The sequence below is a fragment of the Talpa europaea genome (assembly GCF_964194135.1).
Source record: "Talpa europaea genome assembly, chromosome: 13".
Taxonomy (NCBI): domain Eukaryota; kingdom Metazoa; phylum Chordata; class Mammalia; order Eulipotyphla; family Talpidae; genus Talpa; species Talpa europaea.
The window spans coordinates 79,159,741-79,231,829 of NC_140080.1; the positions used below are offsets into that span (position 1 = coordinate 79,159,741).

Genomic DNA, 72,089 nt, shown 5'->3' on the forward strand with positions numbered 1-72,089 from the left:
CAAACACGTCAGTCTTGCCAAAGGCTGAATTTTTTTTAAAGTGTGAAATTACTACTAACATATTACTAAAACAACTGCTCCTCTTACCTGCATAAATTCAAGGCATATATTGAGATGTGTCTAAATAGTGTGCTTCAGCAATATGTAACATGTCTGACTTTAAAGCGTTCATGTATAGTTTTATATATACATGTGTGTTTTCCTTAACATCAGATAGTGTCTGTATTCCTGTTTCCTACTTTTTAAGTTTTGAGATCAGGAACTAAAGCACAAAGATTGAGACTTAGGTTATACAGTTTGTGGCAGAGCTAAGACAAAAACCCAAGTTTCTGACTCCTAGTTAGATTTTTTTTGTTTCCATTTAACTGCTGCCTGCCTCCTCCTTTTAATTTCATATTTCTATTAAATATGGTGAGATTCAGCAGAGAAAGAAGTAGAGAAAATGGTGTGGATGCACAAAGATTTGGTTGTTTTCAATTCACTTTTATTTGGTGTTTTCTTAGGACTGCCAAGGATACTTTAATGTTAAATAATAAGAAAATACAATCCCAGCCTCTCCTGAGCCTTAGACCTCGATATTAAATATCTCAGTCCTCCCTTAACATTTCTTTGGATGGATGGCTCAAAGGCATTTTATACTCCCTTTGTGTAATACTAAATCTTCATTGTACCTTTCCCCTTTCCATTCACTACGTGTCTTTCAAATTCCCTACTTAGTGATTGGTGTTATCATCAGTCTAGTTGCAAACTCCATAACCAAAGACTTGACCTTGACCACCTGTCTTTCTCAATCCAAGTATTTGCTCTTTGATCTCTCAGATCTTTCCATGTTTCTTTGTTGCCACTTCTCTCAGTCCAGAACTGTTGTGATTTATTTATTTATTTTGCCTTGCCTTCACATTGTTTTACTGACATTTACTTTTCTCTCCTTTTCCATCCAGAGTGATCTTTTTGAAATGTAAATCATCTTAAATCTATGAGTCCTTCCGCCATTTAATAAAATAGTGGATTCCTATTATTCCTCAGGAAGCCTTCCTAGCTCTTCTAGCCTATGTCAACATTCTTTTTCTCCTCAATAATAAATTTTATACTTCTTTGTATGATTATTCAGTCACCTTTCTTAGTCTCTAACTTCTGCTAGGAAGGTGTTGTATATTTTCCAGTGCCTGGCACAATAACTAATACTATGTAGTCAGTATATATTTGCTGAATCCATGAATGAATCCAGATGACTTTGTTTATAGAGAAGTGACTTGTTCTGTGTTTGACTTGAGGTGAAGAGAAAGAATATAAAGATTTTTAAAATGCTATTAATAAAATCTACTTAATAATTTTTCTTTCATGGTTCATGCTTTTGGGGTTGCCAAACCTAAGGTAACTCAAATTTTCTGCTTTAACCTAAAAGTTTTATCGTTTTGCATTTTATATTTATGTCTGTAATCCATTTTGAATTAATTTTTTTTAAAAGATTATTTATTTATACAAAGCACTGGGTACAGTCAGAGTCAGTGGAGGGTGAGAGAATTCACCAGAGCCAGTGCGGGGAGCAGAATAGGCAGAAGGACCGAAGTACACTGCTGAGGGGAGCAACGGGCGGCAGGAGAGGTCTGTGTGCCATGTGGGACCCTTGCCGGTGACTGGGGATTGAACCAGCGCTGCAGAGGCTGCGGGCAGCTTCACAACCCAGCGATCAACCGCTGCGCCACCTGGGAGGCCCCTCAAGTTAATTTTTGTTGAAGTTGTAACAGAAGGTGTAATCTGTTTCTAGATTTTTTTCATATGGATGTTCAAGTGTTCCAGCACTATTTGTTGGGTAGACTCTTCCTTCTCTATTGAATTGCTTTTGTTCTTTTGTGAAAGGTTAGTTGATTTTGTTTATGGGTCTATTTCTGGACTCTATATTTTGTTCCAATATCTATTCTTCGGCTAGTAAGAGGTCTTTTTTACTGTAGTTTCAGATTGTCTTGAAGTTTGTGTCTATTCTCCAACTTTCAGTATTTTGTAGACTGTTTTATTTTTTGCCTTTCCATGTAAACTTTAGTACCACTATGTCAATATCTACAAAATTACTTGCTCATTTTGGTTAGGAATACACCAAATCTGTAGGTCAAGATGGGAGAATTGATATCTCAACAGATGAACATGGACTGCTCTCATTTATTTATATTGTTTTGAAGATTAGGAGGTAAAATTTAATTTTTCATTTTACTTAAATTTCTGTGACAGAGAAAATATTTTTGGGAGTAGGAAAATAGTAAAGAATTTTATTTATTTATTTAAAGATTTATTTATTAATGCATACAAGAAATGTGGTACAAGCCAGAGGTGTGGCGGGTGGCAGGGAGAGGGGTGTGGTGAGAGGATTCACCAGAGACAGTGGGGAACAGAACAGGCAGACTAACTGAAATGCACTGCTGAGGGGAGCAGTGGGTGAGACAGGAGAGGTCTGCTGAGCCATATGGGCAGCTCCCTGGCTGACTAGGGATCTGCTGATAGCTTCACAGTGCTGTGCTTAACCCTTGTGCCACCAGGGAGGCCCAGTGAAGAATTTTAAATATTGAAAGCAAGAACAGATTCACATGAAAAACAGATTTTTTTTTTTTTTTTAATAGAGGCATGTTTTTCTTTCTTTATTTGTTTGCTTGTTTGTTTTTTGTTTTATACATGCACTGGGTACAGTCAGAAGCGCGGGAGGGTGAGAGAATTCACCAGAGCCAGAGCGGGGAGCAGAGCAGGCAGAAGGACCGAAGTACACTGCTGAGGGGAGCAGCGGGCGGCAGGAGAGGTCTGCGCGCCATGTGGGACCCTCCTCCGGTGGCCGGGGAGCAGCCGGGGATTGAACCGGCACCGCAGAGGCCGTGGGCAGCCTCGCAACCCAGCGCTCTACCGCTGCGCCACCGGGGAGGCCCTGAAAAACAGATTTTTCAGTGTTTCTTGTAGACTGTTTTGTGTTGAATTTTTTATGTGACAGATATATTATCAATTATAAGTAGTAGAAAGGACTGCAGTAGACTTACTCTTGGAAAAAAAACTATCTTAAAAATTCTATGCAAAACAGTGTTGTCTTTGGCAAGACTGTTATAAGCCCTATCAGTTGGCATTTGATGCTAGATTAGGTAAAACAGAGTTATCCTATGTGGACAATCCTGCATTACAAGGGAATAGACAGGATCACTTGTAAAGCTTTTATTTTTACTTAAATTTCTGTGATAGAGAAATATTTATAGCCTCTTGTCCAGTGAGCAAAAGCGTTCTTGTTCTGCCAGTAAAACATTAACCCTCTTTACATTGCTTTATTGTCTGAATAGACATAATTTGGTTTAGAATATCGTTTTGTGCAAGATAGCAAAGTTGAAATTCACGAAATATCTAATGCTCTGGCTTCTGTAGGTGAAAAGCGCGGTATGTTAACTGATTCATACAGATCCTGGATAAGGCATTAACTGCTGTATCTCACAGTTCTGGAGTGGTGATATGAGATAGTGCAGGAGCACTAGCACTTATAGTGCCCCATTTTACATGTCTGTAGAGCACAATCTTGCCTAGAAGCAGTATTATTCAATGAGTTGTGCTTGTGTCAACTTGTGATTTCAATGGAAAAATGCCTGTAGCAACAGTAAACTTATAACAGCAAATGACTTAGGTTTGTATTTGTCACATCAGGAAGGACAATATAGTTTCAGTTTTCTCATTCATTTTTATGTAGTTTATAGTGGTATGAAGAGATACTTGCCTGACTTTAACTTGCCTGTGATGTTTCTGTGCATCTCACAGTTTATCCTGCTTGAGCTGTGTTGCGCTCTTGAATATATGGATTAATGTTTTTCATTAAATTTAGAGGAGATTTTAGGCTATTTGTACTTCAAATGTTTTATTTTCAAATATTTTGTCTGCCTCTTTCTCACTTTCTGGGATTCCTATTACATACATGTTTGTATTCTTGATATTTCATACACTTCTGAAGTTCTTTAATTTTCCTTTAATCTTTTTTCTCCTGTTCAGATCATAAAATTTCTACCAACCTATAATTATATTCACTGATTCTTTCTTCTCCTGTCTTGAACCTGCTGTCTAGTGGATCCTGCCTTTCAGTTTTTGTACTTTTCAACTGCAGTTGATCCTTATAATAATTTTTACCTTGATGGTGTTCTCTATTAATTAATTCATTGTTATTATAATTTCCTTTAATTTTTAAAACATTTTTTCGTTAGTCTTTGCCTGCTAAGTCCAACATTTAACAATATTAGTTTTTCTAGCAACTGTCTTATCTCCCTTATATGAGTTACATTCCCTGTTTCTTTAAAAAAATCTCATAATTGGGCCTCCCTGGTGGCTCAGGAGTTAAGGACAAAGCACTATCAAGCTATCGCCAACCGCTGCAACATGAGTTCAATCCCTGGCCAGGGAGCTAACCCACATATGGGACAGCAGACCTCTCCTGTCTCCCAGTTTCGCCTGCTGCTCCCCTCAGCAGTGTATTTCAATAGATCCGTATGTTCTGCTCCCCACTCTGTCTCTGGTGAACCCTCTCCCCTCCCCCACCCTGTCCCACCGGCCTACACCCCAGTTCTTAAATACATAAATAGATAGCCCCAGTTCCCTGCACCGCTGGCCTACAACCCAGTTCTTGTATACATTAAATAAATAACCCCAGTTCTTATATACATACATAAATAAATCTTTTTTTTAAAAAAAAGATTTATTTATTTATTTATACAAGCATTGGGTACGGTCAGAAGCGCGGGAGGGTGAGAGAATTCACCAGAGCCAGAGCGGGGAGCAGAACAGGCAGAAGGACGGAAGTACACTGCTGAGGGGAGCAGTGGGCGGCAGGAGAGGTCTATGCGCCAATTGAGACCCTCGCCTGGTGGCTGGGGATTGAACTGGCGCTGCAGAGGCTGTGGGCAGCTTCGCAACCCAGCGCTCAGCCACTGCGCCACCGGGAGGCCCTAAATAAATAAATCTTAAAAAACTAAAAATCATGTAATTTTTATTGAAAAGTGAACTTTGAATTCCGATTATTTTTTCCCTTCCATTTGTTGCTGTTTCTTTGTTTAGATAACTGGGATAAATCTGTGAAATCTGTCTCTTCTGCAGTGTGTGTTGCTTATGTACCTTTTCCATTTTTCATAAACTCCCAAACCTGCTTTCTTTTTTACCTTCTATTTTTTGCTAGCGAAGTCAAGGCTCCCTGACTTGAAATGATCTTCCTCCAGATTTCACTCATTCTGCCTTATCCTTACCACTTCCTGTCTCAGAGGGGCTGTACCCTCCTTTTCCATGGTTTAATTCTTGGACTTGTCCTCGGTTTTTGTCATTGTAGTTTTTTAGCTAATCCAAGAACTGATAAAAACAAATGCTGCATTTTCATTGTTCACACTCTACAGCCTATTTTAAAAAATTATCGCATAAAATCCATTTTCGGGGGGCGGGGGGAGAGAAACATCATGTAAGACTTAGGTTGCCATTAACTGCTTTCCCCTTGTTTCTCTCCCATTCCCATTTTCTAAGAGGTCTACAAATTATTTTCTATATACATAGAATCTAAATAAAAAGTGCTTTCTCATATAGCATATTATGTTTGGTCATGTAATATTGTTCTGTCTTGTTTGCAGAACAGGGTGGGTAGGAACAGACTGAATTTGAAAGATAAAGAGATGCTTGTCAGTAGTTCCCTTGACAAGTATACGGTAGATGTTGTGTTTGGAGTGACTGAGAATGGGGATGAACAGCAGTGGACAAGCTAGAAAAATAAGGAGGCAGGATTATTAGGAATTACTGAATGGGGCCTCCTCGTGGTGCAAAGGGTTAAGGCGCAGCCTATGAAACTGTCTGTAGCCTCTGCAGCATGAGTTCGATCTCCCGGCCAGGGAGCTACCCACGTGACTGCTCCTGACTCACCCGCTGCTCCCCTCAGCAGTGTATTTTATCAGTCTGCCTGTTCTGTTCCCCACTCTGTCTCTAGTGAATCCTCTCACCCTCACACCTCTGGCCTGTACCCCAGTTCTTGTATGTATAAGTACATCTTTTTTTAAAAAAGGAATTAATGATGGGATGAGGTAAGTAAAGGAGAAGACTTTGTCAGGAGAAGCCCTCAGGTTTTTGATATATACAGCTGAGATAATGGTGGTGCTACTTACAGAGAAAACTAGAGAAGTCAGGTAGTTCACTCAGAAATGACTAATTTTATTTTGTCCAAGAAGAGATTGTGGTGACCTTTGTGAAATATGAATAGAGATGTCAAGTCTCTATGTGGTTGAGTTGGTTTTGACTGGAGAGAAGGTCTGAGATGGAGAAACAAATTTACTAGTGTAGGGAATATACTGGAAATTGCAAGTGTAGAAGCGGTCACTTTGGTCATTGGAAAAGGACCTGGCTTTAGGACTAAATTCTGAGGTTTTGGTAGAGAGAGTTAAACCTACAGAAGTAGACTTAAAAAGAGCCGTCAGAAAAATAGGAAGCCCCCCCCCCCAAAAAAAAAAAGAAAAAGAAAAATAGGAAGCCTTGAAGCTAAAAAAAGATGGTTTAAGGAGAAGAGGGAGTGGTTAGGCTTAGAATGCTGCATAGACATTAAGTAAGATGAGGACCACACTGTTGAATTTAGAGATATACAGACCATTAAGGATCCTGGTAGGAACTTTTCTGCTGGTTTCATAGAAGCAATGTCAGATAGATTTGAGTTGGAGAGGGAGTGCGAGAAGTAAGGGAAATAGAGGCAGGGAGTTTAGACAGCTCTCTTACCAGACTGTGGAAGGAGGGAATGGCACCTGGAGGAGCTGTGAGGTTCAGTTAATGAGGGTTTTTAAAATTAATGAATGGTCCAGCTTAGTGGTAGGGAGATGTTGATGAATGCCCAAGACGTTGATGAATGCCCAAGAATAATCAACAGTATAAGGTTCGGGAAATGACGGAATATTGATACTGAACGCCGGCCTCAGTTTCCTCAGCCAATAAAAGGAAAACAGAGTTTGAGGAGAAGGAAAGTAGTTTAACTTGTTGACAAACTGCGGAGGACAGCAGACTCGTGTCTGAAAGCCCACTGTCCTGCTCTTTGGCAGAGTGCAGGATTATTTATAAAAGGGAGATGGGCAAGGGTGGCGTACGGGGATTTTGGGTGGTGCCAGCTTGCTTTGTTAACATCTGATGTTTAACCTCCTTAGATGTTTAACTTCCTTATCCTCTTTGGGATATGCTTCCCTTTCCTTAGAATGGGAGAAGACAAACTTGCTAAATGCAAAGGGTAGGAATGCTTATCTGAGAGGGCAAGAGGAGAGACCTGTCCTGGTCACTGCATCAGTATGGACTGTAAAATCCAGATAGAAGGGATTGCCTTTAGATTGGAAGGAAAGAATGGCGAGGAAGAAAATGCTATCTAAAAGGATAAGTGCTGTATGTTGTATATTTAGTATTTTACTATAAATTCACTGTGAAAATTAAACAAGAGAGCCTTTTTTCCCATTTGCAAGATGTAATTCCCATTTGACAATTTTGTGATTGTTTTCTGCTGTCTCCTTAACTACCTCTATCATAAAAATGGACTCCCCCCACCAACCAAAAGCAATGTATGCAGCAATAATCTCAGTATTTGGAAAGATTAATCTGTATATATGGGCATCTTTTCCCCCAGAGTTTAGGGTTCTTCATTTTTATTTTACTGTAGGGAGTTTTGTCAGTGCTTGTATTTCCATTTCCTGTCATTTTTTCCCCTTGTGTGTGTGTTTTTTTTTAAAGATTTATTTATTTATGCAAGCACTGGGTACAGTCAGAAGCTCAGGAGGGTGAGAGAATTCACCAGAGACAGAGCTGGGAGCAGAACAGGCAGACTGATGAAGTACACTGCTGAGGGGGGAGCAGCAGGCACGGAAGGAGAGGTCTGCGTGCCATGTGGTCTCGCTGGCGGTCGGGGATTTAACCGGTGTTGCAGAGACTGTGGACAGCTTCGCAGTCCAGTGCTCAACCACTACGCCACTGGGGAGGCCCTCCCTTGTGTTTTTAAAAAAAATTATTAAAAGATTCCACTAAAGGGGTGGGGTGGGAGCAGGGGGATTCTAGTAGAATCCATCTAAATTTGACTTGGTATCACGGGTAGTAAAAAGCACTACCCCTTTTTCTGTAGAAGGCTTTACTTTTATGTTAGAGTGTGAGAGTTAAATTTTGAATAGAGAATACTTACATATAAAATAAAATTCAAGAGGTATAGGTGTACATACAGTGAAAATTCTTTGACTCCTGGGCCTCCCTGGTGGCGCAGGCGATTGAGCACAGCCCTGTGAAGCTGTCCGCAGCCTCTGCAGCGCAGTTCCATCCCCGGCCAGCCAGCGAAAATCCCACCTGGCGTGGCAGACCTCTCCTGCCTCGCCCGCTCCTCCCCATAGCAGTGTATTTCTGTCGTCTGCCTGTTCTGTTCCCCGCTCTGTCTCTGTTGAATCCTCTCATCCTCCCACACCTCTGGCCTGTGCCCCAGCTCTTGTATAAAAATAAATAAATCTTTAGAAGCAACAACAACAAAAAAAAACCTCTTTGACTCCTGTTCCTTGATTCACTCTCTTTTAAGGCAGCTGGTGTTATTTTCCTCAGTGTTCTTCTGAAGGTCTACAAACAAAATTCACATATAAATATAATTTTGTTCTTTACACAACTGGTATGATAAACCTTTTTTGTTAATTTTAGCATTGTGTTTTGAAAATTGCTACATTTTAGTATAAAGAACTTCATCATTTTTTAGAGGCTGTATTATTTGGATGTACCATGATGAGCTAATTGGTGCTGGGCTTATGGTTGATGCTAGTGTTTGTGATTGATTTGGGCATATTTAAGTGGTTTGATTGCTCATTGCTTTTATGGACAGTAGAAATCTCTGTAAATCTCAACACTTAAATTTAAGGATCTTAAAATATAATTGGTTGGTTGATATTGAAACATACTGTCATGTTTTCTTAGAAGGATAAATAGTTTAGATTCATTTATGCTACCCATACAATTTATTGAAAAAATAGCTGTGTGGTCATTTTAACAAATTTACATTCAACCTGATGTTATATTAGGTATTTTGAAAGGATGTGTAGTATACCTGATGTTTTCAAAAATTAGAGACTTGATGCTTATTATGCATTATGGCTGACATTAATTTCAATTGTGTATGTTTCTTAGATATTTCAGTTTTAAGAAAAAAGTTATTCCAAATTTTATATTCCTTCTTTACAGAAGAATCAACTCTCGTTTATATTCAGTTTGAAAATACTGACTTTATTCCTCATATCGGGGGGTGTATTTCACATCTACAAATATTTTATTTCCTGTTTGTATTGCTAGTGTACTTCATTTATGGCACTGGCAGTTTGTTGGTTTAACTTTTACTCCCTCTGTTGGCTTTTAGAGGTGTTGCATTCTTTTTGGAGTGATGCTCGGGTTAATATTGATGCTCATTTTCATTTAACTAAAAAATTATTGTAGTTATGATGCAAATATATTTATGAAGTAGACTATGCATGGAATTATTTTAAGTTAATAAATGTTTCAAATGTTTCCAGTGCCTGTGAATGTTCTGGTTTTGATGAATATTAAGGAAATTTCATCACAATGCTTGTTTTATCAGCACTTGAGAACAGGGCCATGAAAAACCAAAAAAAAAGGAATATAAAATATTTAAGTTTGTAGTAAGCAAAAAAGTAGGCCTAGCATTAGATCAAAAGGATTTTTCTTGTATCTTCTAATTAGTTGCTGCCTACTCAGTGGAGTGAGTGATGGAGCTGTCTTACTGCTCCTGATTCTAGCTTAAGTGTTTGTGTCTGTGATCTATGGGACATCACAAAATTGCCTTGTAATATGTGTACAGGGTAAAATATTTATTTACCTGCAGTTCTCCCTGCCCCCCTTTTTAATTAAAGATTTATTTATTTTTATACAAGAACTGGGATATAGTCCAGAGGTGCAGGAGGGTGAGAGGATTCACCAGAGACAAAGCGGGGAGCAGAATAGGCAGGAGACTGAGATACACTGCTGAGGGTAGCAGCGGGCGAGACAGGAGAGGTCTGCCACGCTGTGTGAGAATCTCCCTGGCTGGCTAGGAATCGAACCCACACTGCAGAGGCCTCGGACAGCTTCACAGTGCTGCGCTCAACCCTCCGCACCACTGGGGAGGGCTAAGAATTGCTAGGTGAAAAAAGAAAAGGGTGGGATGCTAGCAATTCTTTGCATCTTTTTAAAAGCCACAGGTTAATGTAGTTTGCACTGTATAGTCATGGCTCTTGTGGTTAAAGATTATGTCCTATTTCTCCATGATTAAGTAGAGTTGTAGCGCACAGTGGGGGATGGGAAATGTTAGTTCTGAAGTTAGCATATGAGGTGGAAAATATGTAGAGGGGTGTTTTCTCTTAAACCCTACAGTCATTCATTGAATAGAGTGTACTAAGTTTTCTGGGCTCAGAAGAAGTTGGTCTCTATTTTGTGGCTATTTTTATTGAAACAAAACACATTTAAACATTATATGCAGATACAGCGTAATGAGTTTGTGGAACTAGGAAGGACAGACTGAGAGAGCAGCAGAGTCAGGCCTTTCTTCTTAATGCCACTTTAGAGCAAACCCTATTGGGAAGAATGGCGCATGAATTTGGATACATATAATTACTTTTGATGCACATGTGCCCGATGTGTGTAGTTGAGTTTTTTTTTTAATATAAGTGCATTTAATGTTATTCACTCTAAATGACCTCACTTCTTTGAGGATTTGAGTATAAATGTCATCATTTCAGTTAACTTGTTTTCTACCCAAATTTTGGGAAGCATCCTTTTTCATTTATATCAAAATCAAAATGCACATCTTAACTACATCAGAGTTTTAAGGATTCCTTTCTTGAATGCTAAAGCTTTAAATTTGAAAATCCTTCTTTGGTAGTCTGTCAGCCTTGCAAGTTCAGTAATAGGGGATTAATATTGTGTCATTGTTTAGTAGCTGTGTATTCTAGTATTTTGATCATACTTTGAATTTGGTGTTAGATAAAAATATTTCACAGATGATAGATACGTATGTTTCAAAGGAATGTATAGTGATAACTTTTGCCACTCATTTATAAAGGGAGGTTTGTTATGTTGATAAAATAACCTGCCATTTTTGTTTACTGATTTTGTGTGTTTTTGTGCAGGTTGCTCTCCTGTTGCATCTTTGACATAATTTCTTAGACTCTGCTCCATGATTTAATCCGAAAGTCTGAAATGAAGATGGAGGAGGCAGTGGGAAAAGTCGAAGAACTCATTGAGTCTGAAGTCCCACCAAAAACATCTGAACAAGAGACAGCTAAGGAAGAAGATGGAGCTGTAGAACTGGAATCTCAAGTTCAGAAAGATGGTGTAGTGGATTCTACAGTTCTTTCTTCAATGCCCTGCTTGCTAATGGAACTGAGAAGGGACTCTTCTGAGTCTCAGTTAGCATCCACAGAGAGTGACAAGCCTACTACTGGCCGAGTTTATGAGAGTGACTCCTCTAATCACTGCATGCTTTCCCCTTCTTCTAGTGGTCACCTGGCTGATTCAGATACACTGTCTTCTGCAGAAGAGAATGAACCCTCCCAGGCAGAGACAGCAGTAGAAGGAGACCCTTCTGGAGTGTCTGGTGCCACGGTTGGGCGTAAGTCTAGGAGGTCCCGATCTGAAAGTGAAACATCCACTATGGCTGCCAAGAAAAACCGGCAATCCAGCGATAAACAGAATGGCCGAGTCACCAAGGTTAAAGGTCATCGGAGCCAAAAGCACAAGGAAAGAATCAGGCTACTGAGGCAGAAAAGGGAGGCTGCTGCACGGAAGAAATATAACCTGTTGCAGGACAGTAGTACCAGTGATAGTGACCTGACTTGTGACTCAAGCACGAGCTCATCAGATGATGATGAAGAGGTTTCAGGGAGCAGCAAGACAATCACTGCAGAGATACCAGGTAGAGGATGTTTTTTAAACTGACTGTAGAGCACCTGATGGCATTTCTCAGCTGTCAGGCTCAGTTAGATGAGTGACACTTGAAAAAATCCAGGAGACCTGCAGCTCTGTGTAAATTTGAAGACTGCAGTGTATTAACAAGACATGGCCAATTTAAAAAACCTATTCTGAGGTTTCTGGTGCACTTTAGCACATCATCACAAAAATATTTAAATGGTTAATGATAGGGACAAGATTATTTTTAAGTAATGGACTTTCTCTTAAGTTTTTCTCTGTAACACAATACCTGAACTCCCATCATTGCCTTTTTAGCACTGCTTAGATTTAATACTCAGTGTTCAGCATTATTACTAAAAGTACATTCTCCTCAGGAATAGGCACCTTGCTTTATTATATAACTCTGCACTTGAGCTTACGGTGTCTGAAAGAACATGTTATATCTTTCCTTAAAGGTTTCTAATAACTGTTCCTCCTAATAACTGTGTCCCTCCTCTGCCCCCACCATTCTGTGCATGATAAGCTAGTTATCCTAGTTGCACATTTTTCTATTCCTGGTTGACACTTGCATTGAAAAGAATGTGCTTTTTTTTTTTTTTTTTTTTTTTTTGGAGGGGTGGCCCAAAATTTCCCTCTTACTCTCCCAAGTTAAAAGATTTGTTAGAAATCTACATATTAAAGCTCTTATTGGCACAAGGTTCTGTCACTCATTATGTTTGACATACCTGTGTTCTCTGTATTATGACGTCTGGTTCTGTGTATGACAAAGGCAGTCTTGATTTCATAAAGGAAGAAAGATGAGTTCTGAACATTTCTTAATGATTGAACTTTTATTATTGAAGAGACTTATGACTAGGAGCGTTCTGTAAACCACTGGGCGTTTAATAGATCTTGATAACATTGTTTATTGCTACTTTAAAGAGGGGGAAGTTTGGGTTTTCTAAAGTTTTGTGGGTGCCTGTTTTTTCCTCCTAGTTTTCTGAAAAGTTTCCTGTTTCTACCTGTGAAGATAGTGTATTGCTGATATTCAGAGTTATTTCAAGAAAAATCTAGTTAATTAAGCTTACAGTTAACCAAAGTTCCGTAAACTCTGTAACAAGAATGATTGGTTTTAAAGCACTTTATTGGTGTTCAGTTAATAATAACAACAGTCTCATTCATATTTATTAAATGAGTTTTAAACAGTTGTTAGAAATGTTTTCCATTTTATTGTCTATTGTATTACTTTAGTAGTTTCTTGTGTTGACTAGTAGTTCTTGTGTTACTGGGGAGGTGATTTAATGGAAGGTTATTGGTTGAATGCAGAGAGAAGCAGACTTTGGAGTTGTTCCAAGGCGCGTTCTAGGTATATTTCAGCTTTCCAGTTAATAATGTTTTCAAAGAAAGCTTTAACACTTGTGAAATTATTTGTTCATACATTCTTATGTCCTGTTCTTATCTAGTAATCAAGATCATGATGACTCTAACACAGTACTTAATTCTACTCACTAAATAGGCTTTTATGTAATTACCCTTTGCCTTTTTATGGAAAGGGAAAAGAAAGTAAACAAAATTCCCTTTGAAGATAGACTCCATTGTGGAGGTGGCTGGATAAGTATCTTCATGGGCACCCTCCTTGTGTGGCTTACATATGCTTCATTTTTCCTAACCTCTTTGCTAATTAACTATCTTGACCAGTGTCTAAAAATTCTATAAAACACCAGTGGTGTGTTTCATGTCTGTTCTGAATTTATACCTAGCAAAACACCAAAGTAAATTATCCGAATATATAATTTACTATCGCTCATACCATTTATTTTAGTTTCTGAATAGATGTAGCATTTTTTAAGGTGGTTATGGATATCAAATGGTGGATAAGGTATAGGACCTTTACATATGACTGCCTAGGTGGTGTGCTGCACAGTTTCAGAAGATGTTGCTCATAAAAGGTGTGACTGGCCTTTTCTGGAATTACGCAAATCGGTGAAGATGGAATATTAGGAAGTTGATTTTAACGGTCCATATTGTTGCCCCTGAAAAATTGCAACATTATGCATTAATCCATTTTTAGTGTAATAATTATGTATACCTCAGTTTTCTTAGTCACATTGTAACTTGGGGGAAGAGGAGTGCATTCAACCTAACAGCAAAGGTAGTTGAGAAGTTGTATAAATGAAAAAGATGCAATGAGTTACGAACTGACTTGAGTAGAACATGGACATTCAGGTGAACTTTAAACTGAATGTGCCTAACAGAGAATCTCTTGGATGTGGAAATTTAAATCCAGCTGTGTACATAGAATGGAAATTAAGAGGAAAAAATAAAACTGAGATTCTTGCTATACTTTCAATCAAGATACAACTGATTTAGTAATTCAGAGAATGTTTTATTTGTAAACTTGTTTGACAGCACCTTTAACATTGAAGGAATTATGCTAAATGTTCTCTTAAGCCAAATAATTTGACAACGAATGCATTATCTTGCAAGGAATGAAAATAATGATGACTACTTAGGGAGCATGATAATGCTTAATAATTGAGTTTGATATCTGGGCAGGAGATGTTTTTGAACATTTTTTTTTTAAGTTAGCTCTTAAGCAGTTTAATATCCACACTAGATCATTCTTTTCTTGACGTTTTTGAGAATATATTTGTTTTAAGACTATTTGGAGGTATCGCATCAAGATAATTCTGGCAGTTCTTTCATTGGGGGGGCTGAAAGACTAAATAAGAGTGTTTTTTAATGAATATGCATGTAAAAATACTATGGTTGTTTTGAGTACTCAAGACTTATCAAATGTCATATTTATCTTTATAAAAATGATCTCCTCTTAACCCCCCAGGAGGGGTCAGTTTTTCCATACAATTAAGGTGAGACTAAATTTATATAGTCTGCTCTTGCAGGGAATTTTGATTTTAGTGAATATGAATAATGGACATTAGTCTTTATTCAAGAAATTAATTTTCTCAACAGACTTAGGTGCATCAGTGTAAATGAGAAGCAGGAAAAAGTTTTTCTAGTAACTGTTGCTTTTTAAATATTTAGCATAGAGTAAACCTCAGGGTAGTTTCAGCTTACCTTGACAGTAATGACCTGCTTTTGTGTGGTTGAAAAGTCCATTGCATTCGTGGCCTACCCAGACTGAGTGTTCCAAAAATAGTACCCATTTTGGTAGGTAAGGGTCAGTTGTCTTGGCTGGTTTACATTTAGAAAATCTGATTGGTTTATTTTGGAGACTATTAGGGAGGCTATTGTGCTCAACTGACTAAAGTCACCTGAATTCCTAGTCCAAGAGGCCAGGCCAAAATGGCTTAACCCTAGTGAAGCTAGGGATTTTAGCACGTACGACTCATCAACCCATTTATATGTTGAAATACATCATGACAAGCTGTCATCTTACCTCATAGTTTCCTGACTAGAAAATTATGTGTGATCAATAACTCTTGCTTGGGGAAAAAGTTATTTTTAAGTAGTAAATATTATAGAAATGTTTGAGAATAGAAAAATGTGAGAATTAAAAACCATAATCCTGCCTTTGTTAACATTTGAGTGTGTTGCCTTCTGTAATGTATAAAGCAAAATTCACCTTAGTGTATTTGTGTCTTTCTCTCTTAATGTTACCATTTAAGCTTTAACTGTAATATTATCCCTAAAATGTGTGAATTTTGAATAACTTTGCCAACGGTAAAATAACTGCCCCAACATTAATTAGGGAAGTTAGACTACCTTAATTATCGTTTGGACTGTTTTGGTTTTACTATTATGAGGAAGGGTGTGAGGCTCTTGACATACCACCAAACCGCTTTTTAAGAATTTATTCTGTTTATTTCACCCAAAAACTTGATAATTCATTGCATTATATTCTTACTTATTGGTTATTTGTTAAAAAATAATCTTGCTGATTTGATGGCAGAATTGTCTGTTAGTGTTAATTTACATATCTTTGATAATTAGTGAAGTTGAAAAATGATGTTTGCTTATTTATATCCTTTCGGTAAATAGTCTATTCATGTTCTTTGCACATTTCTCTTTTGTCACACTTGTTTTTCTTAATGATTTGTGAGGATTCCTAACCTGTTGGTGATTGAATTACTTGGAAAAATTTTAATTTTTATTTAATCAGTGAGGACTCATGGTAGATGGTAAGACGTGAAACCCACATCAGTTCCCATGGCCCTTTTCTAGATTGAGTGAGAAGTGTCTAAACACCTCACATCCTCATTTTAGGCTTTTTTTGATCTAGTTGTATTTTAGTAGCTATTTAGGGGACTCACTACATGCATTGATAACAAAACACAAGACAGTAAACAGGTGAAAACCCCTGTTTTGAGCTAAGTAAATGCAAACAAGGCATATGAAATCCCAGCAGTTTTCAATTTGGCTACCTATTATTAGAATCACTTGGGGAGCTTTTAAAAATTTATGGCCCCCACAACAGACCAATTAAATCAGAAATCTCTGTGTCTGACTCAGTCATCAGCATTTTCCCCCAGCTTTTTTTGAGTTATAATTGACATGTAATAGCTTGTAAATTTAAGGTGTACAATGTAATGATTTTTGATGTATGCATATATTGCAAAATGGTTACCACAATAAATTTAGTTAACACATCCATCACTTCACAGTTAAAATTTGTGTGAATATGTTAGAACTTTTTAAAATTGTTCTTATCAGCTTTTTCATATACAATATAGTATTGTGAACTGTAGTCACCATAGCGTACTTTACACCCCCAGAACTTTTAAGTTTGTATGAGTTTGTAACCTCGATCACTCATGCATCCCTCCGTCCCTACCTCCCCAAATCACCAATCTGCTCTGTGTCTGTTAGGTTTTTTTAAATTTCACATGTAAGTGAGATCATGCAATATTTGTCTTTGTCTAACTTATTTCACTTAATATAAGGCTTTATAATTTTTTAAGCTCCCAGGTAGTGATAGTGAGCAGTAGTACTGGGAACTACACAGTTAAGCAACGATATATTAAGTTCCCCATAGCTAAAACTCACTATGAAACTGGTAGTCTGATTCAGTTAGGTTCTGTTACTGCTAATGGGCATCAAGTTCCAAGGAGTGGAGTCTAGTTTTAAAAAAAGTTATAAAAGATGCAGCATGGTTCTATATAAATCAGCAAGCATAAACACATTTTCTTTTATTCCATTTAAGTGATTATTTAAAAAGCATGCGTTGTTTAAATGTGGTTTATCTATGCTGCAATGCTTGGACAACATTACCTTAAATTTAGTAGTTTTAAAGTCTTACTGTCTATCCTTTGGCAACAGGATACATTCTTTTCAGTCTGTTTTTCCTGACTTATTTCCTAAAGTGAGTCTTATATTAATTTGTATAAACAAAAGCATAACTTTTGCTAGAAGTCTTTTTCTCAATATATGGGATATAGTTTAGTGTTAATAAAAAGATAGTGTATGTTTAACACAAGAATATGGTCCCCTCTCCCCCTTTAATACACATTAAGTTTTCGAGCAGTTTTAGGTTCACAGCAAAATTGAGCAGAAGGTACAAAGATTTCTCTTATATCCTGTCCCCATGTATATACAGCCTCCCCCGATATACATTTGTTATAATCAGAGAATCTCCATTGATACATCATTATCCTCTGGAGTCTTTAGTGTATATTAGGGTTCACTCGTGGTGGTGTGCATTCCATGGGTTTTGGCAAATGTGTAATTGCTGCCTGTTTTTAAGACCTCAAAATGACTTACCAATGTTTATTGCTGGTGGTCATCTTTATGAAGCTGCAGCTTATCTCACTGTCCCCAGCTTAAGTATTCTTACATCATTTCTGAATTCAGCTTTTAAATACCCATTATCCAATAAATAGTTGTTGAAAGATAAGCAACTAGAATCTGAAGTAGCCATCTGATTTCTTATTTTATTCACTTCATTTTACCCATTATTTATAATCAAGATAAACTGCTTAAAATTTTCTGTAAATTCCATTCAGTCTTTCCATAAGCTACATATACTACACTCTGGGGGAAGATCTACCCTTTAGGAAAATGATATGTAAGCAAAATTTTTTTTCAAACATGAAGGAAGGAGTTGGAGTAGTAGGGAAAGGAATAAGATGAAGTTAAAGGGAATGTCATGATACTTATATTTGCTAGGTAGACTGGAGTTAAAATTTTGTCTTAAAGCCGTTAAGGCATTGAAAAGAGGGGTGTTCACTGATAAATACTTCCCATTGTCTCGGAGAAATACTGCTTTTCTTATACTGAGACCTGGGAAATTTTTCTTTTGCATCCTCTGAAAAAGCCGCAAGGTAAAACAAACCATATTTTCAGAAATATCTGGGATAAATGCAATAAAGTAATCTATAGAACTAATCCTTGTTAAGACTTCTTGATGTAGGTTCATAAATGGTATAAGGCCAGCCTTGGTAATTCAGTTATTCAGTCATTCATTTATTCAGCAAATATTTGAGTACCTAACATGCAGTATTTGGAATATAACAGTGAATGAAAAGTCCCTGCCCTCATGGAATTTAATTTTTTTTAAATTTATTTATTTATACAAGAGTTGGGGTATAGACCAGAGGCGCTGGAGGGTGAGAGGATTCACCAGAGACAGAGTGGGGAGCAGAACAAGTAGACAGAACAAAAGCGCTGCTGAGCGGAGCAGTGGGTTAGGTAGGAGAGGTCTGCTGCACCGTGTGGGTATCTCCCTGGCCGGGACTTGAACCCGTGCTGCAGAGGCTGCGGACAGCTTCATAGTGCTGTGCTCAACCTGCTGCACCACTGGGGAGGGCGGAACTTAATCTTTTTTTTAAGGAAAGACAGACAATAAATGAATTCTTCATGTGCTATCAGGAATATACACTATGAATAATAATAAAGCAGATATAATAGATAAAGATGACTAGGAATGGAGTAGAAAACTTTATTTTCAATAATGTAATCAAGAGTGGTTTGAGGAGGTAACATTTTTCATAGTTCCCTGAAGAAATGAAGAGTTAGGTATAATTGGTTTTATTAGAGACCCAAACTATATGGGACCTAAACCAAAGGTGATCTGTTTGAAAGAATAAAATATGTAGATAAAATATGTAGAGGAATATATCCTAAACTGGAATTCTATAAAACCACTGTTCTACTGAATATTAATACCTATGCACATATTCACATATTTGAAGTGTGCTGGATCATGTGAAACAGGTTTCTATACTACTGGACAACCCAGAGCCATTCATGTGTTCTCCAGAGGGGAAGATATGATTTGTAGCATATCCCAAACTTAACCACACAAAAAAATTTTTTTTGAGGCATACCTTTTAACACCTTGCAGTAGACCAGGCTTTTCAAAAGCTAACCCAGAGCTATACATGGATTATGTATATACTATATGTGTGCTTTTCTATAAGGAATTATTTTTAAACAAGAGCATTTGGTAAGAATAAGCTGAGAATTATTGTATACATTACTGAATTTTTATGGGGCTGGCTGCCAATTTGGATTGTAAAGTCAAAGCAGTGAAAATACTCGAGGATACAGTAGTTCCCAGCCAAGACTGTATATTAAAGTTACTTGGTTGGAGAGCGTACTTCAAAACGAACCCCCAGTGCCTTGGATCCTGCCTAGGTTCTGGTCATTTTGTTCAACACTCCAGGTTTTTATGTTCAGCGAAAGTTGAAAACTATGGCTATAAATTAATAGCTGTATAGAAATAGAACACATGTTCCCAAGTAAATACATAGAAGTATGGTAGTGTTATGTTATTTTAGTTTCCTTGGAATTACTTTGGTTAATCAATTTTAAGTGTTCCTTATCAATTCTATTTGTGGTTGTTCTTAGTAATGCTTATGCCATTTTCCTGAATAAGAGTGTCGAGTGTCTTAATAAAAAACTTTTCTGAACTGATGTTTTATCAAATGTCCTCAATGTTTTAAAGCTGGCTTCAGTCATGCTGGGTGATCTGAAGGAACATCCAGGGAAGTTCCAGGATTATTTGACAGTGTTGTGTGTCATAGGAACTGCACAGTGTCCTAGAAGAGGCCATGAGCTGTTTTTCCGAGGGGCAAGAGGAAAAGTTCTGCATGTGGATGGAAAAGCTAACTCACCTTCACAAAGCTTAAGAGAACAGGCAGCTATTGGAACCCAGGGAACTTAAAATCCAACTAGTTGGCCAAAGAATTTCTCCCATCCACCCAGTCAGGTGCTTACATGCAGATGCCTGATTCTCAAGTACTGCCACAGCAGCCTTTGGTTCTTACGTGACTTGTTGAAATGTTGACAGTATGTTAGGATTCCCAAAGACTTATAACAGTTTTCCACATAACTTTGCTGAAAATGGCAGTACTACAAAATACCTTTGAATCTATCACAAAATTACTTGTATTAACTATCCGCTTTTTGGATTGTGTAAGAAAGAATATGCTTTTTACCCATTATAAGTTTCTTTTGATGATATTTACAAATTATAGTAGCTTATTAGAGAATTAGTTATTCAAAACAGAAACATTAGTTTAATAAAAATTTTTAGCTTGAGTTTTGTTACATATAGTTGGAACATAGAACCATACTTATATGATACATAGGAGTGATCATTATCTTTATGCCTTTTTCATGCCAAAAATATAAATAAGAAATAGGGTATTTTAGTGAATCCAAATAGGTAAGTAATTACTTGAGAACCTCTTAGCATTTATTCTCTACAAATACTACTTACTGACTCCCTTCTGATTTCATTGGGGGGAAATCACATTAATTCTACTCTGAAGATCATGCATGAATGTTTTTATATTATTCTTCCATATATCTTTTAATGAACTAATCTGTTGCTGGTCTTTAATGCATTGTACTATTAAATAGCATTTGTATACAGGAAGAATAAATTAATTTTTGGGCAAATATGTACACACTACGTACTATGCAAACTACTCTAAGGAAAGCAGATTTAGGCTGGAGTTTGATTACAGGCATGAGCAGAGTAGTATTTTTCATAGGTGAATTTTTATCTTGAGCTTTCACTTTTAAAGCTCAGTGTCTGGGCAATAGGCACCATCCATTGAAAATATCTGGTACCTGATGCAAGGGGTCCCTTTAAAGGATACAAATATGACTTAATTAAAGGTATATATTGAATTTTTTTAAGATTTATTTTTATTTATGCATCCAAGAACTGGGGTGTAGTCCAGAGGTGGTGGTGGGGGTGTGTGTGTGAGAGGATTCACCAGAGACAGAGTAGGCAGCAGAACAGGCGGATCTACTGAAATACATTGCTGACAGGAGCAGCGGGTGAGACAGGTCTGCTGTGTCATGTGGGTTAGCTCCCTGCCAGGGATCTAACTCTTGCTGTTCTGCCTTGACTGGCAGTAGCTTGATAGGGCTGAGACTTTAACCCCTCCACCACCAGGGAGGCCCTGAATGGGTTTTAAAATTACTAGTAATTAAGTGCATTATGTACTACCAAGTTAATTTTGTTTTCAGTCCTTGGACTGAAAATAAATGGCCTTGGGCATGTTAAAAGGCCCATAGAATGTGTGAAAAGGATTGAAAGTCTTGCAACATGATAGATACTTTTATGTGCAGCCTGTGATTGAGAAATTCTGTTATTTTATCTTTTCTGGGTTGGTAAGAATGCTGTAAGAAGAGGCTAAAATTAGGGTACAGCTTTTCAATAGGAATATGTAATTCTGCTAAAAAACATCTTTTAAAAATATGCTTTCGAACTGGATTTACTTAAAATGAAATATATTAGTCTTTCAAATTTATAGTTAATAACTTCTCACTATGAAAAAGCTTTAATTATTTTAATATTTAATGATGTTGCAGCTTTTTTTTTCTTTTTTGGTGGGACCCTCGCTGGTGGCCGGGGAACGAACCGGTGCTGCAGAGGCTGCGGGCAGCCTTTCAGCCCAGCGCGCAACTGCTGCGCCACAGGGGAGGCCCTGATGTTGCAGCTTTGAAAGAACTCTAATTTTGTGTTTTGTGAGATTGTCATATAAACAATCAAGACTATTAATTTTAATAATTTATCAATAACTACTCAAAACCTCACCACTTCCTATTCAGTTCTATAGCTAAATATTTGCAACTTATAAACGAACAAGCCAATTTTTTCCCCTTTCCTAATTTTTGAATTGAAAACTAACAATGTGATTTCTTTTTTTTTTTTTAGAACTTGATACAAGAGAGAATTGGGAGTTAACTTTGGGGGGAAGGCTTGTTAAAGTGTTCAGTTCTCACTTGGGAATATATGTGGGAATTGATGGCAAAGACTAGTTAGTGGTCTCTTCTTTTATTGGTAATAACTGAGATTTCGTGAACTTGATATTTGACAAATAGGGATAAGAGTTTGACACAAAGGAAACCAGAATAAATTTTTTAACATATGCTAAGCCCTTACATAACATTAGTATGAGTTTTTGCCATAAACTAGGAGTTTACTATAACCAGTGGATTTTTCTCTGAAATGATGACACACCTGTAAACCACTCTGGTTAATATATATTTTTTAAAGTTTTATTTACTTATGCGTAGAAAAACTGGGGTGTAGGTCAGAGGTATGGGGGTAAGGTGAGAGGATTCACCAGAGACAAAGTGGGGAGCAGAACACTCAGATTTACTAAAGTACACTGCTGAGGGGGAGCAGCGGGCCAGACAGGAGAGGCCTGCTGTGCCAGATGTAGGCTATCTCCCTGATTAGGGATGGAACTCAGGCCAAGGTGGTGATAGCACTGAGACTCAACCCCTAAGCCACCAGGGGGGCCTTGGTTTAATATTTTTTTAAATTAAGTTTTATATCAATGGGAAGAACATACTGGTTTGGATGATTGACCAGATTTTAACTAATCTTTAATCTTTTACTTGAAGTTGAGATGTTTCCAGGGACGTTTGTTCTGTAGTTTCTTCCTGGGATCACAGATTTCACTGGACATGAACTTTTAGACATAAAAGCAAACTAATTTAATTTCAGCATGTAAACACAACTGCTTTTCTATGCATGGATAAACTGCTTTAAGTACTTAATAGGTTTTTTTGTTTCATGATTTCATATTTAATATATTAAGCATGTACTGAAATACTTTATATGAATTTATCTTTTAAGAATAACATAGGCAAATTATTCCTAGTTTTGGCTGGACATATCGCAATTTTTGTTGTTATTGATAATTCCCTAAGAGGTCTGTAGATTTTTTTGGCCTTTAAAAAAAGTGAAAAAATTTCAATAGAATGGAATTATCAAATGTAAGTTTTAATAGTTGACAACAAGGTAAGAATAACATTTTGAATATTTGAAAAACTATTAAACATTAGTAATTTGGGAAAGTCTTTTCTAAAAATTTTGAGTAAAGCTATGGTTAGAGTTTTTTTGGTTAGAAAAGGAATACCAGAATATATTGATTTAATTTGTAGGGCATATGCAAAATATTGAAATTTATTCTAAAGTAAATTTCACATTTTGTGGTTGGAGAGTTTAACCTTAATTATTCTCTAGTAGAACCATAAAAATTTTATCCTGATTTTCAGTTTCTCACAGTGCCTTGAAAATATGTTGTGATATTAAGGAGTATTGTTTTGAAAAACACTAAGTTTTTAATGAGTTGTGCTTTTAAATGTGCCTGTACCAGATTGTACAATTTTAAAATTTCTTTCAAAATTTTGTTTTTGTGTTATGGATATTTTAAAGGTGTATAAAGTGTTTGAAGTAGTTTCAACACCTTTTTACTGATTTTCTTTCCCTGAGGCAAAGTTTGACTCCTAAGATTGTAAATACTTACAATATTAGTACTGAAAAGTGGAAATTGCTTTTGGATTTTGTGGTGGCATCTTTATGTATTGCTTTAGAAGTGATTAGTGGTCTTTCCTTAATTTCCCTATTATTTTAAGAAGGGTAATATCCTTGAACTTTTGTAGTCTATAAAGGGTTAATGCGAGAAAGAAACCTCTTTCAACTGGCATTAATCTAGATTTGGGTGAAATGGTTCTTAAGAATAAAATCCCATATCTGGATTGTGTCATTTCTCTAATGTGTGCATGTGGAACTTAGATGGTGATATTTAAAAAGGGGGGTATTTTTGTCGTCACTAAGGTTAAGTATGTTTTTTGATTATCTACAGATGACTTTCTGCCTGGTTTGTACTAATTCAGTGTGCTGGGACAGTAAATACCTAATCATTTTAAGAGAATTTAACCCATAGATCTAGATGATCTGGTTATTTGAGCCATTTATTAGATGATAGCTCTTAATATATTGATGTAGGCATTATTAAAATTAAAGTGTTAATAAAAGCCCAAATAAAATTTAATTTAGAACATAACAAGTGAAATCTTAAGTCTTAATATTTTGCTTCAAATATTTTTTTTTTTTTTTTTTTGAAACTTTGAAGTAAAGGATTCTGTCTGTTGGGCTTCAAGAGAAAAGCCTGGTTTGTTGTTTTGTTATCAAGTCAGAGAAAAGATCGTGGTCTCAAGGGTGCATGTGTGTTTGTATGTGTATATATGTGTACCCACCTCACAGTTCTGAAATAACTTTGTTTTTGTGAATGTTGCATATGAGAAGTTGCTGGAGACATAACTATATAGTGGTCTATAGGGAGTTTACTGGATTCAGGTTATTAATATAATATAATGTCTATCCAAGACTTCCTAAATGTACATAAGAAGAAAAAGTTGCACATTTATAAACCTAGGTAGGGTGATTAAGTTGGAGAAAAAAGTATTTTTTCAATTGTCAAGTAAAGGTTTTAGTTTGTGGTTTGTTTTACTAGCAGACTGAGTAAAAAAATATACAAGAACTAATTTATTTTGCATCTTTGCTTTTGTCATCCTCTGCTGTTATGTGGATTTGAGAGCAAGGGTCTTTTGCTATATAGGTCTGTCTCAATTTATGGAAGATTTATTACTTGAAATTTGTTTGCAACCTGGGATATTAAAAATTAAACCATTTAAAATGTATTAAATCTTCTTGTTAAGGGAAGAAATCCTATAGTGAATCCTTTTGTTCAACAAACACCCCAAATTGGTGTTACTGATCATTTTCATCTTTAGTATACACCTGAATTTGCCTAATGAAAGTTAGAAGAAAGATGATGAATAAGCTTTGTGTTGTCATCATTTCTTTGAAGTAACAAATTATAGGCAGGTTATCTTAAAGAAGGAGATCTTTTAAAGTAATTGTACCTGTTGTATTTTGTTGAGCTTATTGATTTCTCTCCTTTTTGCATTATTTAAATAGTACAGCGAGGACACAATGAAAGAGATTTGTGGGATGCCACATGTCAGAAAATATAATATCAAAACAATTTCAGCAAGCTTATTACACTTAAATTGATTTTGTTCTATAAAAATTGTTCTCAAAGAAAATTTTTTCTCAAAATTCTCTCCTAAAATGGTGTATATGTCCTCAGTCATTGTACAGATTTAAAAAACCTGTCTTTTTAATTTGTCTAGAACAGTTGTATGAGTGTATGAATTGTTAACTATGGATTTCTGAGTTTCTCTACTTTTCATTTTTTCTTGATTTCTGTTTTAATTCCTCTGTATTTTAGGGGAGTTAGTAGGATCTGAAACCAAACTGTTAGTGAACTGGTATTGAGTAGATATTTTCACAATATATTAAGTTACCACAACATAAAGAAAAAGACATCCTAAAAGAATGAAGGAGTAATAATTCATAAGGAAGTGTATTCTTTGGTAATGAAGTTTTATTTATATTTTAACTTTAAGATGTGGGGAGAATGTTATCATATTATTGTGATTTTTATTTTATTGCATTTTCTTTATATCTTTTGCCTAACTGTGCATTTGAAGTGTAACAACTAATCTAGATAAATAAAAATTTTAAAAAATAAATGTTTTCTTGTTACTCTATTGAGGGCAGAGTTGTAATATTAGTATTACTCTACCAGTTAATGCACATTAAATGTTCATGAGTCAAGAAAACTTTTCCATACGTAATGAATAGTCTTAGTTTGTAGTTAGTATAACTAATAATAGAATTTGACATTTTGGAATTTTTTAAAATTGGTGTATTTAATAAAGGCAGTAAAATACCAATGTTAATATAAAAGGTCAAGACTTTTTCTTTGTATCTCCTACAGAGTTACCCTATTAAAAATTGAGGAATATCTGGAAAAAAAGCCAAATCTAGAATACCCTGAGGTGTAATCAAAAGGCTGGAATGGATTTCTCTGTAGCAGGATATGTAGACATGGGGATGTGACTAAAATCATACCTAAATTTTGTGTTCTTTTGTTTTTCTCTCAATATCTTTGAATCCTTAAAGCACTAGGTCATGGGGGCCTCCCCGGTGGCGCAGCGGTTGAGCGCTGGGTTGCAAAGCTGCCCACAGCCTCTGCAGTGTCGGTTCGATCCCCGGCTGCTCCCCGGCCACCGGCGGAGGGTCCCACATGGCGCGCAGACCTCTCCTGCCGCCCGCTGCTCCCCTCAGCAGTGTACCTCTTCAAGTCTGCCTTTTCTTTTCCCCGCTCTGGCTCTGGTGAATTCTCTCACCCTTCCGCGCTTCTGACTGTACCCAGTGCTTGTATAAATAAATAAAATAAATAAATCTTTAAAAAAAAAAAAAGCACTAGGTCATGGATTTATTCATAAAATAGAAAGATAAATAGAAAGATGATGACCTGTTTAAATGCCCTGTTTTCTATACTTACAGGTTCCCTTGAATATCCAGATAAATTACCTGAGTTATTTTTTGAATAACTTGATTCCATTTTCCCAACTCTATAGAGTTAGTGGCTCAGGGTTAAAATTAAATTGTTTTTCTTTATTTTAACAACTTTTCCACTATTCTAGTAATCTTGAATATTTGCTTTTACCTCTTTAATCCCTTTAAAATGAACTCTTCATCAGTATCAGAGGTAACTTTTCTAGAGGGACAAAATTACCACTGTAATCCTTAAAATCTTATGCCTACCTTGGAAACTTTAGAAATCTAAGAAATAAATACAAATTATTACAAATTATTATACAAATTATTACAAATAAATCTAATTTATTTGTAATAATTGAGATGAGTATAGTAGAAAAACTACAAACTAGGCATTGATTCAGTTTTATTTTAAAATTGCTTAACTTCTAAACAAAATTTCAGTGATATTGCTTCATTTCCATCTAACCCAGTCTTAGACATTTTTCTTTTTACTAAATAGGTGTATGATATTCTGAAGGAAATACATGCATAGTTTGGGTGTTTAAAGCGGTGTTTTTCCTTAGAGATTGAACTTTTTTTTGTACTTATTTTTTCTTTCTTGGTTGATATAATCATCTTTCTGAGACGCTTTGAAAATGAATGATTCTACTCAAATTGTTCTCCATTTTTTATTTTGAATGATAGTAATAAAAACAACACAATTATTTCCTGAAGAACTTTTTCATTTGCAGATACAATCTTGGTAAATATTTTGTTGTATAATCAAAATTTGTTTTTCTTGGGTAAGTTCTATCAGAATGCAAATTCACTTCTGCAACTCTTGAGGTTTGCCCTTTGCCCTCAGTCCCTCATTCCACACCAGTCAATTTTGCACGCCTTATTTCCTCCCCTGGCCGCCACACACATACCCTTCGCTAGTAATATCTAAGAACTCCTTTTTTCAGGTATAACTTTTTTGGAGGTTAGGGAGAAAGAATAACTTTTTTTGATTTGCACTATCTCTTGATAGTGTTTTCTCCAGGGTGTAGATAATGGTGCTGGGTGTATGGAGATTTTCTTCTAGTGAGGGGTATTGGGAGATAGAATGTGGTAGGGAAGAGAGAAGGAATTTACTGTGGGCATTACTATATAATTTTATAGCCATAGAAACAGGAATAGAAGGGGCAAACCGTGTGTTAGTCCATTGCCCACCTTTCCTCGGGTCTAAGACTTAGCAATAGAGAGAGGGAAAGAGGAGTATTTTTCCTGGTGTATCTGTATACGAGAGGAATTCTGTTTTTCCTAATCTAATTAGTCATCAGTTTGGGAGACCAAGCAAGATTGATTATCTTAACTGTGAAATAATCCAAAAGGACCTCTGTTTGGCTTTGAAACTTTTCATATAAATACGGCTTGAAGTGAAATCTCACTTGAAGTGAAATGTCAGCCCGCTGACATTTCACTTCAAGTGAGATTTCACTTCAAGCCGTATTTGTGATGATCTCATTAATCCCAGCAAAGCATATACTGTGGGTTAATATATGATCTATAAGTTATCTCATGCAGTGATATTTTCTCAAAGCTCCTTGCATGCAGGCTGTGTACAGCAGAGTTTACATACAAAGATAAGCAAACAATGAAGTAAGACAGGTGCTAATTATAATGGAAAGGTGGGGCAGGCGACCAACATTTCAACAATTGTGTTTTGTCTTAGGTCTTTAACCTTCACTATAACCCTGTGAAGAAACTTGAGTCATACACCTAAGAAGTAGTAGGCAGCACTTTATCTTATGTATGCTGCCAAGAATTTATCTTTACTTCCTGCTTCTAGTCTCATCCTATATATTCCTTATTCCCTCAACAATGAGAACAACTGTAGTCTCTTATTCTAGCTAACGAGGACTGAAATTTGTCATTCATAAAATGAAAGAGGCCTCTGTGTAATTTTAGTTACTTTGCATAGTTTTAAAATTCTGTATTCTGATTGTCAAATTTGAAGAGGGATTTATCAGGGATTGTAAATGTAGACCTTGTTCTGCTTTGTTTTTTGTTTCTATTAGTCAAATTGTTTCCATGTGATCTACAGGAAAATATTTGCCTCAAATTTAATTGATAAAATTAAGCATCTAATGACAGTTAAGATTGTATACTGGTAAACATCATTGTATCAGGGATGTGATGACACAGATAAACCTGTATTTGATATTTAAAAAGTTAGAATCTGTTAATAGTCTAGGATGTCAGTGAGAAGATACAAACCTATTTCTGGCATAAAATGGATGAGTTGATGTTCTTAAATAAAAAGTAGTTTGTGGATTGCTCAACTTTTAAGTTTTCTTGTCTTGTATATGTAAAATGTAGTAAAAATCTCATTTTAATCAGGAGAAACAGCACTTTGATCAACCAGACCAAAGAGTTATTATGTTTAATTACCTTTATAGAGAGATGCTGTTGATGTTTACAGAAAAACTATTTTAAATTCATTGTCATAAATACATGTTTTAAGATTGTGACAGACATCAGAATTAGAAAACAGAAGAGTGTGTAGTTTGATAACCTTTATGTTACAAATATGGAATGTGCTTGTGTTAATGACTAAGTTTTAAGTTGGAAATGTTTTCAATTGTACTTTTATGTGAAGTGACAATGTAATTGTTTTAACAGCATAGAGGACTATTCTAGGAAGGACAGTATCTCCATGTTTATTCCGCCCTGTAATGAACTGATAAAGTTAAATTGGAAAATTAAGATAGCTGCTTCTGTTATTAATGTTATGAGTTTTCTAGCTGAAAATCAGTATTCTGATTTTTTTTTCCCTTAAGAGTTATTTCTTTGAAAAGGCAGCTAAAATCACTACAGGATTTCTTACCTTTTATGTCGATTGTGTGGCAAGACGCACCTTTTGAAAGAGTATCACAAATTGTTCCATCAGTTAGGTAATAATATTCATTTAGTGGTTCAGAATCCAAGCCCTGAAGCTAAATGCTTTAAACCTACCTTATTTTATCTTGGTTTGGTGCAATGATAGGTGTAAGTTGACCTTGGAATACAGGATCCTTATTCATAGTTTCTTGTTGGAAGACAAAAGTTGGAAAGGCAACCATTCCTTTATTAAAGTTTGTATAGTATTGACTTGTCATCATTTGAATATACTGGAAGTGAAAAATGACAGTGATAATTATTTTAACTGTTAAGTGTAATTAAAATATAAAAACACTGCTGTCTTTATTTATGATGAATACTAAATTTAAGCTAAGCTATAAGGTATGCTGTTTGGAAATATGGAAGATACAAGAATGAAGCCAGATAACAAGTTTTTACTTGTATTTCCTACTGATGAAGACTTTCAGACAAGTTATTTCCATGGGTAGGTGATGTCACTCTGCATGTACATATACACTTATACTTTTTGCATGATTATATATGTAGGAATGGTACAATTTTGACTTGACTGTTGCCTCAATTTAGTAGTGGGTGGTGTGGGTTGTGAGGGCAAGAAGCTGAATGGTATTAGTGATATAAATTTTAAGTAAATTTCTAATTTTTTTTTTACAAACCTAAAGCACTTAAAAAGTAAAGCCCTTTAAAAACAGAACATTTAGTCAAATAGTCAATATTGTACTTGACCCTCATATCTTCTGCACCAATTTGGACATCACATGGTATCTTGATTCCATAATAATCATTTTGAACTCTGACGAGAACTCTGTAAATGGTACAGCTTTCTTTTCTTCTTTAGAAAAGAAAACCCTCAAATATGAATCAACTTTTTGCTATTTGAGCTAAAATCTATTATTAACTTATATTGAAACCACACTGCTGACTCCTATGCACTTGATTGACCCCTTTGGGGGATTGGAAATTATTTTTAAGTAGTCAACTGCAACTCATTATCGTCAGAATTTCATATTGTGACATGTCTGTTTTCTATACAGTGGCCCTTAATAGCTCATTTATGTTTGGTCATTTTTTTTATTTATTTAAAAAATTGATGTTACATAAACCTTTGGTTTGGGAACTTAGTATTAAGGGCTAAATACCCCAAGTGTGTTCCATGTTTTGTTCAGTGACGATTTACACAATGGATGTTCGTATTACTACAGTGATCCTTCATTGTGTTTTTTTAATGATTCATTGGCATATGTATTCCTTTGTAGTCAAAAGTTTCATACAGTAGGTGTGTTTAGTGTTAATTTGTTGGATGATACTAAAAAAAATCTTTATGGAAATAAATGATTTGCCTGCAATTTCATCTATAGTTATGAGGGAGAAGGGAGAAATAAATTCCTTTATTTCTGCTTTATTCTAAAATGGAGGTAGTAGTAAGAGATGTTTTTCGTACTTGAATGAAAACTTTATTTTTGCTTTTTTGCTTACATAGAAAAGGGTAGCATCAGCATTTTAAAGCATGTATATTCTACAAGCATGAATACTTAGTGATTCTTAGCATGAAATGCTGCAGTGTAATTACTTGGCAACTGGGCTGCCTTTTTCAAGCTAGTTAGGGTGATTTAGAGGTGGATGGGATCTCTTATTTTTCCAGTGAGGCCTTTAACATCTTCCTCTAAAATTACCATAATATTGTATGTCATTTCCTTGGAGTGTGGGCTAGTTGTCTTTCTCCTAAGATGTCCAAAGCAAAATCCTGAAGGTGGATTTTGTGAGTATTGTCTTTTTGTAGATTGTTGTAAATTGCGTACCATCCCTGATGTTATAAAAGGGCTTTATTGGAAATAGTTGTCAGTCAAGCAGAACTCTTAGTGTTTTACCTTATTTCTTTAGAAAGTGGGAACATATATATTTGATTTTCTTCTCTGAATCTACTAGGAACTTGCAGTAGTAGCTACTATGAGAAAGAACTATGTTCATTCTCTTTAAAAATAACATTTTTTTTTTTTCATTTAAAAAGACAGTTTCTCTTTCTCTGTGGGAGTTTTCCCTTTTATCTTTTGCTCCTTAGGAGTGTGATAGAGTTTCAGTGTAACATTGTTCAGTATAGTCTTGTCTTCTGTTCTTCCTTCCCACATGTGTTCCTCATCTTTGTAAGCTTGGGTTATCTTTTCCACTTTCACATCATGTACAAAATATATGTATAAAGTACAGCTTTTCAGATCAGATAGAATAATAAAAAAGGCAACTGGCATTTAGAGGTCTCATAGTTTCAGAAGTATTTTTCACCCCACAAGTTAGATACAAGTATACATTTTTTTTCCTCCCTAGATGGACCTCCAGTTGTAGCTCATTATGATATGTCTGACACCAGCTCTGACCCAGAAGTGGTAAATGTGGACAATTTATTGGCGGCTGCTGTAGTTCAAGAGCACAGTATTTCTATAGGAGGCCAGGACACAGGAGCTACCTGGAGGACCAGCGGGATTCTAGAGGAGCTGAATACAGAGGCAGGTTGGTCTCCCCTCCCTCTTCTCTGATGGTGTAAATGTGCATGTGACTTGGCAGCATTTTCCTTGTAGTGAACCTGCTGAGTAGAGCAGGCCAACAGAGACATCTGGCATTAGATGATTGTGTCTATCCAGGGTGCATTTTAACTGAAAACATTTAGGTAGCATGTCATTTCACTCATCTTTCCTTATTAGAAAGGAAGCAAACGATGAGAATACGTAAGATGTTAATAGTAGGCATAGATAGATTTCAGTAGACATATTTACTGGGTTAAAGATGCCTAATTATGTAAAAACTACACAAATGACCTAATACTTCCCTCACTCTAATCTAATCCCCACATCGTAGTGGTTTCCCTCACTTAACTCTGCACAGTGACCTTGCAGTTGGGGAGAGAGCTGATGAAAGTTTCCCAGTAGGACTGTTCCTTTAGAGTGCTTCTATTTCTTCTGCCTCTCAGTGTGTAGTATCCTGCATTCATTCTTCTTCAGTAGTTCTCATATTGTCTTTCCTAACCCTTTCAGTTACTGCTTCTGTTTATCCTAGGAGAAGTCATCTCCTTGTCTTGCATTATTTATCTTGGTTCTGTGATGATTCTTAAGAGTGATATTTATTCACTAAAAAATTTCATTACTCCTACCTTTGAAAACCTTGCAAAGGGCCTCCAAATCTCCTCAATATATTTTCAAAACTTTTTCTTTCTAATTAAAACCTTTTCCTAAAAGTACTGTACTTTAAGTTTAAGAAAAGAGGGAGAGATGGTGGAGAGACACACTGCTTAAGTAGTGTGCGTTTTCTTATTTTCATGTTATTGAAGGATAATAGTTTTCTAGTTAAATTATAAATTGCATTGACTCCATGAGCTAATCTAGTAACTTAATCACTACTTAAAATGTGTTTATGGGAAATAAGTTTTGAATTAAAAAACAATATAACAAAATAAGAATGAGTTATAGTTTAGAATTTTTTAATTAAAATTATAGGAAATAAAAAGGAGACAGAACTTTTATAGATCATTGTCCTTAATTCTTCCATTCATAACCTTTGATTGGAATTAAATTAAAATCTCTTATTTTCTGAGTTTCTGATTCATTTGCTGTGGTTAGTCTTGGAACATGACCTTGGTATAGTTTTGAATATGTTTTAACTGCTTACTGCCTATTTGACCCTGGATAAGTCCTTTGAACTTCAGTTTTTGTATGTATAAATTGGTTTGCTCAATAAGAATCTCATCAGGCCTTTAAAAAGAATTGAGTAACAATATTTTATGTCAGAGGACAGTAGTTTGACCACATTTTGTACAGTACTAATTTTTAAGCACTTGTTCTCTATACTGGATAATTTATCTTCATTTTCTTCATTGTTGGTTTGAGTTCTCTGTTTCCTCAGTCCTGCCATATATAGAATTGGCTTTTCATATACAGAATTTTAGTAATTCTTTATTGTATAAACCATGTAGAATCATTTTATTTTTAAGATTTATTTTTTTTTTTATATTCCCCATACAATTGCATCCCCCTTATTTGGACCCCAATACCTCTTTCTGCTGCCTCCTCCCCAGTGTGTCTCTGGTTTATAGTTGCTTGTTGATTTTGATTTTTTTCTTTATTATAGTTATTCTTTTTCCTGGTACCTTAGTTTGGTTTTCTAGATTCCTGCTATGAGTGAGACCATCCGGTATTTTTCTTTTTCTTTCTGTCTGGCTTATTTCGCTGAGCATGATCCTTTCCAGCTCCATGCCATGTAGAATCATTTATATTTGACATTTTGGTCTACAAGAAGCCCAGCAATTTCATATTATTTGACTAAATTGTGCAAGGTTTGGATTCTTAACTTCATCAGCATCGGGGATAGCATTATATTTGCAGAATCATACAAATTTTTAGCTTGGTTATTTAAAACATCATCAGCCTTTGTGTGCTTAATTCTTTTTTGATTGTCTTTGAATTTTTGGTCACACAAATAGACAACATATCACTCACATACCTACCACCATTCTTAGGAAATAAAGAATGACAAAATATGTGAAAGAGTGAAACCCCCATGGCTTCAGTTCTGTTTGCCTTCTTTACTTCAAAGCTATTATGAATTTGGTATTTGATGTTATTTCTATGTATTTATCTGTAAACAAGTATGTTTTAATATTAATTGATAATGACATTGAACATAACTTGTAAATTGACTTACAAGTCTTTTTTTTAAGTAATTATTCCTTTATTGTAAGATTTTATTTATTTTGCATAAAAGAACTGAGTATAGGCCAGAGGTGGGGGGTGAGAAGATTCACCAGAGACGGAGTGGGAAGCAGAACAGGCAGGCATACTGAAATACTCTGGTAAGGGGAGCAGTGGGTAAGACAGGAGAGGTCTGCTGTGCCATGAGGGTTAGCTTCCTGACTGGAGATCAAACTCAGGCCTGGAGGTGGGCTATCAGGGTTGTATCACTGAGACTTTACCCCTAGGCCACCAGGGAGGCCCTTACTTACCATTCTTATTGTATCTTTACGATGTTACCATTAACATTTCTTTTACATGTCTCCCAGTATGTGTGTATGACAGTTTTCTAAGATATAATATATAGAGCAAGCACATGTATGTATTGAACTGTAAATTATGTGTAGGTTTTTGTATGTCATAGGATGTGGTCATCACTGTTCAATAGATCCCCATATTTTCTTATGAAGCCTTTTATTGACTCATTAAAGTAATTTGCTTCTTAATATGAACTAGACATGTGAGTAATAAATAGAACTTAATGTACCCTAGTTTTGATGTAATTGCCATTGTGGGAAACCTGTCTGCAAATTTGAATATACTTAGTATGTCACAACAAAATGTTAATGGAGTTAATGCTCACTCTTCAGTTTATAGTTTTGAGACTTGGGCTATTAGTATCAAGTTAGTGATCATTCTTGTGACTTGAGATAAATGTTCTTATGGCTAACCTGAGTCCTCCTCTACCTTCCCAACAAGATAAAAACCCAGTCACTGAGCAGACTATTCAGGGGTTAATTTACAGAAGGACCTCACACCAGGTCTGATATAGGATCACATAATTATTGAAGATAGAGAAGTTCGCATTTTCCCAAGCAATCAGGGAAAATTTTTTTCCTATGCAAAATTGTTTTTACTGTTTAATTTTAGTTTTAACAAATGCAGAAGAGTTGACATTAGGGTAGTTATTGGTCAACCAAGACCTAAATTTTCTGTTTTACTTCTTGCCATCTGTTTACTTTTTCTCACTTGATACTAGAATTGAACAATGCAGCGGGTGGCAGCCTAATGCAGTCTGGTTTTAAGCCAACAACGCTTACCAACTGTGTGACCTCAGGTAAATTACATAAAGCCTCTATTTTCCCTAGTGACCAAACTAGTATTCGCTAAACAACAAACCAAAAGGTTATTACCATTAAGTGAACATACCTAGTGTGCATAGCACCACATACAACACATAGTAAGCCTTCAGGAATACTAGCTATAAATACTTAACATATTTATGCTGAAGTAGACTGAGTGAGGAAGTGATACATGGACCCAATCAGTGGATTGCTAATGTATTGCCCTGAGGTGGAATGAGTTGCACTTGCTGTAATGTCATTATTTCCTAAACTTCACCTGTAGAGTATAGAAATTACCTGGAGTCCTTATAAAAGTTCAGACTTCTAGGTGTCTGCCTGTATATTCTATAAGAAGATCTGAAATGGTATCTGGGAATCTGTTTTTAATAATCACCTGAGGTAACTCTTTGATTGGACATGTTTACAAAACTGTTCAGTATATCTTTCTTTATTGCTAGTAATAGCTAGTACATATAATAGTAATAGCTAGTACACATAATAGTACCTATAATAGTAATAGCTAGTACACGTAATAGCTAGTACACATAAATAGGACACATAATAGCTAGTACACATAAATGTAGATGAGGCTAAAAGAAGCAAATTTCTGATGTACTTCTGTGGTATGGAAGGCTTATAATTGTGGCAAACTAGAGTTTTTCCCTGTGAAATAAAAAAATTGAAACATACAATCTCATTTTCCCCATTGACTTTCTTGTCAAGAAGGTGGGCCATGAGCATTTTCCCCATCATTAAAATACGGATGGTAATCTTGATTAGTCCATAATACAGCTTAGTTGTAGTGTAGAGAAACAAATCTGGGGTTTCCTGTTCTTTAATGTAGGAATTTTTATAATCAGACCAGAATGACCATGTTTCTATTATTAGCACTTAAAGTCAATGTGAAGATCAGGTTGGGTTAGGTTCCTCTTGTTTAGCTGATTCATATGGACGGTAAGATTTTAGATTTGACTTCTTGCCTCACTTTTAAAAGTTTTTAATGTTCTTGTTGAAAAAACTGAACTTAAAGTAATTCTTAAATTAACTAATTAAATATTTCTTTTAAATATAAAAAGAAAATGCTGACCATGATAATTTAGTTACTACTATTTATACTGCTTCTTTTTGGCTTATTTATGTGTTGAAAAAGTCTGTAGTGGAGGACAAAAATTTAGAATTTTCTCCTAGAGTGAAAAAAGTTGTTTTCAAAGAACTATGTGAGCAAAGACCTACACAAAGCCAGCTGCCACGTGGCTAAGTCCTCTGGTTTATTTTCAGTTTAATATATAGTAATTGTGGTATTTTCACATTTTCAATGCTTACTCTTGTTCTAGAACAGGGAACTATTACTGCCACTGACAGTATTTGAAGAACCTCATAGCATCTTTGACTCCTGTGTATGCTTAAGGCACTACTCTGCCATTGGATTCCTTGAAGTGGGGGTAGGTTGAGGATCTGTGTGAATGGCCCAAAAGCCAGAGAATGTCAGTTCTTCCCAAGCGCTTCCAAAGGAATGTTGACATGCTGAAAAGGGTTACAATGAGAGAAAAGAACTAATTGTCCTGGCTCTGAATGAGACAGAAGAGGGGATGCATCCCTTGCCATTGGAGAGCACTGTGGTCTCTGTGGAGCATGGCATCCCAGCGACTTAGTGTGGGGCCCATCTGACTTGTTCTCTGAGGGTCACATTTTATCTAATGACTCTGGTGGGAAATGTGGCAAAACTCATACCAGTAATCTACAGTGACTAACATTCAGTAGGAAATTTGTATTTAGCCTTCCATCACTTAGCTCATTTCCCTTATTTTATCTTGTACTGATTTTTAGACTAGGTAATAAAGTTACTGGTTACATGAGCAGATCCTGACTTTAAGTGATCAATTTTAGAGCATCATACAGGTTCTATAACAATACTAAAAGCCAGTTGGTTGAATTATAACTTTTATGGCCAAAATTGTAATGCCCAAGTAGTTTGCATTAATTTCATAATGTGAGAACAGTATGTAAATTATAAATTCTGGATCCATAATGTATAAATAGAATCAGAAGAGTCTTAAATATTGGTTGTAGGTACCTTGTTTTTCTTAATATAACATTATGAGCAAATATAGCATAATAATTTGTTTATTCCCCCTCATTAAAAAAAAAAAAGGAAAAAAGCAGAACAATAATATTTCCAGATTTGAAATGAGGCTGTGTAGGTGGTAGGGTCACATGAGGGGCCCAATCAGTGTAGGCTAGTTATTCAGAAATATTGATGACTGAGACATTGCACAAATAATTCCACAAGTTGGAATTCTAAATTAGAACTATGGAGATAGAAGTAGGCTTAGGGATACTAAGAATTAACTAATTCTGTTATCTTCTTGCTGTGTTTTCTTGATTACTATTGTCTAAAAGCATGGAGTAGTCAAGGAGGAAGTATTTGGTGATAGTGTGCATGAGTCCTATAGTCTACCTTTTAAATTTGGTTTCATTTAATGAACTTATTTTTAGGACTATAAGGGCTAAGCCCCTGGACGTGAGTCTACCCTGGGGGCTTGAAATGCCTCTAGGGGTTCAGCTCCTTGCTTTGAAGTGAGTAGGCATGGAAAGTTGTCTGGTGGTTGTCCTAATCAATAATGAATATTCTTGATAGCAGAGCTTAAAGTGGCTGTGGGGGAGAAACTTAACCAGATACCAGTAAAATGTTCTGTGAATGTTTGAGACTGCCCTGGAGTTATTAGATGACAGTGAAAGGGAAACATTCTAGAAGGTACTGGCTGCTGGTATTGGTACATGAAGATGGAGAATAGTAATTTTTAGGTGATCCTCACCCTAAAACTGAGGTGCAGGAGCAACTTCAGAGGACTGCAGGAAAACTGACATTTTCTAGAAAGTCAGTTTTCCATAAAGAGGTAGAGGGAAAGTTTAAGTAAGGAGGAAAATAGATGATTCTAGTAGCTTGTATTTTGTGGGTGGCCAAGAGGTAGAAATAGGATATTTTACTTCTCATAAGCACTGGTTTTCTTCCAAATGATTTTTCTTTTCCCACTGGGGATTTTTCTATACTCTCATACTGTTATTTCTACTATACTATTCTTTCACCTCATCAATCCTCTCCCTCAGTCCTTTATCAGTTCCCTCTTAGATTTACTTCTTTCCCTGTCTGACATGTTAAATGCACCTCTCCTTTGCCTGTGTCCTCAGCTTCTTGTGGAGTTGACATTTCAGTTGTACCCACCTGATAAAGTCTGACCCCTGGGTGCACAATTGGAACCAATTTGCACTCTGTTCAGCAGAGCCAGAGAAAATCACATGGTGGGAGTTTCAGAGGTGTATTGACTTTTAACCAGCAGCCTCTTTTGGGCTGGCAGCACTACTGCTCAGCAGTCCCCCAGTCCCCACTTTTCCTGAGACAGTGTTCTTTCTTCACTTTCTAGACCCCTATCCTGCTACCCTACACACGCCTGTGCAGATGGCTTTTGCTCCTCAAGATTACCTCAGCTTTCTGCCACCAAACCTCTTTATTCTGACTTTTTTCTAAAAGGGCTCTTCCATCTATAAAAGCTGTGCGTACATATACACACGCCCGCTCCGCATCCCATCTTCCTCTCAGACCTTCCCGTCACCTTTCCTCCATAACCAGACTTCTTAGTGTCTGTTCTTCCTCTTCCATTCTTTGTCAGTGTGCTCTGCTGCATTGACTTTAGCTCCATCTCTCTACTGATGCTTCTCTTGCCAAGATCATGTATGTTTGCTAATTGTAGTGGGTGCTACTTAATCCTCCTCATAGGACCTCTTTGTTGGGATTATTAATTGGTCTATTGATATCATTATCAAAGGCATAAATCAGAACAATTTGAAAAGCTACCTCCTAGGTCCTCATGCTGCTAGGAAACTCCTAGGGAAAATCAGCTCCCATAGAAAACAGAATCTGGGCTGATTTGATTCCAGAATTTGTGACCTTCTTGGGCAGAATTGATTGTAGTCCATTCAGTTTGAATCTGCTTGGGTATTCACTAACATTGCTTCCAGGACATCAGAACAGATGAAGGCTGGGGTACATGGAGGTGCTATCCCAGCATTCATTTCTCTGTTGACATCTCCCCCAGACTCATGTCAGTGAACAAGCTATGGGCTTTAGGAAACATTGCAGGTGATGGTTCAGCTTTCCTGGACCTGGTTATCAAATATGGTGCAACTGAGCCACTGTTTCTTCTGCTTGCAGTTCCTGATATGTCATCTTTAGCATATGGTTACTTGCGTAATCCTACCTGGACAATTTCAGATCTTTGTCATAGCAGGATTTCTGCACCCCTGTTAGATGCTACAGAGCAGATTCTTTCTACTTTATTTTGTCTCCAGCATTAGAATGACCAGAAATAATAGCAGAACCTGCTGGGCCATATTCTGCCTTATAGATGGTCCAAATGAACAGATGTACTCCAACTTGTGAAACTTTTTGCCAATTGTGACTCCTGTACTAGAGCTGTAGGAAATAATTGTCACTGGGACAGATGAACAGACTCAGGTTGTAATGGATATAAGAGCACTTGTTATTCTTTCCCAGCCTGCTAACCAACTCCAAAACTAATATTCAGAAGGAAGCTACATGGATAGTGTCAAAGATCACAGCTGGTCATCAGTACCAGATATAGCAACTTGTGAATCATAGATTAGTCCCATTTCTTGTTGGTGTTCTCTCTAAGGAAGCCTTAAAGACACAAAAGGAAGCTGTATGGGCTGCTACCAACTATTCAAGTGGAGGAACAATTGAACAGATTGTATACCTTGTTCACTGTAGCATAATAGAATTGTTGAGGAACCTCTTAACTGCAAAAGTTACAAAATTACTCTGTTTATTCTAGATGGCATTTCAAATCTCTTCCAGGCTGCTGAGAAACTAGGTGAAACTGAGAAACTTAGTATAATGATTAACCCTTTGCACTCCGAACCATTTTACGATATTTTGATTTAATTTCTTGTGCCATTTCAATATAAAACTTCAGGGAAACATGCATGTCTCAAAAAGTTGCGTTGAAATAACCTCAATTCCCCGTAATCACTAATAAATTGCAATGTCCCCTGAGAGGGGACATCCGAGTGATATGCTAGAATTCCGATGTCCCCTGAGAGGGGACAGCGGAGTGCAAAGGTTTAAATAATGTGGCGGTTTGGACAGAAGTGACGCTCTACAAAACCATGAAAATGAATCTGTGTACAGGGCCTCCCTGGTGGCACAAGTGGTTGAGTCTTAGCACCATGAAACTATCAGCAGCCACTGCAGCATGAGTTCAATCCCCAGCCAGGGAGCTAATACACATGGCACGGCAGAGCTCTGCTGTCTTGCCTGCTGCTCCCCAGCAGTGTATCTTGGTAGATCTGTTTCTGCTTCCCACTCTGTCTCTGGTGAATTCTCTCACCCCTTCTCTACCCCCACACCTGTGGCCTACACCTGAGCTCTTGTATGCATAAATAAATAAAAATAAATCTTTAAAAGGAAAAGAAAATGAATCTGTGTACAAAGTTTCATTAAACTTGATTGAGAAGTATTGCTCTGTAGAGGAAGAGGAAGATCAAAATGTTGTTTCAGAAACTACTGCTGAATACATTTCAAGGTCAGGAATGTAGTTCTGGGACCTTTAGCTTTTGGATTATTCAGCTGAGGCGTAAAGTTGTTTGCTGTGTATTGTGTTTGGTTTAAGTTTGTCTACGAAGAACTTTTCAAATGTGATTTGTGACTGTGGCATGTTTTATAACAAAACAATACTAAACAGTTCCAAGCTGTACATACTATGTGAAGCCTCTTTTCTCAATGGATTTTTTCTGTGTGAAATTTTATATCTTGCAGTGCCCTATAAATAAAGATTAAATTTTACCCTTTAAAAAAAAAACTAGCTATCATTTTTAGTCTTCTGTGTTCTCTCATTTGCCTATCTCCAACATTACTAACCCTCTGTACATAACATGCACAGAGTAGTTCCTATTTTGTTTCTTTCCTAGTTCAGCAGTAGTTATTTCTTACCCAGGAAGCTATAGCAGTCTAACCCATTTCCTTGCCTCTAGTATTCCCTGCTCTACTATTCGTTTTGTGTCTACATTCCAAAAGGGAATTCTTTTAAATGGGAAATCAGTTCATGTCACTCCTCTGCTTTTAAGTCCTTAGTGGCTTCAGAGCTAAGTCAGGTTCAAACTCATTGCATTATCTGACCTCTGCTGACTTTGCCAGCCTCATTTCTCATTCTTCTTTTTATTATCCTTACCCTAAATCTCATCAAACTGTATACTGTAAAGGGCAACCCACTGTTCCTTATGCTGCTTCCCTTCACTTGCTCCTACTCATGACTGAGAGTTTGCCTTTCTTGATTATCCTCACGTCTGGCAAATGTGTGCTTTCTTTGTGCTTCCAGAGCTCTCTTTACCTTCTTGTCAGAGCAGTTTTCTAGCTGCAGTTTAAATAGCCTGCTTTTTATTATCCCTCTATATATTGTAGGCTTGTTGAGAATGAATACTATGCCTTGTATTCCTAGCACCTAACACAGTTTATAGCATGTCACAAACAAGTATTTATTGTAGGATCAAGTAAATGAACTAAACTATTATAGCCACACAGAGCAAGGTTGCTAGAAATAATTGATTTTAGGGCAAGTTGAAGGTTTTGAAAAAGAGATTATCAATTTGTATTTCTCTCTGGTGGTACAATAAGAACAGTGTGTGTGATGGTAGTTAAAACTGTAACATTGAAGTGGAAATTGGATAAAAAACTGACTGCAAGCAAGCTATTGTGGTCAGAGCACGGATCAGATTTACCAAATCTAGACCTACCAAACTCCTAATTTAAGTAGCTACTTCAGATTTAACAAAACTGGGTCTTGTGTGGTAAATGCCACCTTTTATATATTTATAGAGTTCAGAGACATGTGCTCATTGCCAGCACTGCATAGAAGTCTATTAAGATTATTCTTTAATTAAAAGATTTCACAAACCCTTGGAGACTATAACAGAATCTCAACCACCAGTTGTATCAAGAAGCCAGTAAAAAGATTTTTAGTTATTTATGCATACAAGAACTGGGGTGTAGGCATACAAAAACCGGAGCAAGAAGATTCACCAGAGACAGAGTGGGGAGCAGGACAGGTGGATCCACTGAGATACTGCAGAGGGGAGCAGTGGGCAAGACAGGAGAGGTCTGCTGCACCATGTGTGTCAGCTCCCTAGCTGGAATTTGAACTTGTGCTGTAGTGGCTGGGGATAGCTTGATAGCTGAGACTTCAACCCCTGTACCACCAGTGAGGCCCTTCATACATATCACTTTTAATTGAAATAAAAGTAATATCAAAAAGGTGTTTAGAAGACCCACAATCATATTCAAACTTGATTACTTTTCAGTTTACCCAATACAGAGTTTTATAGTGTTATATATGACACTTTGTATGCTATGCATATATTTTTCCAAGTTTCTTCATAAGTAAGTGACTGTCTTTGGACATTGTAACATTTTACTTATTTAAATTACTTTCCCCTTAGGCTGAATTTCCAGGGATGGAATTATAGGATATAGAAGTTAGAAGGTTTTTGCTTTGTGACTGTCTATAACTTTCCAAAAAGTTTACACTAAGAGTTGGCAGGAGTATGAAAGGTTTCTCAGTGACATTGCACTGTTGGAATGAGTGAGTGAAGTCATGAAAGGGGAAAGAGAGTTGTATGTGTGGAATCTCATGTACATTGGTTTAATTTATAATTTAATTTACAAAGGATTTTTTTTAATATGGAGAACTAATTTTGTAACAGATAATAATTAAATAAAAACATTACGTTAAGAGTAAATGAAAATTTATACCTTTTATAACTTTGTTTATTCCATGTTAACTTCTAGCTATTCTAAAGTTGGTCCTTTTAAGAATATTCAAGAAGTGGGCACGTAGATCATTTTCACTCTTGTTAGAACTGTTTATTCGGCTGTGCATTTCCATGCTGTGCCCTTAGCCTTTATTGAGCGGGAGAGAGTTCTGTGGAGCTCAGGTTTTCTGTGGTGTTGGAAAATGTGTTGGTCATGCCAGGTACTAAATGCTTTGTAAAGACTGTATTGTTGGGCCTCCCTGGTGGCGCAGCCGTTGAGCGCTGGGTTGCGAAGCTGCCCGCAGCCTCTGAAGTGCTGGTTTGATCCCCGGCCACAGGGCAAGGGTCCCACATGGTGCGCAGACCTCTCCTGCCACCCGCTGCTCCCCTCAGCAGTGTATTTCGTCAGTCTGCCTGTTCTGCTCTCCCCTCTGGCTCTGGTGAATTCTCTCACCCTCCCGCGCTTCTGACTGTACCCAGTGCTTGTATAAATAAATAAATAAATAAACAAACAAACAAACAAACAAATAAATAAATAAATCTTTAATAAAAAAAAAAGACTATTGTTGAAGTCCTTATGCCTCAGTGCCATGGACTGTTGTGCTTTCAGGAGTATTTCTGTCTAATGAAAGCTCAAAAACAGGGATTTTTTTTCAGCTGCGCAGAGCAAAACTTGTGATCTGGCTCAAGCTTTCCCTTGTGGATGTAGTTTGGGGTCAGATTTTGTCAACTCTGCATTTCTTTAGAGATTAATTTGTTAAATCTTTCATAGAGCGCCCCAGTATAAATATGATATGGAGTGCCTCTCTTTTTATTTCATTTATATCTTTGCACTTTCTTGGCTTAGAATTTTGTTTTATTAAAATGATAAATAGTAGAGAACCCCATCGCTCACTTGATGGTGAGGAACCTGCCATGCAAATCACTTAAATACAGACTACAGTTGAATATAAAAAGCATTACAGAATAGGGCCTCCCTGGTGGTTCAGTGGTTGAGCGCTGGGTTGCGAAGTTGCCTGCAGCCTCTGCAGTGCCGGTTGGATTCCCGAATGCCGGGTGAGGGTCCCACGTGGCGCGCAGACACGTCCTGCTGACCGCTGCTCCCCTCAGCAGTGTACTTCAGTCCTTCTGCCTGTTCTGCTCCCCACTCTGGCTCTGGTGAATTTTTTCACCCCCCTGCGCTTCTGACTGTACCAAGTGCTTGTATAAACAAACAAACAAACAAACAAATAAATCTTTTAAAAAAAAGCATTACAGAATAAAATACAGAGTATTATCATAGTTTATGTATACCTATTATTTAAATATACATATTTACCAAAGTGCTCCCAAGTTTTTTCTTCTGAGGAATAGGAATAGAGATTAAGACTTGTGAGTCTTATTTTCATGTCTGAATATTCTTTTAAACATGAGCTTGTATTTTGTTTAAATTTAAAAACTTTTTAAAACACACAACACTGAGTAACAGTCTCCTTGTGGCGAGCTCAGAGGGCCATTCTGTTGATTAAACCTGGATGAGAAATTTGCCAGTGATTTGTTCCTGCTACTTTAAGAAGTCAAACTACAATGTTTATTTTTTTCTTACTCTCTCGTAGGTCATTTGGATCCAGGATTCCTAGCAAGTGACAAAACATCTGCTGGCAATGCACCACTTAATGAAGAAATCAATATTGCCTCTTCAGACAGTGAAGTGGAGATTGTGGGAGTTCAGGAACATGCAAGGTAGGACATTCTTTCATTTTAACCAGAAAATAAGTGAGAAGAAAGTTGTAGGTCTCATGACATGGCTGGCATGAGTGGTGGGAGTTATTTCTGAGCTTCCTTTGGATTAAGAAATACTTTTTGAACTTCAGAATATGAACTTCAGAAGGTGTCGCATATTGTCTGTCAAGAACATATGAACCATACATAGTGGGAACCAGAACCGATAATTTTCTCTTTTATTTTTAGCAAACATCTAGGTAGCTTGACAGATTTTTCTCTTATGAGAGTATTGGACTTTCCCCCCTGTCTTTCATACTTTTTTGCCTTCTACTTTGTCTTGAAATCCGTTTGGTAGGAAATGGTTGGGAAATACACATCTTACATCATTCCTCTCCTGCCTGTTTCCTAGAGTACCTCTCTTCTTGTCTTCTGTTAAAACTTTGTCAAAACAGGTTATTTTGGTCTGTTCCCTCAGAGGGTATTTCTAGTAATATTCATGTGACTCAGGGAGTCCTGTTTCTTAGGGGGGGGGGAAATGCCCACAGACATCAAATTAGTGTGTAGTACTAATGTTATAGGGCAGCCCCGATATTGAACGGGTTGCCTGGCTGTGGGTCCTCACCCGCACGCTTACAAGGGACTTCTTAATACTCCACTACAGGCACACACAAAAGGTTAATAAAAGGTTTATTTACAAGGGAAAAGGAAATAAGGAAAATGTACAACTCAGGGAGAAAATAGGGAAAAAAGTCTTTAATGCGTCCTACCCGATCCGCCAACCTGGAAACCCAAAGGCACTCTCTGAGCTGGCCGGACCGCTGCGAGCTGGTGGAGAGCCAAAATGGGGGACCCCTCCAAAGCCCATGTGTCTGGCTTTATACCAACCTGGCTGCTTAACCCCACCCTCAGGGCCCAGCCACCTTCCCTTTGGTGGTGATGGGATTTGGAGTTCCCAGTGTCTTTGGCTTTGGCCTGCGGTGGGGGTGGAGTCCACAAAGCCTGTATGGAATTAGCTTTAGGACATCCTTTTCCCCCTAACACTAAGAAAATTTTATGAAATCTGCCATTCTTTTCAGGTAGGGGTCAGCAAACTATAGCTATTGAGCCAAATATGGCCTGCTGCCAAGAGCAGAGGATAGTTTTTACATTTTTAAATGGTTGGAGAAGAAAGGCGAAAGGAAAAATGATGCTTTATAACACATGAAAATTATATGAAATTCAAATTTTTATGTCTGTAAGTAAAGTTTTATTGCAAAAGAGCCGTGTTGGTTTATTTACATATTGTTGACATCTGTTTTTGCACTTCGGTGGCATAGTTGAGGAATTTCAACAGGTGCCTAATGGTCAACAAAGCCTAAGATATTTACTGTTTAATTCTTTGCAGAAAAAATTTGCTGACTCTTGCTTTGAGCTATATTCCTAATAATTGGTTCAACCTTCTCAGGTATTCCTGAGGAACATTTAAAATACACACACACAAAACAAAAATTTAGACTTTGGAAAACTGTATTCCATATGGCAAACAACTTTCTTCTGTGCCACAAGAGTTGTGATGTCCTTATTTCTCCAAATAACACAATTCCTCTATCACCTTGCTCTTAAATCTGATTTTTTTCTTTGGTTTGTGCAGACGTAAAAGTTCACTAGCATTTCTTCTGTCTCCTATTTTAAGGTGAACCTTTGAGTGAAGTGGAGGCAAAATACACATATAGAGGGTGCCTTTTCCTAATGAGATCTGCTTTTTTCAGTCAAATAATTGGAACTTTACGGATATAGAGTTATCATTTAGAATGCATCTCCCCAAAAGTATCAGTTCTCTTTATCAGAACTAGTATCACCTCTATTTTTATTTGGGCCATAGGTATGCCTACATAGCTGCTTCCTTATTTCTTTTCTTTTTTAAAATGTTTATTTACCCTATTCTGGTAGGAAAGAATTTTCATTCTTTGGTCTTCTTTGAGCTCCTTTTTTCTCCCTTAATCAAAAACTGTTCCTTATTACATTCTCTTCTGTTTTCCTGTTTCCTTCAATCCTATTTCCTTCAAGTCAGAGAGGAAGACAGAACTCCTGATTTCTTCCTTTACTTCAGCATGTGTTCTCCATTAGTTTATTTCTCCATTTTCTCTTTAGAAGACATTATAAAAGACATTCTCCTTTTAAAGCCCCATGTCAGCATCTTTCTAGAAATTATAGTATTTTTTATTTCAGACTCCCTCCTATAAAACTTACCCTGCCTATTGACAGATTAATATAGGTAAATTGTGCTTAATGGTGCCAGGAACACATTATCATAAATTCATCAGCTTTCTTTTGAGTTATATTTCAAAATTCAAATTATCATTATCCATGTATTCCTAACTAAATAGACGGAAGTAGGTAATAACCTTTGATATTTATCTAATCTTTTAACTCTGCTGAGAAGTATCATCTGGTCTAGCTCTCTATTAACTGGACCAAGTTGCTGCCCTTCTTTAAGTATTATACTTCTACCCTGTGGTTCACACTTTCTTGCCTTTTACTTTATCTTGAATATATTTGGTAGTAAATAGCGTGTAGAGTGAGTCATCCTACTCTTCAGCTCTTTCCTTCCATCATGCAACCTTTAGCCTCTTTTTTTTTTAACCAACATTTTTGGTTTCTGGATTTAAAATTATCATTGTATTTCTATTAAAACCTAGCAAATTAGAATTTAAGTCCTGCCCCACCTCTGACATATATACATATAGACACAAATGGCCTCCATTACACTCTTTGAACCTGTTAGATCTTTCATCTAGCTTCTCATTTTACCCTATAGACATGTTGTTCTTTGTTGGACTAAGACAAGTGACTTTGGCTCCTTTTTTTTTTTTTTTTTTAAGATTTATCTTTATTTATGCATGCAAGAACTTGGGTGTCGGCAGAGGTGCGGGGGGTGAGAAGATTCACCAGAGACAGAGTGGGGACCAATACAGGCATATCTAATGAAATACAGTGCTAAGAGGAGCAGAGGGTGAGACAGGAGAGGTCTGCTGTGCCATAGGTGGGTTAGTTCCCTGGCTGGGGATGGAACTCAGACTGCAGTGGTGATAGTTTGATAGCACTAAGACTTAACCCCTACGCCACCAAGGAGGCCCAGATTTGGCTACTTTTTAAATAACACACTACAACATTGCTTTCAAGGACTTTTCTTATGACCCTATAGCATGAAGATATGGTTTATTCTGATTTTTTGCTTTGAAACCTGGGGGAATCATCTTGGAGGTGGTGACAAATCCATTTCTAAATCTCAGTGGTGGTTAACACTGTCCATAAATGGAATATATATTGACAGATTCTGTTGGAGTTCTTTGAACTCCCTCCTATATTGTTTTAAGGGAACCTTTGGTCTAGTGTCTGAATCAAGAGTCATTGAATCTACTCTTTCTGACAAGAATTTTTGGCAAAATTTTTAGAAGAAATTTGCTAATCTTTCAGATATTGAGATTAAAAAAACTAAGAAGCAGGTGGGGGAACAAGCTTTCTTGTGGTTGCTTCAAAATTGCCCCTTTGGCTGCCTGTATCTCATTTGGAATTTATTTCTCTTACAGGTCTAGGGTTGCAGTTATGAAGTATTGATGGGCTTCTGGCAGGGTTATCGCTTGGAAAAAGGTTTTAGGTTTTGATCCACATCTTTTTGTTCTAATTTGACTTGCATGCATAGATGTTTTGTTTGGATTTAGTTGTCCTGTTCTTATTTTTTTCTTTCGATATTCTACCTTGTGAACTTTCTGAGTTTTCAAAGACTCAAACTTGGTCCTTAAGTTGTTCCTGTGGTTGCTCTGATTTGCGTTGGATGCCACTTTTCATATTGGAAGCATTTTGTTTGATATTTGCACTCAGTAATTGATGGTTGTGTTGTGGCTTTTTTTTTTTTTTTTTTTTTTTTTTGATAAACCGTGTTTCTTTTCTTGCATGTTAATATCTTTCCCTGCTTCTCCCTTCCGCCCCCCTCCCCCAATTCTGGTGTGTTCACTTAGCTTCCATGTTTCTTCTATTCACAGATTAGAAAGCATGCTTTCTGAACTAATGGTTGAATGCATCTTTTACAACTGCCTTGTATTGCTGTGATAAATGTGACATTACCTAAATGTTATTTCCAGGTGTTAATCTTTGGACAGCTCAACAGCACGAGATTTTTTTGGTCAAAGAGATGGAAACTTTCCCAACATCTGTAGCATTTCTAAACCCACTTACTTTTGCCAGAATTTTAATTTGTGACCTTCATGCCAGTGTATTCCTCCTCTTCTCTGAGCCTTATTGGCCATGGCCCTAAGAAGATGAACACAAAAAGCACACATCTTTTTGTTAGGGAGCCATGTTGGAACTGTTCATTTGGTATTATGTCTCTGAAGCTTTTATGAATAATCAAACCCTAACCTTATTCACTGTGGTCTTTGGTCCTGTGGTCCTTGGTGTTAATGTTGGTTCATTTGTCAGCATAAGAATGGAGGTAGAGGCCTCCCCAGTGGCGCAGCGGTTGAGCGCTGGGTTGCGAAGCTGCCTGCAGCCTCTGCAGTGCCAGTTCGATCCCCGGCCTCTGGGCGAGGGTCCCACATGGTGCGCAGACCTCTCCTGCCGCCCGCTGCTCCCCTGAGCAGTGTACTTCGTCACTCTGCGTGTTCTACTCTCTGCTCTGGCTCTGGTGAATTCTCTCACCCTCCTCCCACACCTCTGACTATACCCAGTGCTTGCATAAATAAATAAATAAATAAATAAATAAATCTTTAAAAAAAAAAAACGGAGGTAGAAAGGCTTTTGCACTTAAGACTGAATGATTACTTCCTAGCGTCCATTGTTAACATTAATTCTAAAACTGATATGGAGGCAGATGAGCATTTTCCTAAATCTAGAAGGATTCATTTCATCTTCAGCTAGGAAAAATAAGTAGAAATGTTATCTAAGAGGTCACCTTGAGGCTCTGTAAATGAGAGCAAAAATGATTAATTTTTAATGTTGTTTTCTTAAAATAGTGAGTTAACTGTATCAAAATCTGACCATCAGAGCCTGTCCTCTTTCTGCATTTTCTTCCTTTCCACTGTGACGTCTCTCCTTAATGCATGTCATTGTATGAAGAGCAGTAACTTGTTATAACAAAACTTACTGTTTATATAAAGTTTTGTTTTTTTTAATAGCATTTTGGAAAATGACATCCAAGTATTTTCTTGGTTATAAGACTCAAAATACAACTCTAGGTTGTGTTGCCAGTCATAGCAGATTAAATGCTTTGTGAGAAAGAAACCTATATTTCTACTGGAATTGGATTGGATCAATTTAAAACCAGCTATGTTCCACTCCATAGCTCTTATAATAGGAAAGATTTGCGATAGTGCATGAAAATCTGTTTTATGGTAGTTGCCTTACAAAGTTTTGATCGTCTTATGACCAGCTTTTATGGGGCATCAGTGTAGATCTTATAACAATTGTTGTGGTCCCATTTCCTCCTGAAACATTTCCCCTCGCTATTTGGTATGACTTGTTCTTTAATGTGCACTGTCTTAAGTTAACCTTTTTTTTCCTTGTACTTGAAATAGAAATGTATTATTCTGTCCTCATCCATCTCCTACCTACCATTTTATTCAAGTTGGTTGAAGTCATTAATTCATAAAATTGTTGTTTGACTGTTTTATTGACTTACAACACACAGAGAAAAGTCGTAAGTGTATACTTTAATTTTTGCAAACCACTCATACTCAAGGAACCAGCACTCAGATAAACAAATATCCATTGTTAACAGCAGAAGTGCCCCTTCTGCTCCCCTCCAGTTGCAGCCTCCCACCTTGCCCCTCGTAACTGCTCTCCTGACTTCGAAAAGGATAATTTCACCTGTTTGTTCAAAAGTTGCTTAGAAGTCATCTTAATACTCTCTAACATTCCTAGGAGCTGTCCAGCACTTACTTGAATATTTAAAAGGTAGTTTATACCGTTTTGGAGGGGCTGTAATGTTTGTGTAGTGATCATCCAAAACTTGCTGTCCATATACTGACTCCTGGTTCTTACTCAGCTCTTGAGATCTCTGTACAAAGTGCAGTAGCCACTTTGCATGGTGATACTCTCTCTTTGGGAACTGCCCTTCCAACTACAGTTAATAGAATAGGAGACTGGAACGCTTTTCACCAAGGATGGGGTCATCACGTTCTCCAGAGAATCTAAATTTTTGAAGTAAGAGAAACAGAGGTTGGGGCATGAAAAAAACGAAGTGTGCCTACTTGTTCTATCATCCTTGAGTTCTTTGCAACATTGTGTATTTCCAATAAATTGTCTTTCTTACTTAAGTTAGCCCATGTTGGTTTTAGGAAACTGGAACCATTTGAAACATAACTACAGATGTCATCTGTTTTTATATAAATAATTGAAATGCTTCATCTCATTCTTCTCTCTTGATGGTAAATGCCCTCTGTAAGCCTTTCATTTGCTTACACTAGAATCTGGATTCTTTCTGGAATCTGCTTTGCTATTTATCTAATGATGCCAGGGGGCTAGGTAAGTGCTCTTCATATTCAGATAAAGCCTAATACTTCAGGTGTAGTCTAAGAAAGGCGCAGTTATTTAGTGGAAAGTAAACTCCCCAGTGGAGTCTTAATTTTGTTCTGGCCCTATGCTCGACTTACTGAAGATCCTGGGCAGTTGTGTTTGCCTTACTCATCTATGAAATAAGCAGATTGGATCAGATCCCTTTAAAAGCCACTACCAGAAGTTACATTTTATGATACATAGCAGTACAGACTAACAATTGGGACTAAATACCTCATTTCTTTGAGAGATTTTCATTTTCTAGGAATTCTGCCAAAGATTACATTGACTCTCTTTGTAACCATTCTTTCCTCAATTCCTGCTAAATTTCTAGCCAGATTTATGTGAGCTAAGTACTTGTACAGATGAAATTTGGAACTATTGAAGAACTTTATACTTTTAGATTGTCACTTTGGGCCTCTCTTTACACCCTTCTGACTCTTGCTGTGTTTTGCCTTACCTAATTTAATAAACACATCAGGACAAACAATATGTTATGGAAACCATTGGATTGGAGAACAGACCTGGCTTAAAATTTCTTGGCCTACTATTTTAAAATAACATAATTCTGGGCAAATCATGTAACCTCTTTAATTTTCATTTTCCCTGTCTGTAGATTAAGGATAACAACATCCATGTTTGCCTCATAGATCTGTTAGGATTGTCAAATGAATTGAAACTGCTTTAAAAATTTAGTCTTCAGGGCCTCCCCGGTGGCGCAGCGGTTGAGTACTGGCTTGCGAAGCTGCCCGCAGCTTCTGCAGCGCCAGTTTGATCCCAGGCTGCTCCCCGGCCACTGGAGGAGGGTCCCACATGGCGCGCAGACCTCTCCTGCCGCCCGCTGCTCCCCTCAGCAGTGTACTTCGGTCCTTCTGCCTGCTCTGCTCCCTGCTCTGGCTCTGGTGAATTCTCTCACCCTCCCGCGCTTCTGACTGTACCCAGTGCATGTATGAACAAAACAAACAAACAAATAAATAAATAAAACATGCCTTTAAAAAAAAAAAAACAAACAACTTAGTGGTCCATCCTGGAGACTCACAGCTGGTTGTTCTTTTTTTAAAATTAATTAATTTTTATATAGTTTACATCATTTTTAAACAACATTTGCTTCCCCACGGCCCCAGGTGTAGTCCCCATAGAATTTTCTCCACCACTTTACCCGTGCACCATCACCACAGTCCCCTGTAGTGCTCCCTCCCTCCTTCCAATTCCCCTCTCTCCTCCTCCCCTGCAGGATGTCTCTGGTTTATAATTGTCTGTTTGTTTTTGTTTTGTTTTGTTTTGTTGTGTTGTATTTTGTATTGTTATATTTTTCCCCCTGATGTCTTATTTGGTTCCCTTGTATTCCTCTTACAAGTGAAATCATCTGATATTTTTCTTTTTCCTTCTGACTTACTTCATTGAGCATAATTCCTTCTAGCTCCGTCCATGTCGTTGCAAATGACATTAGTTTATCTTTTTTGATTGCTGAAGTAGTATTTCATTGTGTATCTATACCACATCTTCTTGATCCAGTCATCTGTTTTTGGGCATTTGGGTTGTTTCCAGGTGTGACCTATTATAAATAGTGCTGTAATAAACATGGGGGCACGGGTATTCTTTTGAATCAGTATTTTTGTGTCATTTGGGTAGATCCCTAAGAGTAGAATTGCTGGGTCATATGGTAGCTCCATTTTTAGTAGACAGAGAAACCCTGGAGACTCACAGTTGTATTACTTGACTGGAATGTGGTTTCAGTACATCATTGTTTCTGAAACAATTATCTTTCAGTGGACTCTTGGTGAGATTTGTCAGCAAGGCAGTTCTGTCCCTGATAGGACTCTTGAAGAGTCTAAACTGAATGCTTCAGCTTTGCTACTTTCACTGAACTACAGAGTAAGTGTTTCCGGTGAAGGAGCCAAATGTTTCTATTGTGATCTTCAAGATGAGGGAAGTTGATCCTTTATGCATGACCTCGTACTTACAGACTTTTACAAATCTAATATGTAAATGATATTGCTATTACTGCCTTCAAACCTGTTATCATCACATATGGCACAGAATTTACTTTTAAACAAATTTCACGTTTATCTTACTGTTTTATTTGTTCAGACTAAGATTGTTTGGCATCTTGATTTGCTCTGGATTTATATGCTGCCCTGTCCTGAAGATCTCGGGTTTAGATGAGTTCAGACAGACACACCCCATCTTATTGTCAATAACTGATGAAGGCATAATTTAGGGGATCTGACCGAGGCAAGACTCTTGGCCTTTTTTAAGCTAAACTAGGGTGAGGAGGGTGGGCAGAAAGACATGCAGAATTGAAGGGAGGAGGAAAAAGGGAAGGATGTTGGTTGTGGATTTCATGAGCCCGCGTAGTAACAGCGCCAGTGTAACTGCAACTTACTTTGTCATCTGTTTTTTCTTGTAGGATTAACTCTGCTTTTGCTTTTCATCTCCACTGCAGGTGTGTCCATCCTAGAGGAGGTGTGATTCAGAGTGTTTCTTCATGGAAGCATGGCTCAGGCCCGCAGTACGTGAGCACCCGGCAAACACAGTCATGGACTGCTGTGACTCCCCAGCAGACTTGGGCTTCACCTGCAGAGGTGGTTGACCTTACCTTGGATGAGGATAGCAGACGTAAATACCTACTGTAATACAATGTCACTGTGTTTCCTCTGCACTGTTCCCTTCCACTTCCTTCTCCTCCTTGTGACATGGAAGTTCATTGTCATAGCTGCAGCCTCAGAAGCTGTTTGTGGCATTTGTATAATTGAAACTCATGGAAAATTGCCCCCCTCCTTTTTTCTCTCTTTTTTTTAATTAAAAGAAGTCACTTAGAAAAATAACTTATCACAGAGAAAAGAATTTCTTTTTCCCTCAGTAGGAATATGAGAATGATGAATTTTATTAGACAGCTTCATTTTACTTGGTGACTTTTAATCTTAAGGAAATTCTGCCTTCCTTTTAGAATAATATTTTAATTACCAGGTAAAATGAATTTCAGTTCTTGAATCTTGTATTTATTTTTCTGTGTAATAAAATTACTATCTAGACTTGACCACTGTCAGCCCACCTTTTGGCACTCCCACCTTAGGGCATTTGCACACATATTAGTCAGGTCCTTATTGGCACCTAGTAGGGCATGTGCATTTGAAACCTGTCCTCAAGAATAGAAGACAGAAGTATTACTTTTTTTCTGTTAGCTCAAGTCTTCTGCCTTCCTTCCTGACTTTGCTCCTGGCTGACTTCCCACAACACAAATAACTTTGTGTTTATAAATACTGGTAAGGTGACTTAGTTGGTCTCCTTGTTGCAATAATTCATAACTATTTGGAAAATGTTTCCTTTTGGGGCAGAGGCATTTCGGATAGATACCCACTGAGGTTTTCTGGGCATCTGAAGAGAGTATTTAGAGATCAGTAGGATAATTTTGCTCTCTTAACTTTTTCCCAAGTTAATTCAAATAATGGGGGAGAACAGGGAAATCTGTTACTTGGGTAGAATATGAACATTTGAGTAATTTATAGACACTTGGAAATCTGAGAGAAGAGTGCCTTCTTTCATAGCTGGTCTCCATAAAGGATGGTACAACAGTTGTTTAACACTTGAGCTGAGTTGACCTGATGCTATATTTGGGTATTTTTCTCCTCTACCTTCTAAAAGTGGAAACATCAAAATACCATAAGAAACCAGATGCAAAGCACATTGTTGGCTCTGTAGGTTCTATAGTACCTGCAAGGAATAGCAAAGGGTAGTAGGAGCTTCAGGGAATTCAGGAAATGCCAGTGTTAGAATTTCGTGGCATTAGTTACTACCTTTTTTCCTGTAACATGTTGTAGCTAACTAGTGAATTATTTTATAAGCAATACCTAGATTTAGAACACTATGTACTGTGCACAGGGAGGAGTGAAGTTAATATTTCGGCTTAGAAGACCTCACCTTTTGTTTTACCAGCTTTTTTGTTTGCTTTTTTTGTTTGTTTTGTGTCCTTTTTTACCATGCAATATTGATATAGCCCTTTGCCTCCCTCCCCAAATGCCTTGGTCGCTCTTCCTTAGCATAAGAGCATGAGAACATCATTTTCACTTTTCATTCAGTGGACACACATTTACCAAGTGCCTGTTGTGTATAAGGCACTGTGCTGGGTGGGTGCTGTGGCTCTGCTGAGATGAGCGGACACCCCTGCGTGCGCATGCATCAGCGTCTGCCTGGCTCTGCCTGCCTGGCCTTTTCTTCTAGTTTTTGTAAAGACTTCTTTATTCCTCTTCCCTTCTTCCTGATGCTTTAGTTCTTCCATATTACCTCTTCTTCCATGGGAGTGTATTGAAGCATGTGTTCTCTGATCTTCTCTGACTAACATCTCATTTGATCTGGCCTCTGTTCTTTATCAGCTTTTTTTCTGTCTTTCTGCTTTTACTAGATTAGGCTTTTAAAAGATCATGAACCTTAAATTTTAGTTCCTCATGTGTCAAGTCTCTCACATGGTCACAATTCTAGACAAAAACCAAAGACCCAGAGGCCAGAGCAACATAGGACCTTCTGCAGATTCACTACTGGTGTTTCCTTGGACCTTCACGTTTTACTCTAGGATTAATTTATTGAATTTTACTGTTACACGTTGTTTTTGACTTGAATTAAAATGTTAGACAAAGCAGACATGTATAATTTCTGGTCTGTGTTTTCCAGGAAAATCATGGGGAAAAGCATAGAGTGAATTTTATGACTTGAAGTTTTTGCAGCTTTTCTTCTCCCTCCCGGTATCAGGGCAGAGCCCCATTTTAAAGAATGTTTTTGCATTACCTATTCTTATGTTAACAGTATGTTTTGTCCAGTTTCACATGGCAGGTGATTTCTTGTGACTTACTTTCTTTAGCCCCTGATAGTCATTCTCTAAAGAGAATTCTTCTGCGGTGCCGTGTGCACTGTGGATTGGGAACAGAGAGTGCAGTTGTAACCTTGCTCTGTTCTGGCCTTTTATTTACATCAGGTTGCACTTTGCCCTTACCTGTCCCTGTTTTAGCACCCCGATTTCCAAACTCGATGCACCAAAACAGAGATAGAGAAATTAAGAGGCAGAAAGGGGAAGGGAAGGGACAATAGAGACAGTCATGCTCTCCTCTTGGAGGTTGGGGCTTTCCGGCCTGTTAACTACTAACCAACTAACTAGAGACTGTGTTTCAATTCTTCTTTCATTGCTAGATCCAGAAGAGTGGGGGTGTTGTTTCTGGCAAGATATTAATGATAAAATACTGTGGTAAACAATTCCTGTGACATTGGAAATTTCTTTTAAAGGGATTTTTTTTTTAAACTAAAGTTTTGTATTTGGTAGCAAATGTTTAATTATGCTTGCGGGACAATGCCTGTTCAAAGTAATATCTCTGCTAAAACGGTGCACTTGGGTCACAGATTAGTTTCTGGCACTAATTTGGTTAAGTCCATCTGTCCTCCCCACAGACTCCACGTGAAACCAGAGAGCAGTAACCTAGCATCATCACAACTGCACCCTATAGCATGTGATTGCTGCTCCCCAGTATCATCTTTTCATTTTGATGAAAGGGGCCAGACTGAATGGACTCCATTATTCTTTGCATTGAGCATCCCACAAACTCTGCATTTATTATTATCAATTGTGAATATGAATTGTCTGATTTGCTAATTTAGTCAGTTGTTACTTTTAGCAGATTAGCATCATAGGTAACTTAAAAATGAGTTTGTTGCCTGCTTTTTATACTGTGTCACAAGGTTTTTGGAAAAGCTAGGGACACAATTTTGTCTTTTAGTTCAAACTTTTTTTAAAAAACAAAGAGCCCCTAATCCTTGTTTTCCAGTATGTGTATGATGTGACTTCCATGTATATATAAAATGATTGCGCCCTAACCAAACTTCCTCAGATTGTGCACTGTTTGTTTAAAATAATCACGTATTTTAGTCCAATGCTGTTTTTTTTTTCATTTTATTTAAAACACTACGTACTTCTTATTCTTTTAACAAACTTTAAAGGGTAGTGATCTTAAAAAAAAAATCACTGGATTACTAGGAAATATTTTTTGTTGTTGTTTGTTTTGTTTTTTAAAGAGTACAGAGGTCATTGATGCCTTTTGCTCTTCTTACCGTGAAAATGAAATGTTAGCCATTGTATGGCTAGGAACCAATGCACTTGGTGGTTAACAGAACTGCTGTTGCTGGAGTGTGAGCATGGACTTGATGCAGTGACGACAAATCATTGCTTAGAATTAATGTTTTGAAATGTGCAACTCTAGTTTTTAAAATGAAATTTGGTTCTTCTTTGCATTCATTATTTAGTTATTGTTTCCATTTGGTATTTAATGGTCTTTGGAGAAAAAATAATAAAACAGAGTGTTATATATATATTTTTTGGTGCAAGATAAGATTTTCTGTTTTTTGAAATAAGTCTGTAGCATAAAGGTTAAACTATTTTAAGACAAAATAAAATAGAGTGTATTTAAACAATGACAATTTCTGAGGATTTTCTTTCTGTCTGCTTCAGTTAATTAGATGGTGCCTGGAGCAGCTCCCAAGTTAGGTTTTGGATGTGTAAGTGGATTAGATTTTATTAACAGATCTTATTGTTCGAAGATGCCTAATATTTCCAAGCAATAACTCTGTCCTACTCCCAAAATGTTTCACAAGTGGCCTTTTTGTGTGTTAGATCTAGCAATCGTTAAAAATAGCTTTACTTTAGTCCCCACCTCCCTCTCCAGCTCGGATCAGTGAAATTTCAGAGAGCTAAAGATTCCCTAGTGCTAGGCACCTTTGCTCCTAGGAACAAAACTCAGCTGACTGATAATTCCCAGACTTGAGTGAACCAGGGCAAGGCATCGTAAACTACTTGTACTTCACACATGGGAAAACACTGGGGCAGATGGGTAGATTGTTTCAGAAATAGCCTACAGAACTTTTCCTCTAATTTGGTTCTATTTTCAGATTATTTATGTGGTTGTCAAAATAATAGGAACTCTACCATATTGACATCACATGGCTTTTGTAACTTATCTGCATGCAAAGGAGAATGAAGACCCAGGAGAGAACACCCATATTCATGAAAGGGTCTGCTCCTGGAGTGCTTAATGTTCCCCAAGAATTTTTTAGTTCTATTTGCATTAGAAAGAGATCTGTTACTGATTAGGAAATGCTTTCAGTTTTTTTAAATGATTCTTTTATACTACCTTGAATATGAGATCAAATCTCTTCTTTCTTGGGCTCTAGAAGAAACTAGTTTGCCTAGAACCTTGCTTTTGAACTGTTCCCCCTTGGATGCTGCTCTTGAAGAATGGAGCAGTACGAGTAAGTAAAATTATCTGTGACTAGAACTTATTAATCTAATTCTACTCTTTGCTGGCTTTTGGCCTTGTTTTCCCTTATTGCTATATTTTTCCATAATAGATAACACAACTATGTATAAGTTTAATCCAGAGGAAATTATAGATAAGTCTTTACCAAATACATAATCTTCAGTTCTAGTTTTGCGATCCAAATAATGTTTTTTCTAAGCTTTATTTTAGCCATATCACTGATCTGTCAAGGAATGATCCTCCTAAGTCATGGATATGATACGCATCCTTAACACCATGTTTGAGAACCCTGATTCACAAAATTTAGAGCAGTGCCTACACTACAGTGAACCTTTAGCTGGGAGAATCTGCCTGGAACAAAATAAGGCTCCCTGGCAGGAGCAGTGAGCACAGGAGAAGATGTAAGTGAGGGTCACGAGCATTTTAGAGGGGCGGAAACAGCACCCTTTGCCGAACAGAGGTTGTGACCGTGTTGATTCAGTTCAGCTTCGCCGTGGGCTACTCTCTTCAGGCAGAGAGCTCTTCACATGGAGGCACTAAGCAGGGATCCCTTTGTGTGATGAAGATCCACTGTTTTTGTTTTTGTTTTCCCCAAGCCTGGGTATCCTCGTTGGGAGGGAGAGCGTGAGAAAGGTTGGGAATGAGTGCTGGCAGTGAAGTGATGCCTCAGAAAGGGCATGTGGAAGCAGCAACTGGTACGATCTGTTCACAGATCCTGACCTTCTGGTTGGGAACATGCTCTGGTAGTAAATTATGTACATGTAGCTTCTTTTTCTTTAGTGAAGAAAGTTAGCGCAACTTTTTTCCTCAGTGTTTTGATAATTATCACCTCAGAAGAGCCGTTTCTGTTCCCTTTCAATGACTGCTCCTGCCTAAAAAGCAAGGGTATGGACTGTTGAGTCCTCCCCCTTATGACTGGGTCTAAAGCAAGTGGGTCTCCTTATGATGAATCGTGACATTCATGATGAATCGTGACATCTACAGCACAAGGGAGATCAGAGCAGAAGGTGGGGCGAGTGAAGGATAAAAAGCCTGAACCAGCGAACAAGACATCCGCAGAGAAGCCATCTGACCACTAAGGGATTTGGCGTCTAGACCTATAAAATGAGGAGTGTCTTGGATTTCTTTCTTGAAAATGAAAGGGTGGACTGTGTTATTGTAGGGGATAATTTGTTCTTCTCCAGAACCGTCAGGCTTTCCAGGCAGGAACTCAGTAGAGCTGCTCACTCCAAAAAACTGTTCAAAGGACTATGATTCTGTCATCTCGCTTGCTTTTTGGAAGGGTTGGATGACACACACCCACAGAAACTTGAGTTTCTACAAATTCTTTATTTTTAAAGTTTGAAAAGAATGTTTATTTCAAAATCTCATGGGGCTAAGAAGTGGTACAGATTGTTACCCTAATTTTGCAGATTGGAAGACTGAGAACAGAAGAATAACAGATTATCCAGATTTATATAGATTTTGCAAGAGCAGATTTTTTTCTACGGAGCAAATTAGGACATTTTAGCTTTAAGAAAAATGAAACTTCTTTTCTCCACCTGTTTTTTTTTATTCTTTTGTTGCTGACTCATCTTTGCTCTGGCCTGAGAAGAATTGGAAGTCTTCCTGAGGAGGTTATGTTGATTGGTCCCCTTATTTTTTGCAAGTCACAGATTTAAATATCAGAACCACACACCTGAGTATGAGTTTTCAACTCAAGCTCTGGTATGTCCGTGGAGACTGTCCATGGATAGATCACCCAACTCATAGTTTATGGAACAGGAAACTGCAGATGGCCAATATACATGCATAAAGATGCTTGGGCTCACTGCTAATTGTGGAAACACATACTTATATTATGAAAAACCATTTCTTAGAGGCAGAATTGTATTGGAATACATTTAAATCCAACAATGAGGCAGAAATGGCAACTTGCTTATTTTCTTGTGCCAGCATAATTTGCTACAACTATTTTGGAAAACAGAGGAGTTGTCTAGTAAAGCTGAAGTTGTCTAGTAAAGCTATGGGCTGAATTTTTGTTACCTCCCCAAATTTTTATGTTCAAGGTCTACTCCCCAATGTTTGGTGTTTGGAGGTAGAGTTACTTGGGAGGTAACTAAGTTTAGGTGAGGTTATAATGTGGAACTCCTGTGATGGAATTGATACTCTTAAAAGAAGAGGAAGAGACCGTGGCCTTACGTGTGAGAACCTGCAGTAAGAAGCAGCTGTCTGCCAGCCAAGAAGTGGGCTTCTAACAGAATCCGACCATGCTGGCATCCTTATCTCAGACTCCCAACCTTCAGCTGTGAAGAATAAATGTTTAAGCCACTCCATCTGTGATATCTTGTTATGGCAGCCCTAACTGACCTAAGATACCGCATGACCCAGCAGTTCCTATCTGCAGGATATTATCCTTGAGCAGCTTTTAAACTATGTGTGGTAGTAAGCCTACATAGAGGAGAGTCATGAAATCAATTCAGTGTCTATACCACCATTTATATATCACTATTTTTTAAAATTTTTTTAAAAAGATTTATTTATACGCCTCTGGGGTATGGGCCAGAGGCGCGGGAGGGTGAGAGAATTCACCAGACCCAGAGCAGGGAGCAGAACAGGCAGAAAGACCGAAGTACACTGCTGAGGGGAGCAGCGGGCAGGACAGGAGAGGTCTGCCATGTGGGAATCTCCCTGGCCGGCAGGGAATCGAAACAGGCTGCGGACAGCTTCACAGCACTGCACTCAACCCGCTGCGCCATGGGGGAGTCCCATATACTACCATTTATTTAAGGAAATACCTGCAACAGAAAAATGATGACAGGCAATGTTATTATATAAAACATTCTATACTGATAACGTATCTACACGCAAATATATAGGGTCAAGATATAAAATGTACTTTTTACTATGACTTAAAATGAAAATGTTTGGTGTTTTATTTTCCAGTGTTTGGCTATTTCAACATTTATGTCCACTAAGAGGATGGATAAAAAATGTCTTTATACAATGTTTAGCTACTGTGAAAATTAATGAACTAGGGCCTCCCCTGGTGGCGCTGGGGTTGAGCGCTGGGCTGCGAAGCTGCCCACAGCCTCTGCAGCGCCAGTTCGATCCCTGTCTGCCAGCGAGGGTCCCACATGGCGCGCACACCTCTCCTGCCACCCACTGCTCCCCTCAGCAGTGTGCTTTGGTCCTTCTGCCTGTTCTGCTCTCCCCTCTGGCTCTGGTGAATTCTTTCACCCTCCCGTGCTTCTGACTACCCAGTGCTTGTATAAATAAATAAATAAATAAATCTCTTTAAAAAAAGAGAAAATTAATGAACTAGAGCTATGTTTATACATTTTTATGAGTTATATCAACTTGGATAAAGAGCAACAACATGCAGTAAAAAAAAACAAGTTTCAGAATATATGATACATGATATAACATTTTAAAAGACAAAACTGTACTATATTGATAAAGGATACATGTACACATAGGAAGTATAAGAAATTCCTGGGAATAGTAAATGTCAAATTCAGAGTAAAGGTTATGTCTGGAGAGGGAAGTAGAAGGGAACTTAGGGATTTGATTTTATTGGTAAAATGTCTTAAGTTGGGCAGTGAGGACACAGTTGTATGTTATTTTTTGTACCTTTTTGTAGTTTTTAAATATTTCATAATAAAATAAAGTTTTTTCCCTCTGTGTCAAGTAGAAGGAATAAAAACTTTTATATGACTTTCCAGATGATGTTGGTTGAATGAATTAGCTTTCCGAAGTTGATTTCTTCCCCCCCCCCTTTTTTTTAAAAGATTTATTTATTTATTTATATAAGCACTGGGCACAGTCAGAAGTGCGGGAGGGTGAGAGAATTCACCAGAGCCAGAGGGGAGAGCAGAACAGGCAGACTGATGAAGTACACTGCTGAGGGGAGCAGTGGGCGGCAGGAGAGGTCTGTCGCGCCATGTGGGACCCTCGCCTGGAGGCCGGGGTTTGAACCGGTGCTGCAGAGCCTGCGGGCAGCTTGCAACCCAGCGCTCAACCGCTGCGCCACTGGGGAGGCCCTGAAGTTGATTTCTTTGAGATGCACTCGTACTTCTTGGGCACATCACTAAAAGGATGGATAACAATAAAAGTAAATTTGGTAAATTGGGTTTTGTCAAAATTTAAATTTTGTACTTCAGAGGACACTGTCCAGAAGGTAAAAAGAACCCACAGAATGGGAGAAAATCTTAAGTCTGCTAGGGAACTTGTATTTAGGATATATGGAGAACTCTTACAACTCAATAATGACAAAGACAAGCCACTAAAAAATGGATAAAAGATCTAAATAAACGTGTTTCTCCAAAAAAGATGTATAGTTGGTCAGTAAATATATGACATGATCAACATCATTAGTCATTAGAAAATGCAAATTGAAGCCATGATAGCACTTAACACCTACCAGGATGGCTAGAATCATAAAGTCAAATAACCAAATCAAAAAGTGGCAAAACCCAAATGCCATCAAATGATGAATGGATAGCAAAGTGTGGTATAGCTATGCAGCTAAATATTATTTGGCCATAGATAGGGATGAAGCACTGATGATGCTGCTACAACATGAATAAACTGTGAAAACATGTTAAGTCAAATCAATTACAAAAGACTGCATGCCCTTCCGTTTGTAGGAAATGTCCAAATAGACAAATCTCTAGGAACAAAATAGATGAGTGGTTGCTGGGGGTGTGGGTGGGGGAGTTAGGAATAAGGAATGGTTACTAATGGATAAGAGGTTCTTTTTGAAGTGGTGAAAATATTCTAAAATTCCAGTGGTACACTACTCTAAATACACTGAAAGCCACTGAATTACACACTTTTAAAAGTGTAAATTTTAGGTATGTGAATTATATCTCAGTCAAGTTATAAAAATTAGCAGTTACTTTTGGAATTAAGGGTACTTTGCTTTTAAGTTGTTAAAATCTTTGCATGAATGGGTGCCACAAACTTTGCATTTGAAAATTGATTTAGATACTGGGGGGCATAAAGAGTAGGAAGTTGCATCCCAGCAACAAATGTGATCCAGAAAACCAAGGTGACAGTAATTGAAGTCAAGCATAACCAACTTCCTCTCTGGGTGCAGACTGCTCTGACCCTAAAAATGCAACTTTAGGAAGAAATTTACCCTCTGCGAAGAGAAATGTGACCTACTGAAGTTTCCTGTGCTAGTCAAACCTGCTATCCCAGGGTGAAGATTATTCAGTGGGAAACCAGCCGTTCCTCACTGAGTGCTTTTGCCCAGACAGTTTGCAGCCCTTCTGAGGCAGGAAACATGTCCAGACCTTGGCTTTAGGCATTGCTGGGCAGTACCTTTTCCATCCATTTAGTAATCATCCACATCCCAGAATGGGTGGCTAAATTCTGATGAGCTTTTTGGGCTCTTGGAAGAGTACATTTATTTGTTAGGACATTAAAAATGTATACCATTAAATATGTGAACCTTCCTCTCAGTGGTGTAATACTTAAAATCCTTCAGCACAAGCACCAGCCAGTCAGACCTAACACTGGAAGGAGGCCAGCAAGGGCTCCTCTTGCAGGTAGGGGATATCACTGCCAGGCCGGAGGAATCAGGCTGGAGGGAAAGGCACTCAAGCTGCTCAAGGCAGGGGTTCTTTTGCCAACCATAATTGAAATATATCATCCTTTTGACAACGGATAGAACCAAACTCGTGTCTGTTGTCAGGATATCAGTCTTGTATTCACCTAACTTCGCTGTGCCTTGGTTTTCTTATCCATGAAATGAGCATAGTGCCCACCTCAGGACTGTCACAAACAGTAAGCGAGTGCAGTGCATTAAGTCTTCTCAGTCCATACCAGTCCTTGTCTGGCTAGCCAGGAAGCATGTAAACCAAATAAAACATCTATAGGCTGCTAATTCACAGCAGTAAAGTTAAGTCATTGCAACATTCTCAAGATGAAGGTGAAGTACTCAATAAAATCAGACAACATTTTGGGTATTTGGCAACTGGCATAGGGTGGCAAAAAATAAAAAATTCCCAGATCTTCATTTGAGTCCTGCCTTCATTGCTAACAAACTGTGACATAGAAAGCTCAGTCACCTTTCTGGATTCCAGCTGCTTCTGTGAAGAGAGAATATTTGTGGGCCTACCACCAGGGGAAGCTCAGATGAGAGAATAGCAGAGGGTGATTCAAAGCACTTTTAGAAGTTGTGCACTCAAAGGACTACGGAAGCAAGGCTGGCAATGAGGTGGCATGGTGGACCAGACAAATAAGGAGTGAAGCAAACTGGAAAGAGCTTTTGCTTTGTTCGGAGTGGGGAGCTGCCTCTTGCCAGGAGAGGAGCACAGGCTTGATGTTGCCAGATCTATGGGCTTTGCAAGAGAAAATGGAAACCTGGACTTTAAAATGTAAGTGTGAAATTTCTGACTTACAGACATGTGACCATGGTCAGACTTGCTGAATATACAGCTTGAAGATACCTGGTAGTATAGGAAGATAAAAAAAACACCCTAGACCTGTACCACCCCCAAAACCCTCAGTTATGGCATGGCATAAAAAGCAGAGAGCTCAGGATGGCTTGGTACTGTGACCTTCATTCTCTGCAGGCTGCTAAGACTTTCTGAGCTGCAGATGGGCTTCTGCTGTAGAGGCAGAGTGTACCCAAGTTACTTGCATCCTTGTTCTGGTTGTATTACTGCCTGAGTCTATCTCTGATTGGCTGGACAGTCAGCCAAAAGCAATAGAGGCCAATTCTGTGTCATCAGTCTCACCAGCTCTGTAACCTGGATCAATCCTAGTTGACTAAGCCAAGAACTATGTGGGCCAACAAAACTTGTCTGCTCTCCTGATTGAGCCTGTGGGTTGCCAGTTTGCTACCTGTGTGCTATGTAAATTGCTTGTTCAGCGAGCATAAATATCTGCGGTACAGTAGGCACTAGGTCAGAAAGCAGGGACACAAAGGTGACTGGAAGTAAGTGCTCACTCAAGTAACGTGTTCTGTCTAGTCTAACAAAGCATTGTCACAAAGCTCCATGAGTGTTAACATAGCTCAGTGCAATGGAAACAAAAGGCTCCTTAAGTTAATTGGTGGGGTAAAAATTAACAAATGAGGGACGAGCTCCTGTGGAAGGTGAACTACGTTTGCAGGATAGGTAGGAACTCTGGGAAGGAGAGAGTTGATGGGTGTGATTCCAGGTGCAAAGCTCTGTTAAATCTAGAGGTGAAAAGAGGGTGTCTCAATAGAGGAGCTTCTAATTGGCAGGTGGGGTTGAGCGGTGGAGAATAATTTGGAGACATAGGTGGGAGCCATGCAGTGAAGGGTCTTGAATGCCTCACTAAGATCCCACAGTCACTCTGGTCTTTGTCTCCATCAATACAACGTGTATTACTCCCCAAATAGTCTAATTCAGAGGCAGAAAAATCCCAATACATAGATGCAATAAAGATGTATCTCTGAAATGATGGGAGCATGAAGGTGTGGAAAGGAGGAGTAAGTACAGCTCCAGCTGTAAAGTGAAGGTGAATTAGAAGAGGGTGATATTGGAAATGGAAAATTTGATTAGGGAGCCTCTGCAGGAATTGAGATGAAGAAGGCTGACTCAGGGTGGTGGGAAGAACAGGAAAGCGAGGAATGAAGAAATAAATTTAAGGGGTTGAATGTTGAATTTATTTTAGGATTTAGGAATGGAGTGGTTAGGAGGGTGGGGGTGCAGAGCATGTGAATGAAGAGAAGCTCCCAGGTTATTGCACCCACTGAGGAGGAAGTGCAGAGAAGGAATCAGATTTGGAAAATGTAGCAAAGGCTTCCAGGTGTCCCATGTCAGATTCTGCTTCCTGGCATCTAGTGGGTGGAGGTCAGGGATCTTGCTAAGCATTCCCATAGCTTAGGTCAGACTCCCATATCCAAGAGTTTTCCAACCCCAAATATCAGCAGTGCTGAGGCTGAGAAACTGTCATAAGAAGGGTGCAGAGGAGCGATGAGCGTGGAGGAAAAAAAACAGGACACAGTGGTGCCAGGAAAGCCAGAATTTCCCAAAGTCAGAAGGGCCAGCAGATGAATGAAGCGGAAGGGTCAGGGGTACTAGAGACCAATAACTCTCCATTTAGTTTAACAACTAGGACCTTTGCCAAAGCCATGCCATTAGTAACATGGAGGTGGGGAGGGCATGACTGGAAGACACTCAGGGAGGACAAGTACAGGCTCATTCCAGGAGCTTCGAGGTGAAGGAAAGGAAGGGGTGTTGGAATTAAATAGAAGGAGCTATAGCGTGATGGAAGAATTTAAGAAGATACTGAAAAGACAGATACCATCTATGCTGATGATAAAGAACCAGTAGGGGTACAGGAAAGGGGATGATTGATGGAGTCCAGGAACATCTGTGGTGCCAAAGACCAGGGCACAGGAGCACGAACTTGGATCCAGTAAGGAAACTTCTGAAGTTGGAAGTAGGCCAGGATGGGCATGGTTATACTTACAGCTGTGGGGGAGGGAGTATAGACTCTTGGGGAGTTAATGGGGGGAGAGGGGCTTTTAGTCCTTTACATATCTAGGAGATTGACCATTTATCTGTAGACTATAACAGGAGAGGTGTGGGGCTGGCTAGGGGTAGAGGCTTATGGTTCATGACTACCATGCTGATCCCATTGTGATTTGTGTTACTGTACTCTCTCAAGAGAGTAGGAAATTTATCCTGTTTCTTGCCTGGTATATTCCAGAAGTGAGCACAAGGCTATTGTGGAAAACAGGTTTACCCTGAAGTGTCAACTGAAACTCCTCTGTGGGAATCCAAACTTCTCATCGAGATGTTTGTGAACTTGGGTTTTCGATTTTTGGGGTCACCACTGCCTCCTGGCTCCTGGGTCTATAAGTGCTCTTTCTGTTCTCATACAGATTTAAATTTGGACTTGAAACTTTTCTCTCCTCTATAAAATCACATCACGCCAAGCATTTGGGTGGGACCCTGGGCCTGGGGTTTCGCAGGACCCACGTTCATGCCACTTTGTGAGCACCTTGTTGCTCTTCTCTTCACTGCTTCCCTCACCTGCCCTCACCGCCAATCCTTCACCCTCTATTCACTCAGCCCTCCTGAGCTCCCCACCCCCAAGTCTTAGCCTAAATTTATGGTGCCAGTAGAAAGCTTTCTATCGGAGAGATCCTCCAGTATAGGGTGGTTATGGTTTAAAATCATGAAAATTTACTTTTCCGTAAGATCAGGTTAGGATTTGGGGACCTCTAAGATTTAGGCTCAACTCCATGGCAGCTACTCTGAACTAGGAAGGTCTCACTCTTCAAGGCCACTGTCTCATCGTAAGGTGTTGGCTCTCCCAGTATCAGCATAGGAAGAAAATGAAAGGCAGAGCAAAGCCAGAGTGAGTAAGAGGTGCCACTGAGAAAAAGGTCCTCCTCAACCCTTCCATTCTTGTCTCCAGGGGGATGTTGGAAGTCTGAAGGTCTGGCTTCTAGAAGTTGTACCTCTGCTTGTCAGCCTTGGGATCTTAGGCCTGGGTGTTCAACTCTACAAAGTGAGGATAAGGGAGAAACATAGATTTAATGGAATAGGATATATGAATACCTTACAGTAGCTACTTCCAGTGCTCCGCATGCCCAACTGCCCTTCCCCCTGCAACATGAAAAAGACTCACACTGATGTTTCTTGCCTCTGTGCTCAGAATCACCAGCTCAGTGTTGGGGGACCTTCCACAACTTCCTCCTTTGGTGCTGGTCAATCTGTCAGCAGTGTGGGTCAACACCCTCACCACAGTGGACTTGGGTAGAGATATAAGAATCCAAGCTACCCGCCCCCCCAACCCCCCAAGAGCTTCAGCTTTCCCTAGAGAGGTGAGGTGACTAGACAGACCACAGTGCAAGCTGGGTGTGAGACTATGACCAGGGCAGTATTTATTTTGGAACTTGAAATGAATGAACATTTAAAAAATTCATTTTATTTATTTGGCATTTTGATAGTCTCCCATGAGCACGTGGGTGCCTCCCCACACCCACACACCCGTCAGGACCCCGACCTCTCCCGCCCAGCTGCCCTTTCCGGCTCCCGGGTGCAATGCCGGCGGCGCCCAGCAGGGGCCGGCCTCGCTCTTCTGCGTCTCCCCTCACCGAGCGAGCAGCCGCTGCGTGGTCTCATGCAGACTTTCTCCAAGCGAATGTTTTGCAGACATTTTTAACCATGACCCACAGTATGCCATGCATCTTAATTTTACATCAGGACCTATTATAGGTTTACGCATACGTGTTTCTCTGAGCAGCACTCACCCTCCTACGTGGGTGCACTCTGGTCTGTTTCTAGTTTATTCAGTTCTGTGCAGATTTGGGCATTTTAAAACATGCTGCTCACACCCCCCAATAGATGGAGACCTGTACCCTGAAACCCGGGAGGAGTTCACGCTGGAGGAGTGGGGGGGATTTGGGGTCATCTAGAAAGGGATCTCTCAGTACAGAGGTGTGGGCTGCTGAGCCTGGCTGTGGGCGTGGCACCCCAGCTCTGCCCTTTTCTCCATCTGTGGCCTGGGTGAGTTACTCCACCCTCTGTGCGCAGAGAAAGACAGCACTGATTATAATCTCAGCTCCTCTTCCACTCCAGCAGGATGGCTGCAGAGTGCCAAGCACTGTGCGAAGCCTGCCTGGTGCTGTGTGGCTTTAGGATTAACGTGTCAACCCCCGTACCCAGACACAACTAGACAGAAAGTTCTGGGCCTCACTGGGTGGCCCAGAAGCTCACAGACAATTACAACAGGTGTGCTGAGGGCGTGGGTGGTGATGGGCACTGGGTGCTCTGGGAACACATAGGTACCTGGAGGACTCCAGCTCAGCGGCTCTCATAGTGTGGGCCCTGAACCAGCAGCAGCAGGGCAGCGAGTGACAAGGCCTGGGAACTTGATAGAAATGCAAATTCTCGGGCCTTCCTTGTGGCGCAAGGGGTTAACACACAAACTATGAAGCTCACCACAGCCACTGCAGCACGAGTTCAATCCCCGGCCAGGGAGCTACCCACATGGTGCAGCGGAGCTCTCCTGACTCACCTGCTGCTCCCCTCAGCAGTGTATTTCAGACAGTCTGCCTGTTCTGTTCCCCACTCTGTCTCTGGTGAATCCTCTCACCCCTGCATTTCTGGCCTTGTACCCCAGCTCTTGTGTGCAAAAATAGATAAATCTTTAAAAAAAAGATAGGGGAAGGACTTAGAGGTGAGGAAAGGTCCCCACATCTGGACTGGTCCCTGTACTGAGTTGGGGGGCACTCCTTTACTCCCAGGCTGAGTGCAGGGTTTTCTTTGTTTTGTACACTGAGGCCTGGTGACACATTCTTTCCCTCTTCTCTCCCTTTTTACACACTCCCTCCACCATCCCTCCTACCACACACGCGCGCACACACACACACACACACACATGCTTCCAGGGACCTGTCGAGTATCTCGGAGTCATTCCTAGGTTGAAGCAGTGATGACCCGTCCTGGCAACTGCCGGCTCTGGCCTCTGCCTTTCCTCGCTATTAGAATCCTATTTTCACGCCATCTCCATCCTCCCACACTAGAAAGCTCATCTCCTGAAGTCCCCTCCCCACCTTCAAGTGACTGGCCCCCAGTGATGGGTGATGTGCCACTCAGTCCTGTTGTCACTCCTGCACCTGTGAGGACTGAAATATAAGTGTCTAGAGGCTACCAAGGGTCTCCATGCGGCTGGTCTGCCCCTCTGAGAGGCCTGGCCAGTGTTTGGCCTAGCATCTACGGGAATAAGGTCCCCCCACAATTGGGTTGGGAGGAAACAATTCAATTATCAGCCAGGAGGCCTTGCTGAGAATTAGAATCAGAATCGTCAGCTGTGGTCTTAGCCCTCAGGGCTCCGTGGAAGAGGACAGGGGCAGCGACTTCTCCATGTCACCCTCCTGGGCCTCAGGGGGTTGGGGACATCCCTCTGGTCTCTGTGATGTGGTCCTTCCTTCATCCTGCAGAAAGGGGTGGAAACAGCTGGGCTGGAGCCTCTGTGCAGCCCTGCCCTGTGCCCTCCAAGGTGGTGCTTCCCAGTGCTGGTGGTGGAGGTAGAGATGAAGGCTGTGGCCAGCAGGGGCCCAGGCAGGACCCCAGGCAGTGCTCACGTAAAAGCACATCTCAGCTAAGTTCCTGCTGACCATGTGCCTAGAGCCATGTTAGGGGCTGTCCAGGAGTTGCCAGAAATATTAAGATGAAAGCCCCAGAAACAATAAAAGAAGGGTAGGAATGAAGGGCTGAATTGTTTAACACAGATGCTGATGCCTGGGGGTACGGAAGGGGGTTCGATGGACCTAGGCAAACCTGGTTTGTCCACTAGCTGAGGGGCATTGAGCAATGCAGGAACCGGAGCCTCTCAGAATCTCTTGCCTCATCTGCTAAATGGGGACGATAATAGCCCCTGTGATTTGTGATGAAAACTTTAATTATATGTATTCAAAAGGCTGGCACAGCAATGGACTAGGTAATACCTGTGAATCAGCATGTGAAGTCCTTTCACCAAATGTCTGGCACAGCGCTAGTAAGTGGAAGCTGTTACTATTGCTGCTGTTTCGTTCTGGCTACAGATGATTTACAGGAGTTCAGGAAAGGGTGGATCCACTGAATGAGTCTGAATGGCCTGTGGAGGAGACAGGGACTTGTAGGCTGGGCTAGAGAAGAGAGGAAGGCATAACCAGCCAGAGGGAGCAAAATGTTCTGATTTTCAAAAGAAGAATATGGTTCCTGGGGTATAAGCTTAATGTCACTCAACAGCATTCCAGAATTATTAAACAGATGGTTTGGGAGCACTTTACAGAGAACCAGGCTCGTTCCAGAATAAATTCATTAAATCATGTCAAACCAAACCCTCAGTGACTTTCATTACCCAGGGATTATTTTTTTCAGTCACTCACCGTATTTATTGACAGCATGGGTATCTTGGCAAAGGGTATCTTGGCCAGGCCCTGAATGAAGGTTCCCCATGCTGTCTATGTGGATGCGAGAGAGAAGTGTGAGCAGGTGAGGTCTATGACGACGTGAGCAGTTCTGCCTCCAGAGCTGATGAATGGACGATAACAAGCTGGCAGGCCTTGGGCTCCAGTCTGGTGGCAGAATGGCACGGGCACACCTGCTAGGATGGTATAACTGAGTGCTACGCTGCTCTTGGAAGTCAGCTGTGCGAAAGCCAGGCATAATTAATAGCAGAACAGCAGAGAAGTGACATCAGCTCCCAAGTTATGTTTTCTAATAATGGGAGTAATAACAGCTCATGCTAGAAAGTCTGGAAAAATACAGAAGTAACTAAAGACACCTGTAATTCTGCTCAAATGGCACTGTTTAACAGCATGACCAAGAAGAATGATGGTGAGAATGGGAATTCAGATGGTGCGGAGTTCAGGACTGTTGAACCTCGAAAGTGTTCAGACTATTCAGCCTTTGAAGAAGAACTGACAGGCTGTCAGCAGGGATGTGGAGACCACCCGGTACTGTGCAAGAGGCAGAAGAGGAACACAGACTGCGAGAGGCCAATCTCAGCTTACGGAGAGTGAAAGAACCTT

General features: G+C 38.6%; 1 protein-coding gene and 1 pseudogene across 3 annotated transcripts; both read left to right on the forward strand.

Moving 5' to 3' along the window:
• Positions 1-11,211: 11,211 nt before the first annotated feature.
• ARK2N (arkadia (RNF111) N-terminal like PKA signaling regulator 2N) lies at positions 11,212-53,938 on the forward strand (the record flags this gene model as incomplete). 2 transcript variants are annotated; one of them, XM_084251925.1, is made up of 4 exons in its annotated part: positions 11,212-11,926; positions 31,730-31,912; positions 44,663-44,789; positions 53,749-53,938. In XM_084251925.1, 4 exons carry the CDS (start codon positions 11,212-11,214, stop codon positions 53,936-53,938), a joined length of 1,215 nt encoding a protein of 404 aa, XP_084108051.1. The 2 variants fall into 2 exon arrangements, with proteins under 2 accessions (XP_084108051.1, XP_084108052.1); XM_084251926.1 differs by lacking the exon at positions 31,730-31,912.
• LOC311182843 (importin subunit alpha-1-like) lies at positions 32,118-40,859 on the forward strand (annotated as a pseudogene). Its single transcript has 4 exons — positions 32,118-32,127; positions 39,724-40,153; positions 40,377-40,462; positions 40,764-40,859. The product of its transcript is annotated as an importin subunit alpha-1-like (transcript).
• Positions 53,939-72,089: the final 18,151 nt, after the last annotated feature.